This window comes from Homo sapiens, chromosome 4 (assembly GCF_000001405.40).
Source record: "Homo sapiens chromosome 4, GRCh38.p14 Primary Assembly".
Lineage (NCBI taxonomy): Eukaryota > Metazoa > Chordata > Mammalia > Primates > Hominidae > Homo > Homo sapiens.
In genome coordinates this window covers 62,988,256-63,060,344 of record NC_000004.12, presented here as the reverse complement: position 1 = coordinate 63,060,344, position 72,089 = coordinate 62,988,256, and positions in this window count along the sequence as shown.

Genomic DNA, 72,089 nt, shown 5'->3' with positions numbered 1-72,089 from the left:
TAACAGGTTGCATTGGATGCATAAAGGGGCTTGGAAAGTTAAGATGGTATTTGTAGTTACAGGGCCATGCTGGGCTTTTCATTGCTTGTGTAATAGGTGAGGTTGGAAATGTAGGAACGTAAAAGTTGGATTGCACATCCTGTTAGGGTATTCTTCCTCCTATCAGAGATGGAGAAGTCAGCTAATTATTGCATATTTAGAAGTCAGAAAAGGTCTTTTCCTTCATAATGAGGGTGGTAGGTTACGTTGGTAAAGACCCAGTTTTTTGTGGGAATGGGAGTGGCAACATAAGCAAAGGTTGATAGAGAGATAAAAAGACAACAGTCAGTTGCCAGGGAAGGATTGGACTGGTTTAACAGAGAGTGGGTTAAGTTGAGAGTCATGTAGAGGTAATTAGGAGCTAGTGGAAAGGGAGGGGTGATTGTATGGAGTATCCAAGGAAGCAGGAGAGATAGATAGGCAAAGAATAAATAGGAAGGTAAAGAGGGTGCTTTGGAAGATATGATCATCTTATCCAGGCTGAGTTAAAGGTAGGAGTAAATTGCTGTCAGAAGGAAGGAAGACAAAAAGAAGGTTGATGTGATTAGGATTTTTGTCCCAGCAGGAGCTACAGTGTATAGCCCTATTGCAAAGAGTATGGTTAGTATGCTGCTTAATAATATGATGAAATAGTAAAACGATTCCATTAAAGGGGCAAGGAGAGGTGTTAGAGATAAAGATTATGTAGGTTTTCACTTATATTTTTTAAGGAGGAAGGGGTTTTTCTTCAGGATCAGTGGTAGGAGCCTTTTTAGTCTGGGATGTTTCCTTCCGAAATAGGAGATGTAAGTCCTCCAACCGTTCTCAAGTGTATTGAGGTTGGTCTGGCTGATCTTGGGACTCCTGAGCTGACGGTCCTGCAGGTTCCTCGGGGGATGTCCAAAATTTAACTCTGGTATGGTGAATCCAAGGTTCCACTCCTGCCACCTTAACTGTAGTGAGGGTAGAGAAGATTACCAAGTATGGTCCTTCCCACAAATGGTCCATAGATAGGGACATAGAGGGGAGAGATTTGACCAACACTGGATCTCCTGGTTGAAACAACTCTGTTCCCTTTTCTCTGTGACATCCTTCAGGTAGGTTTTTAAGGTTTTGTTGATATTTTGCCAAAGAAGTTATATCTTTGACCAAGTTGGCTGTTTCCTGATCAAGTAGGAGGCCATTTGTGAGAAAAGGTCGTCTATAAAGCATTTCATATGGACTGAGCCCCATTTTGTGAGGAGATTTTTGGATTCTCAACAAGGCCATGGGCAAAGGAATAAGCCATAGGAGATGAGTTTCTTGTGTTAGTTTCCTTAAGTGCCTCCTGAGTGTTTCATTTGTCTTCTCAACCTTCCCTGAGGATTGTGGCCTCCAGGTGCAGTGAAGGTAATATTGTATCCCTAGCACCCTGGAAATTCCCTGATTTATCGTGGCTTTAAAAGTCGGACCACTGTCACTCTGTAAGCTTTGGGGAAGCCCAAATCTAGGAATTATTTCATGAATTAGGACTTTAATCACTTCCTGAGCTTTCCCTGTCTTGCAGGGAAAAGTTTCTATCCAATTTGTAAAGGTATCAACACAGACCAACAAGTACTGAAATCCCTTTGACTTAGGTATATGGGTGAAGTCTAACTGCCAGTCCTCTCCAGGATAATGACCTATTCTTTGTTCCCTCAAAGGGGCCTTATGATGAACCAAGGGATTATTCCTTTGGCACACCTCACAGGTGTTGACTACCTCTTGGATGGTCCAGAGGAGATTTGACCCTGTAAATAGGCATTTGGCCATTTGTTGAGTGTTTTCAATACCCATATGAAAAGTTTGGTAGAGGGTTTTAAGTATTTTCCACTGGCTGGCTTTGGGTATAAGTACCTTTCCATCTTATGTTGTTAACCACCCCGAGATGAGAAAACTATCCACCATTAAGGTCCTCATTCTGTTTCAGTCGGGGAATACTGGGGCTAAATCTCTTGCAGGGCATTGTTCCATACCAAGGGTCCTTCCCCAGGTATTTCTAATGGGAGGTTCTGCCTGGAAGCAATTTTCGCCTCAACCTCTACCTGAAGGTTTCCATCTGCTTTTTCTCCTTCACCTTGCTGATGGCTTTGGCAGTATAAGACTGCCACCTCCTTGGGTTTTTTCGCTGCATGCAATAACTCTATAATTTCCAGGTGGTATTTAATGGGGGTTCCCCTGGAGGTTAGGAACTCCATTTCTTTCCATATTGTAGCATGGGAATGTAAGGTTAGATAAGCATACATGCTATCTGTATATACATTTATTCTTTTTCCCTTCCCCAGTTCTAAGGCTTGGGTAAGTGCCACTAGTTCTGCTAGTGGCCTCTGGGGGAAGAGGCTTACTTTCAAGTACAGTTACATCTGTAACTATGGGATAACCTGTCCTTCGTATCCCATTCTCTACAAATGAACTTCCATCATTATTTAGGTTAAGGTCATGATTAGCTAAGGGGACTTTTAAGAGATCATCTCAGGTGGCATAAGTCTGGACTATAATTTATTGGCAGTCATGCTCAATTGGTTCCCCATCCTCTGGGAGAAGAGTGGCAGGATTGAGGGCTACTCACATAAGTATTTGAAGCACCAGTCCCTCAAGGAGTAGTGCCTGGTATCTAAGTAGGCAGCTGTCTGATAGCCATAAGCTTCCTTTAGCACCTAGTATTCCATTTACATCGCAAGTAGCCCAGACAGTGAGATCCTTTCCTTGTATTATTTTGATAGCCTCTGACACTAACAAGGCCACCGCTGCAACTACCTGTAAACAGTGAGGCCAGCCTTTTGCTACTACATCAATTTCCTTACTTAGGTAATCCACTGGTTGTGGGCTTGTCCCATGAGTCTGAGTAAGAACTCCAAGAGCTATTCCTGCTCTCTCTGTGATGTATAAGGAGAAGTTTTCTCCTGTGGGAAGGCTTAAAGCTGGAGCTTGTACTAGGGCCTGCTTTAAAGTTTTGAATGCTGTTCCTACCTCTGGTTCCCATTCTACTAGGTAAGTATTTGCCCTCTAGGTCTCCTTGATTAGAGTACAGAGGGGCCTGGCTATCTCACTGTATCCAGGGATCCACAGTTGGCAAAAGCCGGTGATTCCAAGGAATGCCCACAACTGTTTTAATGTCTTAGGAAAAGGATAGGCCAGTATAGGCTGTATGTGTTCCTTGCTGAGGGCCTTGGTCCCTCTGGCTGAGATTAGGCCTAGATATTTGACCTGCTGTAGGCAAAGCTGGGCCTTTGACCTAGATGCCTTGTACCCTTAATTAGCTAGAAATTTCAACAGATATAGAGTAGCTTGCTGACATGAGGCTTCTGAACTGGTAGCCCAAAGTAAATCATCCACATTCTGAAGGACCAGAGTGCCTGGACTTGAGAAGTGGCCTAGATCTTGGGCCAGTGCCTGACCAAACAGGTGAGGGTTATCCCTAAACCCTTGGGACAAGACCATCCACATAAGTTGGGATGTGTGGTCTGTGGGATCTTCAAAGGCAAAGAGAAACTGGGAGTCAGAGTGCAGGGGAATATAGAAGAAGGCATCCTTGAGGTCCAGAACAGTGAACCATTCTGCTTCGTCTGGTATTTGAGAGATCAGGGTATAGGTGTTGGGTACAACTGGATATAGAGGAATTACTGCCTCATTGATGAGTCTAAGATCTTGCACTAGTCTCCACTGACCATTTGGTTTTGGTACCCTAGAATTGGGGTATTGAAGGGACTGCTATATTTCCTTACTAAGCCTTGAGTTTTTAAATGCTTAACAATATCCTGTAATCCTTTATGAGCTTCAGGCCTTAAGGGATATTGCCATTGATAAGGAAAAGTGGTGGGGTCTTTTAGCCTGATTTGGACTGGGTGGGCATTTTTTACCCTTCCAAATTGTCCTACCAATGCCCAGACTTCAGGGTTGATTCCCTCCTCAAGTAGGGGACAATAAATGGGTAACTTTTTTCCCATATTCATGTAGATAATAGCTCCAGTTTTGGCTAATCTATTCCTCCCTAACAAGGGTGTGGGACTTTCAGGCATAACAAAGAAAGGCATGTGAAAAGAGCAAAGTATCCCAATTACAACTGAGGAGGTGGGAGAAATACATGGTTACAGGCTGTCCCAGGATTCCTCAGATAGTAATGGACTTTAAGTACAGTCATCAAGGACAGGAGGTTAACACTGAGAAGGCCACACCGTGTCCAGGAGGAAGTCAATTTCCTGGCCTTCAATGGTTACACATACCCAGGGCTCAGTGAGGGTGATGACATGAGCAGGCAATTGCCCTGTGCACCCTTGGTCCTGTTGTTGGATCATCTGGTTGGGGGCTTCTGTCCCAGACAACCATTGCACTCTGGGGCAGTGCACCTTCCAGTGATTACCTCGGCATAGTGGACATGGACAAGGGGGTGGCTTGTTTCTCATTGGACAATCTTTTTTAAAGTCTACTTGTAAACCACACTGATTGGAAGCCCTACCAGGGGATTGGCCTGCTCCATTTTCTGTCCTTTTTGAACCACCAAGGTTTGTTTGTCTGAGGGCAATGACTAAGGCTGCAGCGTTTCTCTGATCTCACTTTTCCTTTTGGGCCCATTCCTCTGGGTCCCTATTATTGAATGCTGAGGTTGCCAGGTTTAATAATGCCTCCAGATTTTGTTCAGGGCCAAGGGCTCACTTTTGGAGCTTTCTCCTGATATATGTGGCTGATTGGGTAATAAACTTATCTTTTAGAATCAACTGACCTTCCAGTGAGTCAGGTGACAGGCAAGTATATTTTCTTAAGGCCTCCTGTAGCCTCTTGAGGAAGGCAGAATGATTTTCCTCATTTCCCTGAGTTATGGTAGACATCATTGAATAATTCATGGGCTTTTTCCTAATTCTCCATTGTCCTTCTAAAACACAGGTCAACAGAGGTTTATGACTCCAGTCCACATGATCTGAGTCGAGGTCCCAGTGGGGATCCATATGGGGATGGCTTGCTGACTAGTAGGGAATTTGTCCCTTTCTTCAGCTGTCATTCTATCATTTACTTGACTTAGATACCAGGTATTTCCAAACTCTTAGGCTACAGCTAAAGCTGCATTCTTTTCATTAAAGGCCAGGGTTTGATCTAACAATAGCATGAGATTTCTCCAAGTGAGATCAAAGGTTTGCCCTAGACCCTGTAGGACATCTATGTACTTATCAGGATCATCTGAGAACTTCCCCAGGTCCGCCTTGATCTGCTTTAAATCAGAGAGGGAGAAAGGGACCTGTACCCAGGTTGGGCCAAATTCCCCTCCCCCTACAGCTTGAAGGGGACATAGCTGATAGCCCAGGGGTTTTTGTGGCCCTTTGGAGATTTCCTTGCTTATTTCCTTCTGGGCAGGGGAGATTAGAGGAGGCTTATCATTAATAGGAAGGGGAGCTATTGGGAGGCTAGGATATGGGGGTAAGCTGAAAGGTCCTCCTGTGGCATGTAAATTGCAACTTTGCATAGTTGTGTATTCTCCTTCAATGAAAAGAAAACTTGGGCATAAGGTATTACACTCCATTTGCCTTCCTTCCTACAGAAAATGTCAAGATGCAGAATAGTGTTGTAATTTATACTTCCCTCAGGTGGCCATTTTTCCTCATCAGAGAGAGAATATTGGGGCCAGGCCATAGTGCAGAAAAAAATGAGCTGCCTCTTTTTCAGGGTGTGTGGGTCAAATTGGTCCAAATGGCTTAGGATGCATTTCAAGGGTGAGCCTGTTGATGCCTGAGTGTTTCCCATCTGAAAGATAAAACTGCCCATGGTTTCAGTTTGTATGTTTCTCCCCCTGCCCAAGAACCCACAACGGTCCCTGGACCCTGCTGATCGGAATAGTTGTGCTCACTGATGGAGCAGCAGAAACACTAGTTTTCTTCCTAGACCACAAGGAGGACCAAGGAACATGAGATTTAGTGGCCCTTACCAACACATTCTCAAAAACCTGCACCCTTGCCTGTCCTCCTAGACCACAAAGAGGACCAAGAGAAATCAGATTTAGGGGCCTTACTGACAGATTCTTAAAAACCTGTTAGAGTCCTAAACATTCTCCTGTTAGTATTGGGACCTTGCCCATGTCCTATAAAGATGTTATGCCCCAAAATGAAGTGGAGGGCCGTACCTTGAGGGAGGGGAGGGATCTCCAGAGTTGGAAGAGTGATGCCTTTTGCCCTCAGTTGAATAGGAAGGATATTATTTCTGAGGCTCCCCATATCCTAGCTTCAGGAATAGATTTTTTTAGTCCTGCTTGTCTGAGGACAGATCTTAAAATTCCAGACAGTGCCCCCTACGATGGGGCTTTGGGCAAAAATTATGTTTTTCTGATTGGTGAGCCCAGGTGCCTAAAGAAGGTAATGGAGTCCTGAAGTTTATACTAGAAATCATTCTTACAGGAGAAACTGGAAAAGCAACAGAGACAGGGAGTGGTTTTTAGAAGTGGGACTAGCCTCGGAGAAGAGAGGTGAGAGGAAGTTTGTCTGACAGGCAGTAGGACCCAGGAGGCAAGGGTCAGGATAGATAGAATAGATTGGTGAGTCTCGCTTGGGCAACATGACTTTGAGAGTTCTGCTTATGGCCGCAGGGTCAACCAACTTGTTATCGGGACCCTGGAGCTGAATGGTTTTCCTCTCTGTCGACCCTCGGCTCAACCCAGAAGTACAGGTAAAGTGGAAGCTGGTTCCAGGCAAACCAACGCTCCCAACTCCAAAGACTCGGCAGTTGTTAGAGAGCCCTTTCCCAGAAAGCCTAACACCCGTGTCTTTAGACCGGCAGCCGTGCTAGTTGCTTTTAACTGGCTGACAGCTGCCTGGTATTTAGCCCCCAAATTCTAAGGAAAAATAGGACAGAATAGCAAGTGAAAGGGGTCTGATAGTCCTCACCACTCAGCAATAGTCGATGTCCCTTCATCGTCACCAAAATATGCCTGGAATTCATTATTTCCGGTGGGTTCTTGGTCTCGCTGACTTCAAGAATGAAGCCTCAGACACTCACGGTGAGTGTTAAAGTTCTTAAAGACGGTGTGTCTGGAGATTTTTCCTTCAGATGTTCAGATGTGTCTGGAGTTTCTTCCTTCTGGTGGGTTCGTGGTCTTGTTGACTTCAGGAGTGAAGCCACAGACCTTCACAGTGAGTTTTACAGCTCTTAAAGGTGGCGTTTCCAGAGTTGTTCATTCTTCCCAGTGGGTTTGTGGTCTCGCTGACTTCAGGAATGAACCCACAGACCTTCACAGTGAGTGTTACAATTCTTAAAGGTGGGATGTCCAGAATTGTTTGTTCCTCCCAGTGGGTTTGTGGTCTTGCTGGCTTCAGAAGTGAACCTGCAGACCTTTGCGGTGAGTGTTACAGCTCATAAAGGTAGTGCGGACCCAAAGAGTGAGCAGCAGCAAGATTTATTGCAAAGAGTGAAAGAACAAAGCTTCCACAGCATGGAAGGGGACCCGAGGGGGTGGCCCCTGTTGGCTTGGGTGGCCAACTTTTATTCTCTTATTTGGCCCCACCCACATCCTGCTGATTGGTGCATTTTACAGAGTGCTAATTGGTCCATTTTTACAGAGTGCTGATTCGTGCATTTACAAACCTTTAGCTAGACACAGAGCACTGATTGGTGCATTTACCATCCTTTAGCTAGACAGAAAAGTTCTCCAAGTCTGTACCCGATTAGCTAGACACAGAGTGCTGATTGTTGTGTTTACAAACCCTTAGCTAGACACAGAGTGCTGATTGGTACATTTACAATCCTTTAGCTAGACAGAAAATTTCTCCAAGTCCCCACCCAACCCAGAAGCCCAGCCAGCTTCACCTCTCACCAGGATGGTCTCCATCTCCTGACCTCATGATCTGCCCTCCTTGGCCTCCGAAAGTGCTGGGATTACAGGCATGAGCCACCGCACCTGGCCAAATTAAATTTATTTTTAAGCCATGCATTCTTATTAGGTTACTCTTTCATGTAATTTTTTTTTTCTGGAAGGCCAAAAAAGTCCTTCTAATAACAAAAAAAATAATAATTTTCTGAAGTTTTTATTTAAATCATAGGAGAAGTGGTAAATCCATTGAAATCAGAATTATAATATGCTTCTAAATATTTATCACAGAAACAAGAATAATAAGTGTTGTATTTAAAATAAAACTTTAATTTTCATTATTGAAAAAAATTACAGGACTTCCAGTCTTTAACATTTGAAAAGCTTTGAAGACATCATTCCCCAGTCCTATAACAAGAAAAAAGCTTAAAATGAAAGACTATTCACAGGCACATCAGAGAATTTAACTCATAGGAAAACAACCATCTCAAATCTGTAGAAGTAGGCAGACACAGGGAATCACAACCTAGATCAGATTAATTAGAGCAGAAAGGCACTGGTGTCATAAACCAGTAGAAACAGGTGAATTGTAATTGTGATGAACTGCTGGAGGCTGATTGTAGACTAGCAAGAGAGTGAGAAACTCCTGGGTGCTGCAGCCTTCTGGGACCCCATACTTTACCTCCAGAAACATCAGATTCTTACCATAAAGTGTCAAGAAAAATCTCCTAACATCTCTGCTGAAGGAAAGAGAAAAAAGTAACCATTTTAAAATATCCTCAGGGAATTATTCCTAAGAAAATCCTACTCCCCAGAGGAAAATATTTTAATAAAGACTTACCTCACCTAGAGCAAAAAGAAATTTCACAGATCCAGTCCTATATAGTCTATGTCTCACTAAGATGGGAAAAAAGCTAAGAAATGCACATTAAGGTCCCATACAGGGACAAGTACACATTTAGCTAAAGCAAAAATTAAACATATCTCAACTCTTATCCAGATTAAAAAAACTTAACATTTAATGCTCATTTATGTCTGTTCTATTACCAAATACTTTTTTTTTTTTTGAGGGAGATTTTTGCTCTTGTTGGCCAGGCTGGAGCGCAACAGCATGATCTTGGCTCACTGCAATCTCGGCTCACTGCAACCTCTGCCTCCTGGGTTCAAGCAATTCTCCTGCCTCAGCCTCCTGAGTAGCTGGGGTTATGGTATCTGCCACATCGCACGGCTAATTTTGTAATTTTAGTAGAGACAGGGTTTCACCATGTTGGTCAGGCTGGCTTCAAACTCCTGACCACAGGTGATCTGCCCACCTTGGCTTCTCAAAGTGTTGGGATTACAGGTGTGAGCCACCACACTCAGCCTATTAGCCAATATTTACCTCCAGCTTTCAAAAAAAAAATTACAAAGTCATGCTGAAAGGCAAGAAAAAAGACAAAGCAAGCATCAGAACCAGTCTCAGAGAAGACACAGATTTGGAATCATCAGACAAGGCATTTCAAATAACTAATATGCTAAGGTCTGTAAGGCAAAAAAGTAGAAAATATGCAAAAACAGGTGGTATTGGAAGCACAGATACTGAAACTCCAAGAAACACTAGCAAATGCTAAAGTTGAAAACATTGTAACAAAAAGGAAAAATGTCTTTGATGAACTCACGAATAGATGATAGGATTTGACTGAGAAAAGAATCAGTGAGCTTGAAGGTGAAACTGCCTTTGTGAAAATCATAACAGTGAGAAAATTATGGCAGTAAAACAGGAACCTGAAGATATGGAATACCACGATTGTAGATTGGCCTTTCAAAATATCTCTTTAGGTTTTTTGCTTGCCGGACACCCATGGCTGCACCTGGACCCAATAGCTCCACCTGGACCAGCCTATGCCCATAGACTGGTCCTGTGGTCCCACCCAGAAGTGATTCAGTGGGCAGAAGAATCATTTTCAACCCCCACAATTGCACCTGCAACCAATCAGCAGCAAGCCTAGCAACCACCACTCTTTTTCCCAAACTGCCTTTGAAAACCCTTACCTAAAGGCCTTGGGTGAGATTGATTTGAGTACTAACTGTCTCCTATGTGGCATGGCCAGCCTCATGTCTATTAAATTATTTTTGGACTTTACTTGTGTAGCAGGCAGAAAGAACTCCTCAGACAGTTACAAAAGTATGTTAAAGTAAATTTCCGAAATTAAAATGTAAAAACAAAAAACAGACATAATAAAGAACGGAATATTCAAAAAGCATGAGACAATTTCAAAAATTATGTCAACTTCTTTCCTATTCCTCATGAAAGGAGACTGGAGTTTCCATTCTAACAAGTAAAGGGCTGAACAGACTGAAATATCAACAACTGTTGGATTCATCAGCTATAACTGACGAATTGCTGGAGGCTTGGTGTGGATGAATCTGAGACTTAAAAATTCTAAAGGGCCTAGTTATATGGGATTCCCACTGTCTTGTGAGTTTTACTTCCAGGAATCTGACCAGTTTCTCATGGGAAATATCAGAGAACAATCCTCTTGTGCTTCTGGGAGGGGCTGGGGGCAGGGATGACCAATTTTGAAATAGCCAGAGGACTCTGTTCTTCTTAACAAGACTTGCCCTCAGGAGAAATGATTTAACCACAGCCTACCCTGCTGTGGTTTTAGCAGAGCCTAACTGGCCTGAGGGGAGAGAAAGAGCTAACTGTAGCCACCTCTAGACATCCAAATGGGAGAGAAGAAATACTCAACAGCAGCCCACTCTAGCCTTCCTGTCTCACCTAAAGGAGGTGGCGAGGATGGAATTGAAAAGATCCAGGGGAGTTCACAGTCCAGACACATAAGCTAACTACAAACTGAGACCTAATTATAGGACTGTAGCATGCTTTCTTTCCCCCACATTTTACCACCACATTACTAAAAGACTATTAACAACAGCTCCTTTTGCCTAGTACATCATGTCTGGCTATTTCTTGTAGAAAAAAAAAATGCAAGAAATACTAAAGGCTAAGAACACAATTTGACGAGAGAGACAGTGGGTATCAGAACCAGACATGGCAGGAATGTTGAAAGGATCAGAGTGGGAATTTAAAACAACAATGATTCATATGCTAAGGGCTGTAATGGATAAAGCAGACAGCATGCAAGGACAGATGGGCAGTGGAGGCAAAAAGTTGAAATCTTAAGAACCAAAAATAAAAATGCTAAGGATTCTTAATTAATTAGTGTAAGTGTTCTTACACTTACAGAATGAAGAATGCCTCTGGTGGGATTATTAGTAGACTGGGCATAGCTGAAGAATCTCTGAGCTTGAGATATAGCAATAGAAACACCCAAAAGTAAAAAGTAAAAAGAACACAGACTACAAAATTAGAACTATGGGACAACTATGAAAACTGTAACATACAGAGTGAAAATATCATAAGGAGAAGAAAAACAGAAAGAAACAAAGTAGCATTTGGAACAATAATGACAGAATTTTTCCAGATTAATAGCAGACACCAAACCACAGATCAAGGAAGCTCAGAAAAACATCAAGCAGGACAAATGCCAAAAATACATACTTGGGCATATTAATTTGAAAGTATAGAAAATCAAAGACAAAGAAAAAATTCTGAAAGAAGCCAGAGGGGGAAAAAAAAAACCACTTTACCTAAGGATAACGAGGAAGAATTATAGCCAACTTCTCCACAGAAACCATGCAAGCAAGAAAAGAGTGAATAAAATATTTAAAGTGTTGAAAGAAAAAACACACCAGCATAAAATTCTGTATTGTGTGAAATTATTCTTCAAATTTAAAGGAGAAATAGACTTTCTCAGGCAAACAAAAGTTTAGAATATTCATTGCCAGTGGACCTGCCTTGAAAAAATGATAAAAAATCTTTAGAGAAAAGAGAAGTAATATAGGACAGAAATTTCAGTTTACATAAAGAAAGGACAAGCATCAAAGTAGGAATAAAAAGCAAATTAAAACTTTTATTTTTCTTATTCTGAGTTCATCTATATATGTATATATACACATATATATACATACATATATACTCACATAGATAACCATAAGTATAAATATATACTTAAGTATATATACACATAAATAAGTATTTTTATGTTTAAACTTGTGTTTACATATATGCACACACACTTATGTATTCTTACATATAATAGAAATGAATGACAGCGATGATACAAGGGATGGGAGCTATAAATTAGGATTACTTTGTTATTATGAGGTACTTAGAGTACCCATAAAGTGGCATAGTGTTATTTGAAAGTAGATTTGGATTTGTTATAAGTGTATATTACAAACCTTAGGGCAACCTTAAAAATATAAAATGAAGTATAATTGATATTCTAAGGGTAGAAAATGAAATCATATAAAATGTATCAATTGAATTTTAGAGATTGTGAGCCCAGCTATGGCTCAGGTGTGCCCAGCTGTAGCTTGAACCACTGCTCTGGAGGGTGCAAGTGGTGGGCCTTGGTGGTGTCCACTTGGTGCTATGTAGGCGTTCAGAGAATGAGAGCTGAGGGGGCATGTCGGCCTCCACTTAGATTTCAAAGGATGCCTCATAGATCCTTTGGACCCAGGAAGCAATCCACCACAGAGACAGAGCCATCACAGGAAGCCCCAACTAGGGCAATGCTTAGTGGACTGTGGAGGCAGTGCCAAACCCCTGAGACCTCAGAAATGTAGAGCCACCAGTGTCTAGCACCAGCCTGGAAAAACCACAGTCATGCAACTTCAATGTGTAAGTGCTGAAATGTGGGCTTATACCCAGCAAAGCCACTGAGGCAGGGCTGCCTGAGGTCTTGGGGACCCAACACCCTCCCCAGTGTGTTTGGAAGGTGGGACATGTAGTCAAAGAAAATTATCTTCAATACATAAGATTTAATGTTTTTCAGCCTGTTGTGTTATGGGCTTACTTGGAATCTGTTACTCCTTTCTTCTATTTTATTGCTCTTTTTCCTAATGGAAATGTCTATCCTATTCCTGTCCCACCATTGTATTCTGGAAAAAATGTAACTTGTTTGATTTCACAGGTTTACAGCTGAAAAGAAATTTGCCTAGGGATGAATGGTGCCTTGAGTCTCTCTGATATCTGATTTAGATGAAACTTTGGATTTAGACTTTTAAGTTAATGCTGCAATGAGTTAAGACTTTTGGGTGTCACTAGAAGAAAAGTAGTATATTTTGTATGTGAGAAGGATGTGAATTTTTTTTGGAGAGATTATTGGTAAATTGATACAAATGCATGTGTTGAAACTTATGGCCTATATGATAGTGTTAATGGTTGGGACCTTTAAGAGGTGATTAGGGTCAAGAGGACTTCTCCCTCAAGAATGGAATTAGGCTGCCTTATAAAAAGACTTAACAGAGGAAGTTCATTCCCTTTTGCTTTTCTGCCTTCTCCCATTTGAAGACACGGTATTCGTCTTGTCTGGAGAATGTAGCATTCAAGACACGATCTTGGAAGTTGAGATCAGGACCTCACCAGATACTGAACCTGCCAGCACCTTGACCTTGGACTTCCCAGCCTCCAAAACTGTGAGAAATACATTTTTATTGTTTATACATTCTCAATCTCAGCTATTCTGTTATGGAAGCACAATCTAAGACAGCAGTAGTATGATACCTGTATATGTTCCTTACAAGCAACATTTCATGATGAAAAATGGGATATTGGGGCCAGGCGTGGTGGTTCATGACTGTAATCCCAGCACTTTGGGAGGCCGAGGTGGGCAGATCATCTGAGGTCAGAAGTTCGAGATCAGCCTGGCCAATATGGTGAAACCCTGTCTCTACTAAAAATACAAAAATTAGCCGGGCGTTGTGGCGGGTGCCTGTAATCCCAGCTACTCGGGAGGCTGAGGCAGGAGAATCACTTGAATGCAGGAGGCGGAGGTTGCAGTGAGCCGATATCCTGCCACTGCACTCTAGCCCGGGAGACAGAGCGAGACTCTGTGTCAAAAAAAAAAAAAAAAAAAAAAAAAAAGTGATATCAGGGAGCAGATACTTTCTCAAGTTTAGTCTCTTGGTAATACTATCTCAGTAAGTGATTAGGGCTCCACTTGTACTTTCAGTTTTGTCTTGTTTTTCTTGGCTAGTTCAATTCTTTCCAGCTCAGCTGAACTCCTAACACTAATAGTAACAATGTATCAGGCAATATAAAATATGGATAAATAAAAAGGATGGCAGAAATGGTATAAGGGACAGGTAGGAGGGATTGCAAAGACTCTAAGGTAGCACACTACTTGTGAAGCAGGAAAGTAAGTGTGATTTGAAAGTAGACTAAGATGAGTTATAATGTATGTTGCAAATTCTAAGGCAATTACAAAACATTTTAAGAAGTAAAATTCATATGCTAAAAGGGGAGTTAAGACTGCATTATATAAAATGCTCAATTAATACCAGAAAAAGTAGAAAGAGATGGGAAAAAAAAAAGAAATAAACTAAGGGCAAGTCCATTAAATAGTAAATAGTTACAAATAAATAGATCTCAATTACTGCAACAATTATTTTTAATGTTAATTATCTACATAGCCTAATTAAAAGACTGTGGATAAAAAATAAAATAAGTCAACTAGATGATTTTTTTTTTTTGAGATGGAATCTCACTGCGATGCTCAGGCTGGAGCGCAATGCAAAATCTCAGCTCACTGCAACCTCTCCGGCATTCAAATGATTCTTCTGCCTCAGCCTCCTGAGTAATTGAGATTACAGGCATGCACCATCATGCCCGACTAATTTTTGTATTTTTAGTAGAGACGGTGTTTCAGGCTGGTCAGGCTGGTCTCAAGCTCCTGACTTCAAGTGATCTGCCTGCCTCAGCCTCCCAAAGTGCTGGGATTACAGGCATGAGCCACCATGCCTGGCTGTCAACTATATGTTTTCTATAAGAAAACCACTTTAATATAAACATATCTATAAAGTAAAAGTAAAGAGATGAATGAAAATATGCCATGCTAACACTCATGAAATCAAAGCTGAAATATCTGTATTAATTTGAGAGAAACAAAGTTCAGACCAAGGAAGATTACTAGGGATAAAGAGAGACATTATATAAAGATAAAGGCATTAATTCTCAAAAAGGACATAATGATTAACAAATATACATCTAACAATAAAGCATCAAAAATCATTACAAAGTCTAGGAGTAGACGCTTATGCCTTTAATTCTAACATTTTGGGAGGCCAAGGAGGGTAGATGACTTGAGGTAAGGAGATTGAGATCAGCCTGACCAACATAGTAAAACACCATCTCTACTAAAAATACAAAAATTAGCTGAGTGTTGTGGTGGGTGCCTGTAGTAGCAGCTACTCAGGAGGGTGAGGCAGAAGAATTGCTTGATCCCAGGAGGCAGAGGTTGAAGTGAGCTGATATCATGCCACAGTACTCCAGTCTGGGTGATAGAGTGAAACTCTGTCTCAAAAATAAATACATGAACAAATAAATAATTTAAAAATAATAAAATTGCATGAATAGGTAAATTCACCAGTATAATTGAAGACTTCAGCACTCCTTTATCAGTAATTGTCAGATATAGTAGGCAGAAAATCAGTAAGAATACAGTTGAACTGAATAGCACCATTAATCATCTGAATCTAATTTATATTTATAGAATACTTTATCCAACAAGAGAAGAATACAAATTCCTCTCAACCTCACATATAACACTAACCAATATTGGCTATATTCTGGAAGAAAAAACACATCTTATCAAATGTAATATAATAAAAGTTATGCAAAACATACACTTAGAACACAATGGAATTATGGTATAAATCAATAACAGGAAAAGAGCTGAAAATTCATGTATTTGGAACATAAATAATACATTGCAAAAAAAATTCACAATGAAAAAGGAGTCTCAACAAAATCTAAAAATTCTTTGAACTAAATGAAAATTAAACTACAACTGATCAAAGTTTCAAGGAAAATTAATAGCTTTAAATCCATATATTAGAAAAAAGGAATGTTATATTTACTATTAATTAAATATGCTTCTGCCACAGGAAACTAACAAAGAAGAGGAACAGGAGCAGAAATCAATAAAATTGAAAGCTAATATAGTTTGAGTGTGTTCCTACCCAAATCTTATCTTGAATTGTAGTTCTCATAATTCCCACATGTCATGGGAGGGCGCTGGTGGGAGGTAATTGAATCATGGAGGTGGTTTCTCCCATGCTGTTCTTATGATAGTAAGTGAGTTATGATGAAATCTGATGATTTTATAAATGTCTGGCATTTTCCCTGCTGGCACTCATTCTCTCTCTTGCTGGCCTGTGAAGAGGTGCTTTCTGCCATGATTGTAAGTTATCTGAGGCTTCCCCAGCCATGCAGAACTGTAAGCCAATTCAACCTCTATTTTTAAAAATTACCCAGTCTCAGATATTTCTTTATAGCAGTATGAGAATGGACTAATACAGTAAATTAGTACCAAGGAGTGAGGCACTGCTATAAGGATACATGAAAATGTGGAAGCGACTATGGAACTGGGTAGCAGAGCCTGGAACAGTTTGGAGGGCTCAGAAGAAGACAAGGAAAGATGTGGGAAAAGGCTCAGGAAGAAGACAAAGAAGAAATATGGGAAAGTTTGGAGCCTCCTAGATACTTAGAGGGGACAGAAGACGGGAAGATTTGGGGTGTTTGGAACTCCCTAGGGACTTGTTGAATGGCTTGACCAAAATGCTTATAGTGATATGAACAATGAGGTAGAGGCTGAGGTGGCCTCAGATGGAGATGGGGAACTTGTTGGAAACTGGAGTAAAGGTCACTCTTGTTATGCAAAGAGACTGGTGGCATTTTGTCCCTACCCTAGAGATCTGTGGAACACTGAACTTGAGATAGATGATTTAGGGTATCTGGCAGAAGTAATTTCTAAGTGGCAAAGCATTCAAGAAGAGGCAGAGCATAAAACTTTTGAAAATTCACAGCCTGATAATGCAACAGAAAAGAAAACCAATTTTCTGAGGAGAAATTCAAGCCACTCCAGAAATTTGCATAAGTAACAAGGAGCCAAATGCTAATCACCAAGACAATAGGGAAATGTCTCTAGGGCATGTCAGAGACCTTCATGGTAGCCCCTCTCATCACAGGCCTGGAGGCCTAGAAGGAAAAAATGGTTTCCTGGGCCAAGTCCTGGCCTCCCTGCTGTGGGTAGCTTGGACTTGGTGCCCTGCATCCCAGCTGCTCCAGCCATGGCTAAAAGGAGCCAAGGTACAGTTCAGGTCTGCTTCAGAGGGTACAAGCCACAAGCCTTGGCAGCTTCCACATGATGTTGGGCCCGCAGGTGCACAGAAGACAAGAATTGAGGTTAGGAACTTCCGCCTAGATTTCAGAGGATGTACGGGAAAACCTGGATGTCCATACAGAAGTTTGCTGCAGGGTTGGAGCCCTCATGGAGAACCTCTGCTAGACCAGTGCAGAAGGGAAATGTGGAGTTATAGCCCCAACACAGAGTGTCCACTGGGGCACTGCCTAGTGGAGCTGTGAGAAGAGGGCCACCATCCTCCAGCCCCCAGAATGGTAGATCCACTGACAGCTTGCACAATGCACCTGGAAAAGCCACATGCACTCAATTACAGCTGTGAAAGCAGCAGGTCAGGGGGCTGTGCTGTGCAAAGCCATGAGGGCGGAGCTGTCCAAGATCCTGGGAGTCCACCTCTTGCAACTGTGTGCACTGGATGTGAGACATGGATTCAAAGAGATCATTTTGGAACTTTAACCTTTAATGACTACCCTATTAGATTTCAGACCTGCATGGGGCCTGTGGCCACTTTGTTTCACCCAAGTTCTTCCATTTGGAGTGGTTGTAATTGTCCAATGACTGTACCCCTGTTGTATCTAGAAAATAACTAAGTTGCTTTTCATTTCACAGGCTCATACATGCAAGGGACTTGTCTTATCTCAGATGCAACCTTGGACTTGGACTTTTGGGTTAAAACTGGAATGAATTAACACTTTGGGGGACTGTTGGGATGGCATGATCGTGTTTTCAAATGTGAGGATATGAGAATTAGAAGGAGCCAGGGTTGGAATAATATGATTTGTCTGAGTCCCCACCCAAATCTCATCTTTCATTGTAATTTCCATAATCCCCATGTATCATGGGATCTGGAGGGAGGTAGTTGAATCATGAAGGTGGTTTCCCCCATGCTGTTCTCATGATAGTGAGTGAATTCTCAGGAGATCTGATGGTTTTTTAAGCCTCTAGCATTTCCCCGGCTGGCACTCATTCTCTCTCTTGCTGCCCTATGAGGAGATTACTTCCACCATGATTGTAAGTTACCTGAGGCCTCCCTGGCTATGCAGAACTATAAGTCAATTAAACCTCTACCCTTTATAAATTATCCAGTCACAGGTATTTCTTCATAGCAGCATGAGAATGGACTAATACAAAAGCAGTAAAGCAATAGAAAAAGATAACGAAACTAAGAGTTGGTTCTTTGAAAAGATCAAAATTGACAAATCTGTGGCCAAGCTAATCAAGAAAAAATGAGAAAACACAAATTATAAACATTACAAATGAATAGCCATTATCACTACAGATCTCATAAACATCAAAAGATAATAAAAAATGCTATGAACATTTATATGCCTATATTATGTAACTTAGATAACAACTAACCAATTCTTTTAAAGAAACTAACTACCAAAACTCACACAAGTAAAATAATCTGAAAAGTCCAATAGCTGTTTAAGATTGACTCAATAATTAAATTAATAAGCTTTTCTCAAAAAAAAAAAAAAATGCTAGGCCCAAAGGATTTCATTGATGAATTTCATCAAGCATTTAAGGAAGAAATAATATGCATGTTGTTTAATCTCTTTTCTAAAATAGAAGCAGAGGAAATATTTCCTAATTCAATCTATATTGACATAAATGCCCAAAAACCAAAACCAAATAAAGATACTACAAGAATGGAAAAGTACAAACTAATATCTTTTATAAACATAGATGCAAAAATTTCCAACAAAATATTAGCAAATAAAATCTAATAATAAATTTAAAAATTGTACATCATGACTAAACAGTATTGATTCCAGATATTCAGACAAATGTGGCATTCAAACATTTAGTGATATAATTCACCACATCAACAGGCTAAAGGAAAAAAATCACATAACCATGTCAGTTGATGAAGACAAAGCCTTTAACAAAACCCCACACCCATTCATGACATTATGTACTTTACAAAACTCACTGAAATTTTCAACAAAAATGGTTAAACTTGATGTATACAAATTTATTCCATATATATAAATGAATATGAATTTGGTGGATCCCAGAAAGAAATAGACACTGTGATGTGAGAATCTAACTGTATTGCAACTACGAAGCTACCTCACTGAAGGGAATGGAGGGAAAAATTGTTGACCTAAATACTTTTGGAAATTAGAACAGTCTGTAAGACTAAAGGCAAAAGGAGCTGAGCAGTATAGTCTACTTGGAAAAGTTGTTTTCCAAGAGGTACATGGATATGAATTAATAATTCTGTGACAGCTGTACATGCACACTGGAATTAAGCAATCAATAAATGAACAGTGGATTGTGGAAGCCATATTTCTCACTGTTGGAGAAGAGAAACAGATAACCAAGGGGAAGAGGATAGAATTAACCATGTGGTAATTGACTAAATTTGGCAAGGTCAGTAAAAAGTAATGTTTCAGCTTAGTTCAATATAAATGCTTACATATAGAAATGTACATATGTGTATATACACGTTAGTATATACATACATTGTCTTCCTTTGTCAGATGAGAGTGTCTGAAAGAAACAACATCCCAGTAGCAATGATTAAAATCTGGCACCCAGGTCTTTGTTTCTAATACCATTCTCCAACAAAAAATTTAGAGCTGTTTGGAGAAAAGGTTAATTCTAGGGCTGGGCTGGGAACTATACAAAATAAACCTCAAGTATGTTGTAGTGCCAGAAAGTAAGGAAATGATAAAAAAAAATTTGTAGGGGGATGTCAAAGGAACACTGGAGTCAACTGAAAATGTTTCCAGTGGCCAAAGAGAGAACAATTTAAGCAAAATGAAAAAGAAAAAAAGAAAGAAGAAAGATGGAAAAGAAGGAAGGAGTGAGGGAAGGAAGAGAGGAAGGGAGGGAGGAAGGAAGCAAGAGAAATTTATATTATAACCCAAAGTACAAAACAAACATCCATCAGTTCATACCAATATAAATAAATGATTTAGTAAATTAATAAATGGGGGGAAGAAACAAATGTCCCATGTTAATAATTTAAATAAATTATATCCACTCCTCCATAAATGAGGAGGAATATAACTGCTCTCTTTAAGTGTGAGCTATAGTGATTTTCTTCCAAAGACTGCAACATGGAAAGAAAAAATAACTTTACTCAAGCTTTGTAACTAAAATTAACTTTACCTTGAAAAACCTGAAAAGCACAACTTTACCCAGGTATTAAAGCCAATGTCAATAGTCATAAATCATATTAACAATATGTGCTTTTGATATGATGTGTTGAAAATGGCTTTTTACCTCAGTGGTCTTGCTCTCCTAAACCTATAACCTCAGTCTAATCATAAGAAACTTCAGAAAAATTCCAATATAAAGGTAACCTATAAAACACCAAAATAGTAAAGCTTAAAATTGCCAAGGGCAACAAAACCAACAAAACCTTTGAGAAATGTCACAGCCCAGATAAACCTAAGTAGACATGACAACTAAATGTAATTGCTTCTTTGGATGGAATTCTTGTATAGAAAAGGACATTAGGTAAAAGCTAAAGAAATCTGAAGAAAAATATGGACTTTAATTAATAATAATGCTTCAATATGAGTTTATTACATGTAAGAATGCACCATAGTAATATATTGTGTGACAATAGGAAAACTGAATGTGGGTTATATAGGATTTCTATGTACTATCTTCTAAAATTTTCTTTGTATTTGAAACTAAAAAATAAAGGCCATTAAAAATTAAATTGTGTGTAGTAAGAATTTGCCCATTTATTCAGTTAAAATTCAAGAAAGGTTAACTTATTTCATAAGGTAACACAAAGAGTTAAGTATTAAGAAGTATATTAATGTAATCAACACATAGGGCTATTGCCGTAACTATTATTATGTCTGCTGTTTTATCTTTTTCACAGTTAATTTCAAATTAGACCATCCTCTATTTCATAATCACTTCAGTAACATAATCCATATAGGTGCAAAACACAATATAGAATGTCATGGAAATAACATTCAATCTGCAGTGACACAGACATGACTTAAATTCTACCTCTTTATTAGTTGTCACATCATTTAGTAACATCATTTGGTGTATCTAGCCCTTTGTTTTGTAAAATGCTTCCATGTCCTATTGTCCCTATTATGTATTAAATGCAATCAAAACACTTGCCTTAAATAATATTTGAATTTTGTAGTGTGAAAGAAAAATAGAATCTCAAGACCTGAAACTCACTATACCAAAGGGAAAGTTAAATTTGGGAACTGAATCATGGCCAAACTGCCTTCCTTTTGTTTCCAGATAGCTGTAATTTCACATCCTTACTTTGTCTTGTATAAAATGTATATTTACTGAGCACAAGATGAATGCATAATTTGCTTTCCCTTCTACTCCTTTTCACAGGTAAAATATAGATTCACTGAATGCTAATCAAAGCCTCACAAGAATGAAACTATTTGCCTTATTGCCTACCCACATACCTTTTCCCTTCCCCTCCTGTCTGCTCTTTTCCCTTTCAGTACTGAATTTCCCAAAACCCTATTTGGAAAAATCACAGTCCATAGATTTTACTGTAACTTGTATTTCTCTTTCCCAGGCATGTCCGCAACCTTGGCAAAATAATTGAGATCTGCTTCAGTCATTTTTTGATTATGTACAAATGTAAAGCAAAATTTTACATTCGTATTAAATAGATACATAATAAAATTTTTTACTTTCATCTCATTTTCCATTTGCCCTAAGAATGCTCACTGGCAGCACTTGCAGCTGCAGCATTTACCCCAAGATAACTTTGCCATGAACTATCTCGCTTTTATTCTTATTTTTGCATTGGTCTAGTATATCACCTTTGGAAACAGAAGACATCATTCTATTTATAGCGTTATGTTTTTAATAGTGGTATTTTCATTAAAATATAGTAATTCTCAAATGCTGAAAATGTTAAATCCTAAAAAACATAGCATTCCTATGAGTGGTGTTAACATTGTTCTCCAGTAGTAGTTGGCTGAAGATAAATTTGATTAATTTGATTTTTCCAAAATAGAAGATTCTGATGATTCAGACAATTCTGATGTTAGTTCTGTTTAGACATAACTCCAAGAACAGTTTGTATATTTTATTTTCACATTGAAAGTCAGACAGATTTGCTTCAGACAGATTTCCTTCAGCCTCAAAGAGCATACTTATGTAAAATTAAATGAGCACTGGCAGTGAGCTGCATTTTTTTTTTCTAAATGGGAAAGAGGTTAAAATAATGTTTTAATTATTTTTATGATATATTGAATTCACAATGACATGAAAATATGGCAAATATTTTCATTTAAATGTATAATAATGTATTAGTGAAAGAAAAACACAATATGTAACTTATCAAAGTTACAAAGGGAATAATAGAGCATTAGAATTGTTTCACAGATAATATGATGTTAAAATTATATTTTATAAAGCAAAATCAGTAAAATGATTATATTTGGATCTTTTCTACACAGGTCCGTTGACTTTTCTTCTTAAAATGACTGGCTAATAGATGAATGACTCCATCAAATTACTAGTTATATTAATTTGCCAAAGAATTGTCTGATTGCTTAATTCAAATTGCCAATTGCTTTTATGTTATAGTAATGTCATATAACTTATAGTAATATAATATTATATTAAGATATACATATATGTAATCTTAATATATTAAGACATCTAAGTTTATTTTATGTGGCATAGACAGAACATGTATACTTTTCTGGACTTTAAATATAGATTTCTAACATTAAAAAATTAAAATAATTAAATTTCTTAATAAGGAGAAACATACACAAGAAAGATGCTAAGAAATCAACTCTGAACAATATTAATATCAGATAATGTTAAATTCAATGTTTTGAAAATATTTATAAGCGATTAAAATTATATTTATATCAATAAAATGTATAATTCAAAAAACAAGTCAACAAGCATTTATCAACCTAGAAACTTAGCTCTAAAAATACAGAACATGATTTTAGAGTAACATAGCCAACATTTATTCTCATATACTTTTATTAATCCTTAATGAATTATATTATACATTTATTATATATACACATCTGTATTTGTATGTATAAGCACTAGATACAGATGTGAATACAGTTATCTTCATAAAGATAACCTCTTCATTAATAGAAACTCCGTTCTCCAGTGCTCAGAACAACTGTATCACATCAGCACTATTAATATTACCATTTTATATATGGAAAGTGAGAAACACAGAGGTAAGTTTCGTAGAATTTTTAAGATAGAATATAGAGTAGCCAGACTACAGAGGCTTTGAAATTAACCACTACATTAATGTGTCTGAAAAAGTAATAAAATAAAGTATAAGAAATCTTTCAGAAACTAATAGATCAAGGTTAAAACAAATAAGTCTTTCCGGAATTTGTACACCAAAATTAACTAATTTCATTCAGTGAGAGAGAATGACAATTTGCACCCAAGAAACAAATTACATATATTTTTCAAAATACCGGGAAAACAATTTAAATGTTTATGGGTTAGGCTATTAATGAAAGTTTCAAGGAATTCCGTAATGTAGAAATCATTCAGATCATGGCCTCAGTGAGGAGGTGCTGTTCATGTTATGGGAAGAAAGGAGTTATTCACTCAAGAGCTGCAAGTCCCCGCTAGTATGCACCAGCTGGAATCAGCACGAAGCGCCTGGGGCTTTAGAACGGAAAGAGCTGGTAAGGTGTCAGAATATAAGACAGAAGACCATACACTAGAGCTTTCTTTAAAAAAAAATCTAGAGGACACTCTCAAAAATCAGGATTTAATAACCTGGCAAGGTCATCTTCTGTCAGTTCTAATATGCTACTAGAATAGTTCTTCAGAACTTAGGAAAAAAATACAAATTACATGGAGATTCTGGAAGTTCCTTGCTACAGAACAAACCATTTTAAACGTTCAGGGAGATTGGCATGTTAAGTGGTAAAACCAAAAATAACACCAGCTGACTATGTTTCTAAGGAGAGCAGAGATCACACCCACTTCACTACAATGATGGGAATATAGTAATGAGGAGAGCAAAAGCATTCTTGAAAATCTTGTCCTCTGTGAACCAGTATTGATTATAGGCGAAACTGCTATGAAATTTGGCTCCAGTACTGGAGAAAATAGGATTTGTAGAGTCCTAGTGGTCTCATGTGACATGGGGTTTTGTGTCAGTGGTTAATAGACTATTGTCTCTCGAAATGAGATATTAATAGATAGGATGGGTTTAAGTATGTTTCTTAACGTTTATAACCAAAATATTAAGAGTGATTAGACAGAGGCAATGTCAATTGTAGCAGTGGAAAAATAAACTGCAGCTTAGCTTCCAGACAAAGGCAAATTCTCCAAGACAATAGCTATTGAGATTTAAAAAATTAAAAAAAAATTTCCCTCACTTCCAGGAAAAGACTGACAGCCTTATAGCCAGTGAATATTAAAATGGTTTTAACAAGTAAGCGCCAGGATGGGTTATAAACTGGTGTGATCAATGACAACTTGCTTCCGCAAGCATACTAGCCAATTAGTACACTGAACTAATAGTAGCCTCACACTGAACACCAGCCAGAGTGCAGACACTCCAAGGAACACACTTTCTAGACTGAATGTCAACCTACTCTTACTTTAAACCAACATTAAACATACTTTTCTAGACAACATAAATCATGAGTTTTTGACTGATTTCAACCACTGTAATATTCATAACCAACACAATCCGAAATAATTTTCCCCAAAACCTTATGCAAGATCAGTTTATTTTTCTTAATGAATTCACATCTGACCAGCTCTCTTGTATTGAAGTAAGCAGTAAATCCATCTTCATAATTTTATGTATTGAGAGACGTTCTCATTCCTTGAAATTTTGGCTATTCAGTCAATATTATATTAAATAAACTTTCTGACCGGGCGTGGTGGCTCATGCCTGTAATCCCAGCACTTTGGGAGGCCGAGGCGGGCGGATCACGAGGTCAGGAGATCGAGACCATCCTGGCTAACACGGTGAAACCCCGTCTCTACTAAAAATACAAAAAAATTAGCCGGGCGTGGTGGCAGGCGCCTGTAGTCCCACCTACTCGGGAGGCTGAGGCAGGAGAATGGCGTGAACCCGGGAGGCGGAGCTTGCAGCGAGCCAAGATCGCGCCACCGCACTCCAGCCTGGGTGACAGAGCGAGACTGTCTCAAAAAAAAATAATAATAAATAAAAATAAAAAATAAAAATAAAAAAATAAACTTGCTTCGTATCATTTGATGGTAACCTCAGGTGAACAGGAAGTACACATATTAACAGCACTCTGTACTCAAATTCCTTTTGTCTTTACAGTTTACTGTCAAGTAACTTGATCTCAGACATAATCTAAACTCTAGTTTGATACGTAGAGTTCATGGTATTTAGTTTATTTTGTTATGCTGGAAACTATTACTAATTAGCATATTTTAAAAATTGCTTTTTGTTAAAGTGGTCTTACTTTCCTTTGGAGGTACATCACGGTTAAATAATTAGATCTGGGTATTTATATGAGGTTATTAGAACTTTATATTTGTTGGTGTAATGTTTGGTAAATATTTCTGTATTAACCTGATTAGTCAAACATTGTTGATCTATATCTTGATTTTGCATGACTATTTGTACAGTCTTCCTGTGCTTTAGTCTTGCCTTAAATTTTTGTTGTCTTGAATTTTTTTTCTTGAGTGCTTTTGTTCTATAGAGAACAGATAGAGGCCTACAATCATAACATCTGTAATTCAAGCTGGCCCTGAGACTAATACTTGAAGGTCCACTAGACTAGCAAACAATTCATGCGAAGGTGCTGAGTCAATTTTGGCTTTGAGTCCCTTACATACTATCATAAAGACATTGCTATTTAACAAATTTTGAAAGAATATGGCTTTATTTAATCCATCTTTCAGAATCAACAATATCTAGTTCAACTATCACATTGCTCTTTTTGAGATTCTCTTTGGTGAGGGAATCTGAAAGAATCTTCACAATCATCAATTTTGACAGACACTAGTGTCCTCTTTCCTTTTCGTTAAACGTTTTTTCTATGTCAAATCTGCAGTTCATTCCTAGCAGAAATCCTTATATCTAGACAAATTTTTAATAAAATAAAATTATTGCACTTATCTTGGAAAATGTCAAAGTTACATTTTATTTGAGTAGCAATGATCCTCTGGAAAAAGGTTGATAAGTCAAAATTAACATATTTTTAAAATATTATAAGAATCTGGAAAAATCATTTTAAAAAATTAGTAGTGTCTAAAACTTTCAGTAATCTGAATTGTTGGAATGAAGAGCATACACATTTTTGTCTAATTAGTGATTTTAGGTTGAAACATTCAGTTTTTCTTTATTAAATGTGTTTTTATCTGTAGGAATTTTCATAGATGCTGTTTATCAAGTTGAGGAAGGTTCTGTTTCTAGTTTTCTGAGAGTGTTTATCATGAATGGATGTTGGATTTTATCATTTTTTCTGCTTCATTTGATGTGATCATATCATTTTTTATTTTTTACACTCGATATGTTGGGTTAAATTGGCTAACGTTTAAATGTTGAATCAACCTCATATACTTGCCACTTCATAACAGATCATAGCTCTTTTTATAAATGGTTGGATCTGTTTGCTCATATTTTGTTGAGAAATTTTGCCTGTAAATTTGAGAAATACTGATCAGTTTTCTTTCTTTTCTTGTACTAAGCTTGATTTTGATATTAGTATATTACTTACTATTCTCATAAAATAAATTGAAAATCTATTTTCTGGAAGATAAAGTGCAATGTTTTTAAATATTTAGTAGAATTTTCCAGTGAAATCATTTGGGCATGGAGATTTATTTTTTGAGAGCTTTTAAGTTACTTACTCAGTTTCTTTAGTGATATAATTCTTTCTAGATTGTCTATTTTATCTAAATTGTGTTTTGATACTGTATTAGCTCTCTATTGCTAATGTAACAAATTATCTCAAAATTAGTGGCTTCAAAATACCACAAATTTGTTATATTTAAAGTTCTGGATGTCAGAAATCCTAAATGCAAGACATCAGCAAAGCATCATTCCTTTGGGAAACTCTAAGGAAGAATCCTTTTCTTTGCCTTTTCCAGCTTTTAGAGGTCACCTAAATTCCTAAGTTCATGGCCTCTTCCACTTTCTTCAATGTCAGCAGTATAGTATCTTTAAATCTCTCTTTCTATGACTTCTGCTTCTGTTGTCACATATTTTCTGAATTTCACACTCCTACCTTCTTCTTGTAATCCTTTGTGATTGCATTGTTCCTACTGAAATAATCCAGTGTAATACTCCCTATCTCAAGAGTCTTAATTTAATCAGATCTGCTAATTTCCTTTTACTATATAACGTAACATATTGACAGGCTTCAGGTATTAGAAGACACATAAACTGGGGAAGGGGTATTTTTCTGCCCACCACAGGTAGTTTGTGGTTTTCAATGAATTTATTTATTTTTACAAAATTGTCAATTTTATGGACATAAATTTGTTCGTAGATCTCTTTATTATCCTCTTAGTGACTGCAGGATCTGCAGTGATATCATCTTTTAATTCCTGATATTGGTGATTTGTGTCTTATATTTTGATTTTTGCCAGTCTCACTAGAAATTTGTCTATTTTAAGTTTTTAAGGAACTTTTTGTATCACTGATTTGTCTACTCTTTTTCTGATTTATTTCTTCAATTTCTGCTCTTGTCTTTATTTTTCTTTGTTTTTAATTGCTCTTTGCTAGTTTCTTGAGGTAGGAATTTTAGATTATTGACCTGAGATATTTCTTCTTTTCTAATGAAAGCATGCCTTTCTCTCTTAGTACTGCTTTATCTCTGCCTCATGTAATTTGATGTGTTGCATTTTTATTTTCATTTATTTCTATATATTTCTTTGATATTTCCTCTTTGACCTATGAATTATTTATAAGTGTGTTGTTTAATTTTTTCATGTCTGGAGATTTTCCTGTTATGTTTTTCTTATTTATTTCTAGTTTGATTTTATTATGGTCCATTATAGTATTATTATATTCTCTTAATTTTTGATGTCTCCTTCATGGCTCAATATACAGTTTATCTTTGTAGAAGATGAACATAAAAAAAACTAAGGCCTGAAAGATTGGTGAAATGCTTAGAGGTTTAGTGGTCTGATTCATACTAAGATATCCTTTCTAAGAGAGAGAACAATTTATTGTGCCTTGCACCTACCATTTTTTAGAAAAGTGATGCAACTTTTGGTTGGCATATTAAGATTTTGACCACAGTGCATACCACACCTGAGTCTGTTCTTCTAACCCTATTTACCAGGAGACTCACAAGGCTACCAATTTTAGTGTGGGTCATTATATCCAATGACTGTTCAGAGGGTTTAAGCTGTAATATAAATAGCCCTGCTCTTGGGCCATGAGACCTGGTAGATTCAATAGTGCTACAGATTTCTTTAGTGGATGAAAACACACTGTGAAGAATACTCAGAGGAGCAATTAAGCTTATACCTATCGGGTGTTAGAATAAGTTCTTACCTTCTGCAGAAAAGAAATATTCATCACTCAAAAAGCGGCTCCTGAATGCCATTGCACCATATTGGAAACTAAGCATTAGATCATGGACTGTGATATAACTATGTAACCAGTGCTGCACTCAAAATCTGCGTCATGTGAACCCCACAAATCATTATTTGGGGCAGACACAATAGTAATCTATCGTACAACAGAATCTGGTCTTAGTACATACAGAAGGGAGATATAGTACATACATGCATTTCTGAACAATAGCAAATACCTTAGGTAGTTCGTAGAAGGTCTGTAGGAGGTAAGTAAGAAGTGGGGAGACAAAGAACTTTAGAAATAGGAATGGACTGGGTACTAAACTATGCATATCTTTGTATCTTATATCAGAATCCATAAAAGGACATGCACTGCTAAGGACACATAGATTAACCAAATTAAAAAAAATTTAAAAAAAAAACCTCTCTTTTTACTGACTCTGGTGTCTACACAATTAGTTCGTACAGCTATTTTGGTAGGAATGGACACATATAATGAGGCCATTAGTAGCTATTTGGATAAGAATGGACATATAACATGAGGCCAACAGTAAGAAGACAGCCAAGATTATGCTACCATGGTAATGCTGTTGTATTTTGGCTCATGGTTATATCATGGGAGTTGTCAGAAGTACCAAAATAATATAACTTAAAGATTATCATCAGTCGAGTATCCCACCCTCTCTCCCAAATATGCCTGCCCCTTCTAGGCTGTTATGTGGTGCTCAGAATGTGATGCTTCACAGAGGAGTTGCATATATTTCTTTAGCAAATCATAATGACATGAATCTATCTCATAAATAGTACTTCAGTAGTCCTGGTGTGTTGCTAATTTTTTGGCATGACACTTGTGGATGCCACTATAGTAATTTTTTTTATTTGCAACTATATAAAGTCCTAATTGATACAGATGACCTAATATAAGGTCAAGGCATAATATGAACTCCTATCTTATAAAACAGCAATATCTAATTAACAAATATAATTTATACTACTGGTTTACAATAACAATTTAAAATCAAAACATTTACAAAGAATAAAATTAATCAAATGTTCAACAACTGGTTAAAGTATGGCCTATGAAATTTTATTAGACTTACATATTTGTATATGTATATACATGTTTGTGTTTATATTCTTATCATTTAAAGAATTAAATCTACTGAAATAAACCTATAAATGGAATGAAATTCTTTCAAATGACATTATATTTTATGTAACTTGGTAGAAGATCCTCAGGTTCATTTGAAAGAGACTATTTGAAGAGCAGACACTATGTTTTAGAGAATTATATTTTCACTTACCAAAGCTTAGTATTTAGCCAGAATGGTACTAGCATAAAAATGGAAACAATTTAGATCTATATAAAAGTTTACAGGATCTAGAAACTGATCCTATGTCAATTTAAAAATATACTATCCTATCCTATAAAATATTTTTCTATAAGGATGGCATTTAGCTCAGTAGAAAATGAAGATTTTTTTATTAATTGCTTGGAGACAATTGTCATTCTATGTGGAGAATAATAAAGTCTCAATTTACACCTCACACTCTTTAGAAATAATGAATTATAAGTAGATTGAGAACTCAATATTATAAAAAACAAACTACAAAATTGTGGCAGTACATATTTTATAAATTGGGTTTGACCTTCCTACAAAAGACAGAAAGTGAAAAAGTTATTAAAGATAGATGGCAGATAGATGAACAGATAGGCAATCATACACATATATGTGTACAGACATAAATAGATACAGTGGTCATTCTGATACCATATGTTACATGTATTCCTAAACAGCCTTGAATTCCAAATACTCATACATTAAATTTCAGGGTTTAAGAGAAATCACTCACTCACACACACACACTCACACACACACACACACACACAAACACACACACGTGTATTTATATATACATATACACATACACACACACACAACCCAAATACTATGCAATGTTATAACAAAAGTGATGCAAAAATGCTTATACTTACCTTAAAAAAAATAAAAAAAATAGCAATAGTATTTGAGAAGATAATTGGACTACTCAAGAAAGCGCGGAAACTGCCGCTGTAGGTATTGAAAATAAAACAGTAGAGTGAATATTCTTACCATCCTTTAACTCAAGCAGGGTAGATTCTAAGGCAAGATTGGTAGGGCTGACCCATAAAACAATGGGGTCATCTTTAACATAGGCAAGGCTGATGTCATAATTTCCCATGAATCCAAAGCTTTCTGTGTCTTCATATAAATGTCCATGAGGGAGGATTTCTGGAGACAGTAATGTGTTTGTAATTTAATTTAAATAAAGCACAACAGTCTGTACCACCAGTGCAGCAGGCAAGGTGTTTTTTATTTGTTTGCTTGCTTGTTTTTATTTTCTACAGAATAGTATAATGCAATTTCTGCTATTCTGGCAGCAATTGCCCATGAAAAAGCACATATGGAAAATAGTGACTCTGCTTATATGACATGTTTTTCGTATTTTCTAATCACATGTGAGCTAATTCACATTGCAGAGGTATCTATTGTATATGAAAAAGACTGAGAAAAGTAGTAAAGATATAGACAGAGATAAAGAAAGAGACAGAGGCCTGGCACAGTGGCTCACGCCTGTAATCCCAGCATTTTGGGAGGCTAAGGTGGGTGGATCACTTTGAGGTCAGGAGTTCAAGACCAGCCTGGCCAACATGGTGAAACCTCATCTCTATTTAAAATACAAAAATTAGTCAGATGTGCTGGCAGGCACCTGTAGCCTCAGCTACTCGAGAGGCTGATGCCGGGGAATTGCTTGAACCTAGGAGGTGGAGGTTTTAGTGAGCCAAGATCAGGCCACTGCACTCCAGCCTGGGTGACAGAGCGAGACTGTGTCTGAGAAAAAAAAAATGAATATAAATAGGTGTAGGTGTGTAATCTACTTATGTAAGAGTCCCTGTAGGGAACAGATGACACAACAAAATGGTGTAATTGAGCATAACATAATTGAAAGACTACTTTTAAAAATATAGGAAGATGCTTTTAGGTCTAACGTTTAAGTCTTTAATCTATCTTGAATTGATTTTTGTATAAGGTGTAAGGAAGGGATCCAGTTTCAGCTTTCTACATATGGCTAGCCAGTTTTCCCACCACCACTTATTAAATAGAGAATCCTTTCCCCATTGCTTGTTTTTCTCAGGTTTGTCAAAGATCAGAGAGTTGTAGATATGCGGCATTATTTCTGAGGGCTCTGTTCTGTTCCATTGATCTATATCTCTGTTTTGGTACCAGTGCCATGCTGTTTTGGTTACTGTAGCCTTGTAGTATAGTTTGAAGTCAGGTAGTGTGATGCCTCCAGCTTTGTTCTTTTGGCTCAGGATTGACTTGGAGATGCGGGCTCTTTTTTGGTTCCATATGAACTTTAAAGTAGTTTTTTCCAATTCTGTGAAGAAAGTCATTGGTAGCTTGATGGGGATGGCATTGAATCTATAAATTACCTTGGGCAGTATGGCCATTTTCACGATATTGATTCTTCCTACCCATGAGCATGGAATGTTCTTCCATTTGTTTGTATCCTCTTTTATTTCCTTGAGCAGTGGTTTGTAGTTCTCCTTGAAGAGGTCCTTCACATCCCTTGTAAGTTGGATTCCTAGGTATTTTATTCTCTTTGAAGCAATTGTGAATGGGAGTTCACTCATGATTTGGCTCTCTGTTTGTCTGTTGTTGGTGTATAAGAATGCTTGTGATTTTTGTACATTGATTTTATATCCTGAGACTTTGCTGAAGTTGCTTATCAGCTTAAGGAGATTTTGGGTTGAGACAATGGGGTTTTCTACATATACAATCATGTCATCTGCAAACAGGGACAATTTGACTTCCTCTTTTCCTAATTGAATACACTTTATTTCCTTCTCCTGCCTAATTGCCCTGGCCAGAATTTCCAACACTATGTTGAATAGGAGTGGTGAGAGAGGGCATCCCTGTCTTGTGCCAGTTTTCAAAGGGAATGCTTCCAGTTTTTGCCCATTCAGTATGATATTGGCTGTGGGTTTGTCATAGATAGCTCTTATTATTTTGAGATACGTCCCATCAATACCTAATTTATTGAGAGTTTTTAGCATGAAGCGTTGTTGAATTTTGTCAAAGGCCTTTTCTGCATCTATTGAGATAATCATGTGGTTTTTGTCTTTGGTTCTGTTTATATGCTGGTTACATTTACTGATTTGCATATATTGAACCAGGCTTGCATCCCAGGGATGAAGCCCACTTGATCATGGTGGATAAGCTTTTTGATGTGCTGCTGGATTCGGTTTGCCAGTATTTTATTGAGGATTTTTGCATCAATGTTCATCAAGGGTATTGGTCTAAAATTCTCTTTTTTTGTTGTGTCTCTGCCAGGCTTTGGTATCAGGATGATGCTGGCCTCATAAAATGAGTTAGGGAGGATTCCCTCTTTTTCTATTGATTGGAATAGTTTCAGAAGGAATGGTACCAGTTCCTCCTTGTACCTCTGGTAGAATTCGGCTGTGAATCCATGTGGTCCTGGACTCTTTTTGGTTGGTAAGCTATTGATTATTGCCACAATTTCAGCTCCTGTTATTGGTCTATTCAGAGATTCAACTTCTTCCTGTTTTAGTCTTGGGAGAGTGCATGTGTCGAGGAATTTATCCATTTCTTCTAGATTTTCTAGTTTATTTGCGTAGAGGTGTTTATAGTATTCTCTGATGGTAGTTTGTATTTCTGTGGGATCGGTGGTGATATCCCCTTTATCACTTTTTATTGCATCTATTTGATTCTTCTCTCTTTTTTTCTTTATTAGTCTTGCTAGCAGTCTATCAATTTTGTTGATCCTTTCAAAAAACCAGCTCCTGGATTCGTTAATTTCTTGAAGGGTTTTTATGTCTCTATTTCCTTCAGTTCTGCTCTGATTTTAGTTATTTCTTACCTTCTGCTAGCTTTTGAATGTGTTTGCTCTTGCTTTTCTAGTTCTTTTAATTGTGATGTTAAGGTGTCAATTTTGGATCTTTCCTGCTTTCTCTTGTGAGCATTTAGTGCTATAAATTTCCCTCTACACACTGCTTTGAATGTGTCCCAGAGATTCTGGTATGTTGTGTCTTTGTTCTCGTTGGTTTCAAAGAATATCTTTAGATGGATTAAAGACTTAAACGTTAGACCTAAAACCATAAAAACCCTAGAAGAAAACTTAGGCATTACCATTCAGGACGTAGGCATGGGCAAGGACTTCATGTCTAAAACAGCAAAAGCAATGGCAACAAAAGCCAAAATTGACAAACGGGATCTAATTAAACTAAAGAGCTTCTGCACAGCAAAAGAAACTACCATCAGAGTGAACAGGCAACCTGCAAAATGGGAGAAAATTTTTGCAACCTACTCATCTGACAAAGGGCTAATATCCAGAATCTACAATGAACCCAAACAAATTTACAAGAAAAAAACAAACAACCCCATCAAAAAGTGGACAAAGGACATGAACAGATGCTTCTCAAAAGAAGACATTTATGCAGCCAAAAAACACATGAAAAAATGTTCATCATCACTGGCCATCAGAGAAATGCAAATCAAAACCACAATGAGATACCATCTCACACCAGTTAGAATGCCAATCATTAAAAAGTCAGGAAACTGCAGGTGCTGCAGAGGATGTGGAGAAATAGGAACACTTTTACACTGTTGGTGGGACTGTAAACTAGTTCAACCATTGTGGAAGTCAGTGTGGCGATTCCTCAGGGATCTAGAACTAGAAATACCATTCGACCCAGCAATCCCATTACGGGGTATACACCCAAAGGATTATAAATCATGCTGCTATAAAGGCACATGCACACATATGTTTATTGCGGCACTATTCACAATAGCAAAGACTTGGAACCAACCCAAATATCCAACAATGATAGACTGGATTAAGAAAATGTGGCACATATACACCATGGAATACTATGCAGTCATAAAAAATGATGAGTTCATGTCCTTTGTAGGGACATGGATGAAATTGGAAGTCATCATTCTCAGTAAACTATCGCAAGAACAAAAAACAAAACACTGCATATTCTCACTCATAGGTGGGAATTGAACAACGAGAACACATGGACACAGGAAGGGGAACATCACACTCTGGGGACTGTTATGGGGTAGGGGGAGTGGGGAGGGATAGTATTGGGAGATATACCTAATGCTAGATGACGAGTTAGTGGGTGCAGCCCACGAGCATGGCACATGTATACATATGTAACTAACCTGCACATTGTGCACATGTACCCTAAAACTTAAAGTATAATAATAATAATTAAGAAATATATATATAAGAAGATTTGGGGAAAGGACAAAAAAGGACAGTAGCATGGTCACTAAGAGCTTTTCCCATCAGACCCCTTAAAAAGAACAATATACAAAGAGGAAATCATGACAAAAATCATGGAGATTTTCACAGAGGGAATGAGCCAACTCTTGTCCACCCAACAGAGAAGGAGCAGGGAATATAAAACTCTCCTCACCCTCTTTCTACTCTCTGATAGCTGGTAGCAGAAAGCTAGTAACTGATATAATCTATGTCACTCTCATGGGTTAGAGAACAGAGTGTAGAAAGATGGACAGGCCGTCATATTTGTAAGGAAAATATGAACATGTATGGGGAGTGTGCGCATGTGTGTGTGATAAAATTCTTTAAGGGTGACAGTTATATATTTGAATCTGTGAGAGTACACTTGCAAAAGAGAACTTTGCCTCTATACTCTCTATTGCATTGCATAATTGAAATTTTTATTAAAAAGTAAATTTGTTCAACATTTAAATATACGTATGGCTCTTTAAAAAAACTACCTGCATAGTGCTACTGAAATATTTTTATATTCTTGTCGTTATTTCTTAGTATTGCAGTTTTTAGGGTTTGTTAACTTTTAAAATTAAGGAATAAACCATCTTTACACTAAGGCCTTTAGGAAAAAGCCTTTAAATAGAACAGGGAAAAGTTTTATATACATTATCTGAATTTGCTTTCCAAAGCTAGGAGAGAAATAATTGCATTTTTTAAGAGAGGAAGTTATGTCTTTGTATGGTTTTACAGCTACTTGTGTGAAAAAGAAAATCTGTAATTTTACTGCTTATATTTTCAGGAGTAAATGCACATTGAGGAAACTCTTTCAGTAGAAAGGGAAGCTATAAAAATCTGTCTTACATCAGAGAAATACAGTATGTATATCTGCCAGACTCTGACTTTCCCCAGCTCTGAGACAATAATTTTTCTAAGCACAATTATTTCTAGTAGTGACATCAACAATAGATAAATGTGCATCCTTTAAAATAACATCTTGGTGTTTTATTATTTCTCCAAAAGCAAAAACAGAAATACTAACTCACTATTATTCTTACAAGTCCATTTGTTATCATGATATGACAAGTCCATTTGTTCCAAAGGTGTTTACCCAGAATCACAAAGAAATTGTTTCCCACCAAATTATCAAAATTGTACCAAATTTTAGCTATTTTATGTAAGAATACTGTGAGAGACAAAAGACATGTATATCCTGAAAAATAATTGCATTTATATGTAGTTTATTCAATCTAGTTTACAAGATGAAAAAAGTCAATTTTATGAACACAAGTTTTTATGGAATTATATTATTTAATTTACATCGTAATTTTCAGCTTTATACAACTTCTCAAGAGGATAATAGTGATTACACTATTGCAATTCCTTATGGAGTACCCCTAAGCTACACACTAGCACTCAGGTAGAAAATAAGAAAATATAGATTTATTTTATTTTGTGTGTGTGTGTGTGTGTGTTTTCTGAAATCTTTTTTAAAGTTCATGGGTACATGTGCAGGTTTGTTACATAAGTAAACTTGTGTTATGGGGTTTGTTGTACAGATTTTTCATCACCCAAGTATTAAGCCTAGTACCCATTAGATATTTTTCCTGATCCTCTCCCTCATCCCACCATCCACCCTCTGATAGGCCCCAGTGTGTGTTGTTTCCCTCTATGTGTCCATGTCTTCTCATCATTTAGCTCCCACTTATAAGTGAGAACATTTGGTACTTGGTTTTCTGTTTCTGCATTAGTTTGCTAAGAATAATTGCCTTCAGCTCCATCCATGTACCTACAAAGGACGTGATCTCATTCTTTTTTATGGCCGCATAGTGTTCCATGGTGTATATATACCACATTTTCTTTATCCAGTCTATCATTGATGGGCATTTAGATTGCTTTCGTGTCTTTGCTAGAAAATAAGCAAATATAGTTTATGTAATAAACATGTACTAAATTTAGATAATGAAAACATCTATGAATCTACAACTACATTTTTCATTAAAACTGTCATGGACATGTTACTGTGTTCAAAAAATTCAGACTGAAACAAAAGTAAAATGTAACTTCTAAACAAATATATTGGTTTGGTGAATATTTAAAACATTTATAAAATATAGATGACGATTTTTGGAAAGAAGCACTTTAATTCATATTCACTGAATATAATAATAGTCAAATATGAAAACCATCTTATTATATTTTAAATTTAATTTTCCTAGCACATGAGAAACTCAAATAATGAAAAAGCAACATTGTTTTATATCTAACTATAACAGGATATATTGAGGCTATTTTTAGAGTTTTATTATTATGCATGGTGTTTAATATGTATTATGTGTATATGTATATATACATGCAAACACACCCGAATATATTGTTTATCAGAGATATTACTAGCTGTGTTATATACTAAGATTTCTTACCAAAAACTGATTGTATATTTAACAATAATTTTGGCATTTATGAAGATAAGTTACCTTTTGTCATTTTGACTATTAAAACTGTACATTGTGATTTGTAGCCTAAATGATTTATATTAAGAGACATCAATGTATATAATTTGCTTATTAATACTAAAATAATATCTATAATATTGATACAGGCATTCATAATTTGCTTGATGTTTGGTCAAAAGTATACTATTTTAATATACTACTGGAGCTAATTTGCCAATCTTTTTATTACTTAAGCAGCTATAGTCAAAAGTGAGAAGAATCTTTTTCCATATTAATGACATTTTCATATCAAATAAAAAAATAGAAATGTGTAATCTCTGATATGGAAAATATAAAAATATGGACTTTCTGTGAATGAATATTCTGAAAATAATGCACAAAACACTCTGAGCAAGATTATTTTTTCACAAGGTCCTCATTGCATATTAATAGGATTCTCTATTTTTTCCATGGCTATCAGTCTGGATTCCTATTGTATCTTGACTCAAATTTAATGCTTCATATTACCCAAGAAAGAAATTACTTTTACTCAGGTATTTAAATACATTAATATAAAATTGTGCAACATTAAATTCAAATTAAGTATACAACATACATAGGGCTATTTGATCTTTCTTATTTCCCTTTGAGCATATATATGTGGAATTGTATTTTGTTTGTGTGCTTGTTTTTTATTTAGGGCTTTTTAGCAATTTCTTGTTATCTTTATTTCTTTATCAAGTGTCTTACTGAATATCATTTTATTGATTTTTTAAGAAATTGCTCTAATTTCTCAATATTTAAGGGAATTTTGTTTCCATATTTATTCCTTTTCTCTGCCTTCCTTTTGTTTGAATATTGATTGGATATTGGTTTTATTTGGATGAGATATTTTAATCCCTAGGGATATAATTACAGAATAGGACTTATTCTTATACCTGATCATGACTGGAGCGGATCATCACCATCTGCCCCCAAAACAGCCACAAAGGTGAGGAAAGGAACTCCCAAGAGAATATGTTTGAAGGTCAGCTAAGGAAAAATAAGATTGTTTTGTGTGTAGTCACAGAGAAAATACTTGATAAACTTCACATAATGAGGAAAAATAATATAAGACCCTTACTCTCATTGCACTTACAGTCTGATTTTTAAAAGAGAGAAAAAGATTGTTAAATTTCTATAAAATCTGATGCATGCTAAGGCAGAGAAAATTCATGGTTCTAGGGAAACTCCTAAAAGTTGCATCTAATCAAAACATAAGGAGCTTGAGAAAACTTTCTGAAAGTGATATCTAAATTTAGAGCTGAAAAATAAGTCATCATTACATAGGTAAAAAGTGACAGAAAAATAAACATTTATAGGAAAAGAAATAACACACTTCATGACAGAGAGACAATGTAACATAGTATATGTGATCAATACAAATAAGTTCCACATATTTGGAACATAGATTTTGGGTGCTGGAATTTATCTAAAGAGTTTGGAAGTGGGAGAGTCATCAAAATTACAGTAAACACTTTGAAATCTATCATGAAGACAATTTGAAGTAATTTTTTTAAAAAATAGGATAATGTAATAGTACTACTTTAATTTTATAATGGCCTAGAGTTAAAAGAGGAAGAGAGATGAGTTAGGGTGCTGTTATAATTTAGACAAAAGTGCTCTGGATTAAGGTGGGGCCATTGGAGATGAAGAGAAGTAAGTGAATTCAAAGTATTTGGTGGATTTGGTGAATTATTGGATATAAATTGGGTAAAATAATGAAGTAGACTGTTATGGATTTAATTGCAGTCCCCTAAAGTTCATATGTTGAGATCCCAACCAACAACACCTCAGGATGTAACCTGGTTTGGCTATAGGGACATTGCAGATGTAGTTAGTTAAGACAAAGTTATTATGATGGGCCTTAATCCAGTATGATTGGTGTCCTTATAAAAAGAAGATATTTGGACAAAGATACCTGCACATAGGGGGAGCACCATGTGACACCATAGATCAGGGGTGATGCTTCTACAAGCCAAGTAATGCCAAAGATTGCCAGTAAACCACCAGAATCAGAAAGAGACACTGAAAAGATTCTTCCTCACAGTTCCTAGAAGGAACCAAATCTGGTGTTACTTTCATCATGGACTTCCAGCCTCTAGAGCTGTGAGACAATAAATGCTTTTGTTTATGCTACCCAGTTCATGCTACTTTGTTATGACATGCTCAGCAAACTATGTCAGATACAGAAAGCTTGAATATAATAGCCATCTTTCTGACTTGGGAAACTGTATGAATAATGGTGCCTTTCACTTAAAGGGAATATTGAGGGTGTGAAATAAGTTCGAGGGAGGTTAAGTGTTGAGTTTGATATGTCTGTTGGTAAATCAGTTGGAAATAACACTGTGCTTTTATATATATTGGAGAATTATCAGCATGTAGACATATACTGATTTCTTGGAAGTGACTAAGGAGAATGTATGGAATTAAAAGAGAAGAATATTCAGGATTGATTTCTCATCAACACCAAGGAACGTATTAGGCATGTAAAATAAAGAGGATTATTCTGTGAATTCCAGACAAACAGAAGATTATAAAGGCATACATATAGGAAAATTAGACATTAAGGAAAACACTTTCAAATAAAGTTTTTAAAAATAGTTGAGGATATATATAAATACATAGTTTCAATAACATTAATAGCTATACATTAAACCTTTGACCCAATAATCTTCTATGAAGAAGATTTAGATCAGCCCTATTTTTTTAACATCACAAACACATACACACACACACACACACACACACACATAAACAGGTGATAATATTGCAGACCTTTTTAAAGTTACAAAATAAATTTATAAAGAGAAACTATTTATAATCATAAATCTAAGACCTCAAATCATATTTTGGTATAATTTCATAGGATATATTCTATTAATAAAGCCAATATTTTTATAAATTGGTAAAGCTCTCCATATACCGATTAATTCATAATTTTACTTTATAATTTGATTACTTTTCCTATTATTATATAAATTGGACATTATTATGATTTTTAGTTGTGTAATACTCCATTATTTGGATATTCAGAAGTTATATAATCATTCTGTGCTTAGACGGTTGACTGCAGGTTTTACATTTTATAAAAAAAGTGATAAATATTTTTATTACCATTAATATGCAATGCTTTTTATTAAAAAAAAAGTTAAAAAAGGTTTTCAAGATCAAATAATTATGTAAGTCCTATTATATAAACACAGCAATCCACAGTCTCACCTCCCTGCACGTTTGTCCCATTCTACTGAATTAACCGGTCCCAAATATTTTTACTGTGTTTTTTTTCCTTGTTTTCTTTTTAAGTGTAAGTTTAAACAACATAGTGACACTGCTCCATTTTGATCTTTCATCTTGATAAATCATCTAAATATTTCTAATTTTTTTCAGGGAAATATAACTTGTAATAAGCAATCTCAAAATCTCAATGGCTTAACAATATTTTAAAGATTATTTGCTGTGTTGTGCTAAGCAGGATTTTCCAAAAATGATCCTTGGGGCTCACTGTTGATTGGTTAGACAAAGAACCAACTGGGATTTGGGGCTTTACTCTTCTTGTTGTAGAGTATTCAACTTCTTAGGGGAAGGAACACTGGCTAATTTTCCATGGTAGAACAGGCTGCAAAATCCACAGGCCTCCAAGTCTTCCCAAAATGAAGCAGCTGGATAACAGCTTCAACTCCCAATAGGAGCTGGTACCTTAACCCAGACAGCTTGGATTAACATGGTCTATTTGTAATGCCAAATGAATGCTGTGCTCCTATACTTTTTCATAAAGAAGCTAGAGCAAAAACCAAAAAAAAATGGAAAAAGTGAGGGAACAGACAAAGACCCTTCACTTACCAAACATCATTCAGGTTGCCAAACCATTCTATTTCTGAGAGGCATCTTCAGCTCTAGCACACCTCTTTGTAAAATGATATGGGTTGGGGAACTCACATCTCTTCTTGTTGACCCTTGCTTGATATATACTTGTCACCACCAAAAACAAACAAACAATAATGTATTCTTTAACCCATAACATCCAAAATCTTGCAGCATACCACCTGGAGACACACATAATCATACTCACGCATAATCCAATCATATAATCCTGGTTGAACAGGTCTCAAGATTGATTCTCTACTGAGATAGGATCTTAAGCAAAAGCTTATAATCTGTTGCTAGATTGTCTATAAATGCTGGTTATTGAGGGAAGGGAAGTGAGAGAAAGGGCCTTAAAGCATGGAGTATTTGTAGGGACAAGGTTGATATATGTTATTTATCACTCCAGGCCATGCTCTGATACACAGTAATAATCAAAGGGCCCACTTGTACGTATAAAAATAGTATACAACTGTTGTTTAGCTATTTCCCAGAAAGTAAATGCTTGAAGATCTAGCCAGCTTCTGCCAACCACATTTGAAAAGACTGAGCACATTTTTCAGTCTCTGCATATATGCGCACAGATGTCAGTCACCCGCATTTTCCAGTATTTCTTGTAACAAAATAATGTCAGTGATTACATCATAGTTATAAGTGATATTCACAAATGGAATAAATAAGGATATGTATTTGTCTCCCAGGGCTGCCATAATAAACTATCATACATTTGTTGGCTTAAAACAACAGAAAATGTATTCTCTCTCTATTTAGGGAGTCAGTATTCTGAGTTCAAGATGTCAGCAGGGGGCCGGGTGCGTTGGCTCACGTCTGTAATCCCAGAGCTTTGGGAGGCTGAGGCTGGCCGATCACAATGTCAGGAGATGGAGACCATCCTGGCTAACACAGTGAAACCCCGTCTCTACTAACAACACAAAAATTAGCCGGGCGTGTTGGTGGGCGCCTGTAGTCCCAGCTACTCGGGAGGCTGAGGCAGGAGAATGGCGTGAACCCGGGAGGCGGAGCTTGCAGTGAGCCGAGATTGCCCCACTGCACTCCAGCCTGGGTGACAGAGCGAGACTCCGTCTCAAAAAAAAAAAAAAAAAAAAAAGATGTGAGCAGGGTTGCTTTCTTCTGGAGGCTTTGAGGAAGAACCACTCCATGACTCAACCAACTTCTACAAATTTTTGGCAATCCTTGACATTCCTTGGCTTGTAAATGTATCTTTCCAATTTCTGCCTTCATCTTCACATCACATTCTTCTCTGTGCCTCTCTGTGTGCTGTGTGTCCCTTTGTCTCCTATAAAGACATTTCCGTTGGAATTAGGGCCCAGTCTAGTCCAGTGTGATCTCATCTTAATCCTTAATTACATTTGCAAAGAGCTTATTTCCAAATACATTTTCTGAGGTTCTGAGTGGACATAAATTTTTAAGGGACAATATTTAACCCATTATAGAGATATTATTAAATTTATTTTATTATACAACTTTAATTTCTCTGAAGATAATATTGCTTTATGTATTTCCTCTTAACTTTCTATGCACTCAGTAATTTAGTATACAATTTTCCAGTGGTTTCTAAAACACTTCTCGATACAGTAAAACACAGGAGGGCAAAAGATCTGTTTTATATTTAGCTCCCTTTTAGAGCATCCATATCTCCGATCCAATCTGGAATGCACTTTAATCATATTGTAAAGCCACATTTCTAGAACTCTTTTCACTATATTCTAGGGAAATATTCTTTTGATTATCTATCACTCTCTTCTCTACTTTCATTTTGCAAATGTGTGTCTGGGAGCAAGTATTTTTAGAATTTGAGTATCTTTAAATTCCTTTATTTACCTTCATACTTGATTGATGCTCTGGCTTAATAGGGGCTTCTAGGATGAAAATCACTTTCATTTAGATTATTTAAAACTTTGATATTAAGGTACTAACTTTCAGTGTTGGTGTTGAATTTCTATGATTCTAGCTCCTCATTTCTTCTCTCTCTCTCTCTCTCTATATGTATATTAATTTCTGGAAGCTTGAAATGCAAAACTCTGGCAGTGTAATTGGATTCAAATTAAATCATTGAATGTAAATTATCATCCATTTCTGGAATTACTTATATAAACTACATTTTCATTTGTGTAATTACTGGGCAGATTCTCACTCACAATTCTTGATACCTTATTGCCACAGTACTTTTGTGAAAGAATGTAATAATACTGAAGCTCTGAAGACCACTAATCACCATGAACATTGTAACATTGAGTTATACTGTTTATTTAAATATTTACTCATTCAACATGCCTAAAATTGTGTATAAGTTTCTTTCACTTTCTCGTTGATAGCTGATTATCATTAAAGCTGAAAATTCTTTTGTGTATTCACCTTGTCGTATTTCCATGTCTGTAGACATGGAGATTTCTTCTATTGGGTGCCAATTTGTATAGATTTTTGGTTATTTACATTGGGTATTTGTAAATTTCATAACAAATGTCTTTCATTTATTGTCGCTTCTTAATTTTTAAAATTGTTAATTGCTATTATGTGCAAAGGTGTTTTGTTTTTGTTTTGTGTGAAGTTTTCTATTTCTGCATTACCTCATATAATGGGCTTGTTGCATCTCTTCCTTCTGTTTTGAGTCCTGCTCCTCCTCTGTGCTGAAGGGTGGCTTTTATCTCTGAGTGCTTTCTCCTAGAAAACCAGCTGGAGTCAAATGCTAGAGTCAATACTTCTAATTTGACCAGTTCCTCTACTGTGCTCTGTCAATTACTGACTATCCAAATGTTTTGATTATGGGTTCTTTAGATGGGCTTTTTTTAAGGTAATCAGAAGAGAAAGTTATTTTGCTTTGAGAGGGTATCTTTCTCATAAACACTACCATCTGTTATTCAAATTTACCGTATTTTATAAGTGCCTATGTTGACTACCCTGGTTAGATGAACAAGTGTTCCATATGATCCTTTCTACATTTAACTCAGTGTAACAGTTAGATTGAACTTGACATCATTTTCAAATTAGTTGTCCATGCAAGGCGATTTGAATAACTGACACATGGTGAGACTGAAAAAATTGCTGCTGTTATTACCTTTAACTAAATTATATGGTCACCTTTGACAATATCTTGCCATATCTATGAGATGAGGGATGATGAAGCATCATATTTAGAATAAAAGATATTGGAGTTTAGGTTTTATAATACTAGTTTTAGATGTGGGTTCTCTGTCACTTAAGAGATATAAACATGAACAAAAACTTACCTCATTACTGAAGTAAACATGGTGATATAAATCTCATAGTATTGTTTAATTAACTAATTTACCCATCCATTAATTCACAGATGTTTATTAAATATTTACTCTATGGCAGGCACCACATTAGATAAAGATTTTACGGCAGATACCTCTCTATCTTGATGAGTTCAATTGCTTTAATTTTTAGTTCCCACAAATGAGTGAGAACATGTGAAGCTTATCTTTCTGTACCTGACTTATTTTACTTAACATAATGATATCCAGTTTTTTTCCATGTTGTTACAAATGACTGGATCTCATTCCTTTTTATGGCTGAAGAGTACTCCATCATGCATATGTACCACATTCTCTTTATCCATTAATCTGTGATGGACACTTCGGTTGCTTTCAAATCTTAGCTATGTGCATTGTGCTGCAATAAACATGGGAGTGCAGATATCTCTTTGAAATACTGATTACCTTTCTTTTGGGTATATACGTATCATTTTTATTATTTTATTTATTTAGAGACAGGGTCTTGCTCTGTCACCCAGGCTATAATGCAAGAGGCATGATCATAGCTCACTGCAGCCTTGAATGTATCAATAGGATTGCTGGATCATATGGTAGCTCTATTTTGAGTTTTTTGAGAAACTGCTATCCTGAGCAGAACAAAAATTAATTGAATACTGAGAAGATACTTTGCCAGATTTGGAAACAGTTCTCCATAGTGATTGTATTAATTTATATGCCCACCAACAATGTACATAGGTTCCCTTTTCTTCACATAGTCACCAGAATTTGTTATTGCCTGTCTTGTGGATATAAGCCATTTTAATTGGAGTGAGATGATATGTCATTGTATCTTTGACTTGAGTTTTGTTGATGATAAATGATGCTGAACATCTTTTCATATACCTGATTGCCATTTGTATGTCTTCCTTTCAGAAATTTCTATTCAGAACTTTTGCCCATTTTTAATTGGATCATTAGATGTTCTTTTCTATTGAGTTGAGAGCTTTATATATCCTTGTTATCAATCCATTGTCAGATGGATAGTTTGCAAATATTTCTCTCATTCTGTGCATTGTCTCTTCACTTCGTTGGTTGTTTCCTTTGCTGTGCAGAAACAATTTAGATTGATGTGATCCCATCTGTCCATTTTTTTGCTTTAGTTGCCTTGTGCTTGTGGTGTATTACTCAAGAAATATTTACCCAGATCAATGTTCTACAGAGTTTCCCAAATAATTTCCTATAGTAGTTATATAGTTTGAGGTTTTATATTTAATTCTTTATTCAATTTTGATATGATCTTTGTTAATGATGAGGGATAGAAGTCTAGTTTCATTATTCTGCATAGGAATATTCAGTTTTCCTAGTACAATGTACTGAACAGTACAATTTACAAACTGTCCTTTCCCCAATGTAAGTTCTAGGCACCTTAGTCAAAATGAGTCTATTATAGACATATGGATTTACTTTTGAGTTTTCTATGCTGTTACTGTTCTATGTGTCTGTTTTTATGCCAGCACCATGCTGTTTTGGCTACTATAACTCTGTAGTATAATTTGAAGTTAAGTAATAAGATTCCTCCAGTTTTGTTCCTTTTGTTTAGGATAGCTTTGGCTATTCAGGGTCTTTGCTGGTTCCATACAAATTTTAAAATTGTTTTTTTCTATTTCTGTGAAAAATATCATTGGCATTTTGATCGAAATGGTATTGAGTCTGTAGATGGCTATGGACATCTTAACAATATTGACTCTTCCAATATATGAATATAAAATATATTTTATTTTCTTGTGTCTTCTCCAATTTCTTGATTCCATATTTTATAGTTTTCATTGTTTATATATTTCATAGAAATCTTTCACTTTGTTGGTTAAGTTTATTCCCAGATATTTTATTTCACTTGTCGCTGTTTAAAATGGGATTATGTCCTTGAATTCTTTTTCAGATTGTTCACTGCTGACATATAAAATTGCTACTAATTTTTGTATGTTGCTTTTGTATCCTGCAACTTTACCAAATTTATCAATTCTATTAGTTTTTTGGTGGAGTTTTTAGGTTTTTCCAAATATAATATCATCTTCAAACAAGGATAATTTTATTTATTCATTTCCAATTTGGATTCCTTTTATTTGCTTATCTTTTCTAATTGCTGTAACTAGAACTTCCGGTACTATGTTAAATAGTAGTGGTAAAAGTGTTCATCCCTGTCTTGTTTTGGATTTCAGAGGAAAGGTTTTGAGTTATTTTCCACTGTGGGTCTATCATATATGGCTTTTGTTGTATTGAGGTATGTTCCTTCTATACCCTTTTTTTTTGAAGTGTTTACCAAGAAGGGATATTGAATTTTATCAAATGCAATGGGATCTAAACTAAAGAGCTCTGCACAGTAAAATAAACTATCAACAGAGTAAACAGAAAACCTACAGAATGGGAGGAAATTTTTGCAAACTACACAGCTTACAAAGATCAAATATCCAGCATCTATAAGGAACTTACAAATGTACATGAAAAAAAAAACTCCATTGAAAAGTAGGCAAAGGACATGAACAGACACTCAAAGAAGATTTATGGACAAAAAAGGAAAACACTGTACAAAAAATGGAAGTGAGGTACATAAACAGCCAGATTGGTTATAGCTTGGTGTGCTTGGTGTTTGCCTTATTTGAACATGGTTTGAAAAGTTGGACATTTTTGATTGGCCAAAACTTGGTGATTGGCACAAAAGTAGACTACAGTCTGTATAGAACTCTGTTCGGATTATATCTCACTATGTAAAGAAAAACCTTTAGGCTAAAGTTATAATATGTGAGGAGATAGCTTTAGGCTAAACTTGATTTAACAATTCCTGCAGTTTGGTCATCCTCTCAATTTTGAGAGAGTGACCAAAACTTTAGTCATTGATGTCACTATCACCATTGTAAATGCACTCATTTGGTCTTGAAATCCATTGGGAAGTAGCAGAATAGTGTTTTTTTGTAATGTGGGAACAATGACTTCAGGTTATTATTATTATTTCTTTTTGTAAGAGTTAGAGCAGAGAGTACTTCCTTATGCAGGAACGTCCTGCTTACAGGAGAAAAAACAAATCTGATCTGGTCTAGGATCTATGTGTTTCCTTAATGTCTTAGTTTGATTATGTCACATTCAGCACAACTGACTCCATTTTAATTTGCTCTGGTTTGCTGGGGCCTAGTGCATGAGTTCAGTCCTAAAACAATGACCTCTCATAACTTTATTTAAAAATTTCCCTGTTTTGGCCAGGCTCTCACTTAGGTGAAAGCATAACCAAATCTTAGGGCTTTAGTGCCACTCTTAGTTACCATGATTTTGGGTTTCCAATCTCAGCACGTCATTCATAGGTGGTGTCCTCATGATCACACATTTCTTTCAGCTCTTCTCATTCCAGTTGAAAAGAGACCATTGGACAATTCTAGAGATGGCTGCATGCCAAAATTTAAAACTTTTAAAAGAATACAGTGCAATAGGGAGGTTACTATTATAACTATCAGGAAGATAATACCAAGAGTTTGGAGTATGCTGCTTAGCCAGGGTCCCCACAAACAAAACCAACTAAAATAAAATAGATCAAAGAATGAGCTAGATGAAGAGTCTACTCACCTTAAGAAGTCTCTTTGTTAATTCCCTAAAACTGAATATCTCTAATACCTGATGTGATGTATTTCTCCATGGGCAGCAAGTACCAGTTGCTGCACAGATACTTCTCTGTTTAGCCAGTAAGTAATGTAGAGCAATTATATTATTTCACCTAACTTCCAAAAGAAATTTAAGTCTTTTGTCTAACAATAGTCTTTATAGTAGAATCTGCAATAGAGCCTATTATGAGGGATAAATTTCTAATTATTGCTTTATTTACTCCAAACAATGAACAAAAGGACCTAACACATTATGTTCTTCTAGAAGAGCTTAGATCTTCTGACTATATTCTCTTTAACCCATGATGTATGTTAAGAGGAGTGAACCAATGTTCTGTTTCTGACTGATTATGAGGCAACATATACACCATTAAAATTTCTCACCTATGTTGGGCCTTTATCTTCCATCTATCAAGGCATCCTTATCCATGTATAAGGCTGGCTTCAAAACCCTTTAAAAATAAAAGTATATTCCATGAGTGCACACAGCAGACAACCTTTTCACCTCTATTGTTCATAGAGGCATAAACAAGGTAAAAAATCAAAGATAAGAGTCTCCTGATAGTAGAGAAGTTTTGATCTGTGATTTTGGATAAAAAAGCTGTCCACATCAAGGATGCTATCTCTTTTTGGGGATAAAGTTCCCTGGTTAGCTTTATCTTAAGGTTCCTTATGGGTGCACAGTTCCAAGAGTGTAGAGGAACCCTTCTGATTTGTGAGATTATGAACCCAAAGTTCAAACTTGAAGTTTTGCTGCAGTGTGGATGGCAAGGCAGTCTTTCTCTGATGTTCTCGGAAGATCCAATCTTCCAGTTCTAGACTATCAAGCGGCTGCTTGTCCTCAGTCAGTAAATCATGAAAAGCTTTCTTTACCTGGCGAAAATACACTATGGCATAATGAGCTACTTTAATAATATCAACCCTCTCGCATGGGGAAGATTTATAAACCAGAAAACATTCATTGAAAATGACAATTGAATGAAATCCCCCATAAATGTTTAAATGGCCCATCAGCTAGCAGAATTTACCTGAAATTCTTATTGTCTTCCCAAGAATATGAGTTTGACAAAGCAAACATTAGCCATAAACTATTTTAGCAATTTAGAAGCACCACAAGAATATATATACTTAATTTGGATAACTTTTAATAACAAAAGCTTTAAGGACTCAGGAAGGACAAGGCGGCCTTCCTGGTTCTCCATGAATCCCCGCTTAATGTTAGACTAATGTCCTCTTGAATACCAATTGTTTCTCCAATTTAGAGGCAGAGCGTTGATAGCTGATGGGTTATGATAGGTAGTTTGACATAGACCATAGAGTTCATTTAAATTGTAAATCTAAAAAATTTCAATATTGGCTGATTTAGCATGAAAATCTGGCAAAGTATCCTCTCAGTATTCAATTAATTTTTGTTCTGCTCAGGTTAGCAGTTTTATACACCCTGTATACAGAATTGTTTCTCTCAACTTCAGTAGTTTTCAACTCTTTGTAACCCTAATTTCTAGTGAAAAGCCTAGAAAGTGATTTTGAAGTATATATGTCAGTATTTGTAGACAAAACCGTTTTATAATTTTTAGAAAAGTAGTCTTTTAAATTATTTGTTAACAGGTCTAAATATATTTGGCTTTTCTGTACCATATGAAAATAACTTGTTAAGATATAGAGACAAACTCATGTTTAATAATTAATATCTTAGTATCTTAACTGTAGATGACTTGGACATTTCATGATTACTTATTACTTTATTTAACATAACATGATTCTAAGATTTTGAATTGCTAAAAATAATTTTGAAACCATGACCCACGTAGCTTCCTTAATATCTTTTCCTAGTAATCCTAGGTCACAAATAGCCACGCAGCACCCAGGAGGACTGTGAAAGGTCAGGGTCTTTCTCACTGCATCAGGGCAGAAGACAGAACTTTGAAGACTCCACCCGGAGGACCTAACTGCTCCCAAAATAGCCAGGAGGCAAAACAGGGAAGGCAGAGGAAGAAGAGGCCATATTGAGCTTGATTCTGGCTTGTAGTCTTTGGTCTAGGCACTAAAAACATGTCTCCAGACCTCATCATGATCACTGATCTAGAACCTTGAATCCAGATAGTCTAAATAAAAGATATAATCTCAGGCAATTCAAACGTGTGTCTAATTATATTTAACTGATAATTTTGAAACCATTTCTATTTTACCAGCAATTTCTAAACTAGCTTTGTTTACCAAATATCACGTACACACACATATAGACAAACAAACACACAGAAGCAGATCTGATAGCTCTCATAAAGGATTTTCATTTGCTGCCTTCTAAATAGTTTTTCTTTTCCCCTTGCAGTTTATCAATCTTCCAATTACTGGTTTCATTGCCCCAAGCAATTGTTAACTAGGCAATTTGCATTTCCTAAAGGAACAACTCTTAGGTAGAACAAAAAATATATATATTTCATGAGCACAGAACTAAAATATTAGGTCTAAATATTATATCCTTATTCTTTCATCATTTGCTCAAACCAAGGGGGAAAAAACTGCTGAAATAAAAGTTCACTTAAGACAAGATGGCCAGAAAAGCACCTTAAACAAGAGGTATGACTTATTATGTAAGTTTAAAAGAACAATAAGCATTTCTAATGTGCATAGGTGGATATCCTTAAAAATGGAGATTCCCTTTATATGTGATTTTTTTTTTTACAAAAGATGGTCAATATAGCCAATTGAATTTCAGAAAGGTGCATTTTAGTTCAATAGAGTGTTCTTTTTAACTTAGCTACTGTTTCTAAGGTAAAATTGCTAAATTCAGGGTAATGGGAGGAGCCCATTAAGGAACGGGCAAGAAAGCATTGTATGCCGAGACTCAGCATGGATAGATCTGAAAAACAAGCAAGCCTCTTTTACCTGAGAGCCTATCTTTTATAAACATCTTATCTAAGATAACTTTCCACTTTTTGGATGGGATAGTAACTAAGCCAAAAGGTTAGCAGATTTAATTTTCTTTTAATCAGTTAGTCACTTAAGCTTTTTACTTGCCTTTCATAAAGAATGCAAATAAAAATATTGAAATATTTTTAGAAGCTTCTTCAGTGTTTTTAATTTAGAATGTTCTACTCTAACTCTAATCTTTAGTAAGATTTTGCAATTTCTGTAAGACTTTGCTGCTTCCAGAGCCTAATATTTATGCATGTATAAACCAGAAGGAGCTCAGTTCTTCACAAATTAAGGATCCCATTTTACTTCACATGTTGGCTTTGGCTCTTAGGTTCCCTTGATCAATTTAGCCAATGATTTGTTTTCTATACCTAAGTCTTCAAGAAAAATGAAACAAAGGGGGTAGAATACAAAAATCCTTGCAAATTTCCAAAAGCCAAATTTTACACCCTTTGCAATATTGCCATTTATTACTGGTTCTTTCTCACCCAGTCAGATGTTAAGAGGCCTCTAATTGAATCCAAGCCAGTAAATTATCAGATCCAATCCAATCCTGTACCTAGTCCAGTTTTGGTCATGGCTTCCAAACCCAGTTTGGATCAGAAATGTTCAGAAAGCTCAAAACCCAAATCTGTGGAGCTTCAGAATCTTAGAGAGAACTTACCACAGTCCCTAGCTGCTCCTAGAGAGCAATGGGCACAATGGGTCCAGCAGGTACCTGACTTGGTCCCTCAGCGCTCCTGGGGGTCGCTGGAAGCTCTACTTCAGATCTCATTTCTAATGCCATCTTTAAAAAAAAATAGCCAAATTAAATTTAAATGAGTTTAGTTGAGCAAAGAATAATTCAAAAATTCATTAATAATGAGCTAGAGTCATCTCAGAGACTCCAGTACAGCCACATGGTGGAAGATTTATGGACAGAAAAAGGAAAGTGCCAAACAGAAAGTGGCAATGAGGCACAGAATCAGCTGGATTGGTTATAGCTTGGTGTTTGCCTTATTTGAAGAAGGTTTGAATAGTTGGCCACCTTTGATTGCCCAAACCTTGGTGATTGGCCCAAGAATAGACTATAGTCCTTAGGCTATAGTTCATGATGTACAGAGAAACCTTTAGGCCAAACATAAAATATATGAGTACGCAGCTTTAGGCTAAACTTGATTTAACAATACTTATTGGTTTCTACTGAAGAATCTAGAACTATATCTGTAAGACACAATTATCACGTTTCAAGAAAGACAAGATATGACTTAGGTAAAAAAATAATGTGCAGTATGTTGCTTTTAATATGCATTTTTATTATATATGTATATGTGTTTGTGTGGATTTTTATAAATAATTTCTCAAGTATTTTTAGACAAAGAATTATAAAAAATTCCCATTTTATTGAGCTAAAATCTTTGAAATTAACATTGAATAACCTTTTCTTTCACTCTGGATACCTAATTCACCAGAAAACTCTGTTGTGCCTGTCATAGGAAAGTTAAAACTTTTTCTCTGAAGGTTGAGTGTAAGTCTGTTGAAATGAATTGCAAAAAGACAAATTAAGTGGAAAAAAAGTATATAAATTCATTAATGTGTACATGAACATGAGAGTCCCATAAATATGAGATTCAAAGGAAAGTCAGATGACTGAAGTGTTTATATTGTACAGAAGAGAAGAGAGGTGTGGAAGATGAAGACAGGTTAGGGACAGGGGAAACGAAGAAAGTTTGGGTGAGAAAATGCTGCCTAGTTATGCAGATAAAATCTCCCAGGTAATCTTCAAGATGCCCTGAGAAAAAAAAAAATAGATGGTAGCTGGTAATAAAAATTTCTTTGTCATACCTTTAAAAGTGTCAGACTTTCAGTCTCTTTTTGCTGTGAGTTAATCTTTCCTAGATCCACATAAGGCGGATACGGGAAACTCAGAGAAAGCCTATTGTATCTGCTATTTACCTTACTAATGTAAATTTTCTCTACAGATGCAGATCTTCCTTACAAATGAAAGCTTTTCAGAGCTATTCTTGTGGTCTACAGCCCCTCTAAATTCCCATATCAAAATATGCCAAGGAAGTATATTTCTGGGGTGAAATATCCTGATTTCCATTACTATCTTCAAAATCTATCCTAAATCTGATACTTTCTCAGCAACTCCACTTCTCCCACCATCATCTCTCACCTTGATCATTCCAACCATGTCCTGCTAAAACAGTTATCACTCACAGACTATTATCCATAAAGTAGCCAAAATGAACATTTTAATTATAAATCTGATTTATGACAACCTTCTCATTCTTAACAGGCTTAGTGTGTTGTATATAATCTGGTTTCTGCCTACATATCCAAACTCACCTCCTAGGATTTTCCTCCAGCTTTCAAACTGGCTTCTTTGCCTTGAACACACAAGCATATTGTTTGGGAGTAGAGAACATTAAAGGTTTTTCTTTTTTCCAAAGTCATTTTCACTGGGATAGCTACATGACTATTTCATTTATTCAATGGTGGTCTTTGTTCAAATATTATTTCCTCTGAGAAAACAGCGTTAAGCAGACTCCTTGTCATTTTCCAGCCCCTCACTATAGTTTTTCTTTGTCTTTGTTTTATTTCATTGACAGTACATGTTCCTGCCTCATTTACATAGCTAAGTTTGTCAATCTACCTACATTATTGCAGTTTTTCTTAGTTGCCTTTCTCGTCCAGTGGAACACCAATTCACGAAAATGGGAAGTTTATCTCTTCTGTTTATTGTTATATCTCTAGTGCCTGGAATGAAGCTTGACACACAGCCACTAATCAGTTTATATTTCTTGGATGAATAAGAAAATAAGTACAAATTGTAAATGTCTACTCAAACATCAAACAGGTATCAGAGACACACATTACAACTCCATCATAATGATTAAAAGTTACCCTAAAACTTGTGCCATTTACATTCAGGACAGTAACAGAAGGGTCGTATTCATAAAGTGTGACAATATATGGAACTTATTTTAGATAGAATAAAAATAGAAATATGAATAACATGCTTTCTAGCATTTATATATAGTGCTACTGTTAGATTATTCATTATTTCCTAACTCCTAGTTTTATATACAGTTTTCTTTTGATACTGCACTTTCTGTTTGCACACAGCATGCACTCTTGGGATTCACGTTACATGCAGTGTTTTGCCTGAAGAGCTGAGGTTGTGGAAAGACATTCAACTTTTCTCTCCTCTGATAAGCTGTATATTCCCTGTAACCTCTGTGATCCTCATTCATCAATGAACAGATAGATCTGAAGCACTGCAGGATTCAGTGCTACAGCATTGGAGCTGAGAAAACATTACCTGCATTTCCAAAAAAGGACCACTTTGTTAAGGAGTGCTTTAGGGAAACAAAAAGCATGCCCCAAACTATCAACAGATTTGTGGTATTAATGACCTAATAAAATACTTTTAAAATATAACATTCCCTGTTTTGAAACATAACTATATCTTTAAAAACAACAGTGCAAGGAAGTATAATTTAGTGCCATTTTAAATTTATTTATTGAGTGCTTGCTGGAGGCATTGTTCTATATGCTATATATTCTGGCCTTATACTGGATTAGTTAAAAATGTGAATTGTCATTTTTACATATTTCTGGTATCTTATATTATTAAGTATCTCCAAACAAAGTTGGTACGGATAAATTTTATATTATGATTCATTAGATATATTTTTAAGTTTAATAATAGGTACTTTTTCTTATGTTTGACATCTTGATGTAACTAATTATTAAAAAATAGGGAAAATAAATATTTAGACGACATGGTAATTTAATTTATTTAAAATGTACTAACTAAACACTTAAAATATTGAAGAGACTATGCTAGTTGTATAAGATAAAATGAAAAGCATGAAACAAGATTCCTCTCATGAAGTTTGCAGTTTAAAAGAATGATAGATACTAATTAAATAATCCATAACGAGAGAAATCTAAATAAAAATAAGTGCAATGAGGAAGCTTGCAAGGTACTACAAATAGATTAATAGGCATCTTGCCTTAAATTTCAGCATGTGGAATGAATTGTGAATGACACAAATGTTGTTTTTAAATATGAAGGCTAATCAGAAATTAATTACATGAAAAAATTGAGGGAGATGGACACAGTTTCAGGTACTAAGAGAGCACTTGGAAAGCCTAAGATTTTGGAATAAGTGCTGACATTTAAAAAGTTCAAATATTGTTCTTATTGCATTATTAATGGAACATAGAGTGTTCCATAGAGAGAGGCACAGAATGAACTGAAATGGGTCTGGAGTGATAGGCACATGCTGAGATGTGGAAGATTATACTACCTAGGCTAATCTTATTGAGAGCCCTTGTTAAGTACTCTGGTGTTTTTATCTTAAAGAAGCAGAAAGACATTAAAATACTTCTAGGAGAAAAATGACATAATCATTTCTAAAAGATCATTTTGGACCTAATGTGAAAAAATGTCTTTGAGTAGAAAATTGTTAATATAGTGAGGGCATTTAAAAGGCTATTTCAGTAGTTTAGACAATCAATAACCTCACACATTTTATGTAATATAATTATTAAAACTCAGAAATGAAGAAGGCATAGAGAATTTGTATGTATATAGTCCTATTTTGACTTAACATTAGACATAAGAAGGAAAATATGGCAGGACTGATCAATAAAGTAAAACCATTGAACAAACCATGAGACTTTCAGATCATTTAGTGAGAATAAAAGACTTGCAATTTGTTTTAAGAGTCAAGATGATGGATACAATTTCATAGATCTCTTTCATATATTTCACTAATAAAATGGAGACACTAAGTTCTAATAATTTCATAAGGATATTGGATTTCTAAATCAACTTTATATTACTAAATTATGACAGGCATTTATAGCCATAATATAATGAATACTTTGGAATCTAGAATCAAGGAACTGACAAAAAAAATTGATTGATTAATTCTTTTTTTTTGAGACGGAGTCCACTCTGTCGTCCAGGCTGGAGTACAGTGGCACGATCTTGGCTCCCTGTAGCCTCCAACTCCGGTGTTCAGGCAATTCTCCTGCCTCAGCCCCCCGGGTAGCTGGGATTACAGGTGGGTGTCACCATGCCTGGCTAATTTTTGTATTTTTAGTAGAGATTGGGTTTCGCCATGTTGTCCAGGCTGGCCTTGAACTTCTGACCTCAGGTGATCTGCCCACCTCGGCCTTCCAAACTTCTGGGATTACAAGTGTAAGCAACCATGCCCGCTTGATTGATTGATTATTTTACTGTAAAATAAAAAGTCTCAGTAGTTTTTAAATAATCATTTTTGTTGAATGATACCTATAGTAGAAAACTAAACCAAATGCTGAAATAATTAAAGATATTTTCAATGAGAAAAATAACTGATTAATGATGTTTTGACAGTAGGCTACAAAAAAATGGAATATATATTAAAGAGTGGTAAACTGTATTTTGGAAGAATTATGAAAATATTTTTATATATATAATAATATTCTGCTGAGAAAAGTATATCTAGTATATGGTCATTCTAAAGCAAAATATTAAGAGATGAGAAACATAAAATGAAAAAAAATTTAAATTCATAAGGGTTTACACACATTATGAAAAAGTGTTTGAAAAATATTTGTTCTGAACAAGATAGACATTCTAATTGTAAAATATTTAAATAGCAATGAGCAAAAATCATCATTCTCCACAGCCCATTTCTAAAATTTATCTATTGTATGTCAAGATCAATGAGGCCGACTGTCTGCACCTAACGAACAACTGCATGAATTAAGATTTTGCACTACATGTACAAAGAACGTAAAGATAAGTTGGTGATTTCTAATGAGGTTTTCTTTTAAAAAAAATTGGCCAGCTGTGCAGACTGTTTGATAATTTATCACAACAGATATAAGCATACTAAGCACATAACTAGGCAAACAAGAAATTTAATTACATTGTGAATGAATGTAAGTTAAGTAGAAGAATATATCAGAATCCATATGTTGTAAAACTTAGAATTAGAAATTGTTTTGTCCCTTTTTCCTTTTGTTCTATTTCATGGTAAGTGCTCATTCTGGAAAATAACTACTTACAGAGAATTTAAGGACTTGCTGTCTACTGTTTACAGTTCTGTGTAAGACTGTCTATTGACTCCACTCTTCCTTATCCTTCCCAATTAAAGGAGCATTTTATTTCACCTGCTGTCAGAAGCTATTCCCAAGAACAGGTCCTGATAGTTCTCAAAAGTACCCTCTGCATCTCCATTTGTTGCTTCATTTCTATTGATTCTTCAGTAAAAGCTACTATCAACTGTTAGCTAGATTGCTACTAGAGTTTCTGAGTTTTGTTTCTCTATAATCCAATTTCCATTTAGCATCAATAATGAAATTTTATTAGGGTGTGTTGAGATATAACACTCTATGTTGCATAAATATTAAGAATAAAGCTGTCATTTAGTCAATATATAGAACAGGGATAGCCACCCAGAGGGCTTTCTTTAGTCATATCCTTGTCCAGCACTCCCAGAAGTAACCACAACACTGATTTCTATCACCATAGGTAAATATTCCTTGTTCTTAAAATCTATATAGATAGAATTACGTGTCACGTGTCCCTTTTGCATTTTGTTTCATTTGCCCAATATTAGGTATATAAAGTCTACCAATGTTTTGTGTAGTTTTTAGTTTTCATTGCAATATAGTCTTCCAGTAAATATGCCACAATTAATTTATCCATTCTATTGTAAATGAACATATGAGTTTTTTCCAGTTCAGGACTATTATGAGTACAGATGCTATGATCATTCTTTAACATATTTGTTGGTGGCTTGAAAGTCACTCATTTTGTGGAGTTCATATCTAGGAGAAGAATTGCTAAATGACAGAATAGGGATAGGTTTGACTTTAGTGTATAACACCAAACACTTCCAAAATTGTCCATTAATATTCCCACTAGCAAAGTAAGACAGTTCTGATTGCTTTGCACTTTTACCAGTGCTTTGATATATCTAAGGATATTAATTCTGCATATTTTATTAATTTCAGTGATTAAATTCAATGACTGGTACCTTATTGTAGTTTCATTTACACACTATAATAACTCGATGTTGAACACCTTTTCATATGCTTATTGGCTATTGGTAAAAATGTTACTCTGAAGTGATCGCCTGAGATTTTTCCCCAGTTTTTCTGTCTTCTTATCGATCAATAGATACTCTTTATGTATTCTGAATAGAACTCATTTGTTGATGTAGGCAGTTAGAAAATATATACACACAAATATATCTACATACATATATGTATAGCAAATACATACATCTGTATATTGATATATTTGGCAAATATGTGTTCTCAGTGTATACCTTGAATTATCATTCTTATTATGTTTCTTTTGTGAAAAAATTTCATTAAAAAATTCGATTTTTATAGTTAATTGAAAACATAATTTATATCCTAATATTTTCTTTTTTCTTCTAGGAGTTTATTGTCATTTACATGTTGGGCTATGAAGCTTTTTGATTGAATTTGAGGTTTTAGTGTGGAGTTTATGATTCATTCTTTTTCCATTAGACAATTATTTGAACTAGCTTCATTAGTTAAACAAAAATCACAATTTTCCCATTGAGATAAAAATACTTTTTAAAATTAATCATGTGGCCCATAGAAGTGCAAGTCTGTTTCCAGACTATGTATGATGTTTCAATGGTCTCTCTGTTTATCCTTGTGTATGCATTTTACTTGTCTAGGACATCAAGTAAAATACTTAAAAGTGCTGATATTACAATCTTGTCTACTTCTGATATATTAAATATGATATTAACTGAAAGATTTTCTAAGATACCCTTTAAGAGATTCCAGATTCTCTCTTCTATTTCTAATTAACTGAACATTTTATTTTTTATGAGAAAAGGGTATTGGATGTTATCAAATGTTTTCTTGTGTTATCAGTTAAGATAATCATATAGTTTACCTTATTTAAATGTTAATGAACAAAATTACATTAAGTGATTTTCAAACATTAATCCAAACTTGCATTGCCAAAATAAAACCCAGAATGTTATTAATTCATTTAAATTTCTAGATTTACTTTGTACATGTTTGTTTAGAATTTTTGCATCTATTATGGTAAAAGAGACATTTAATATTCCCTTCTTATGACTTGGTCCAGTGGTGCTGTGCTTACACTGACCTCGTAAAATGAGTCAAAAACTATTTTCTAGTTTTTGACAGATTTGATTTTTTTGTTTAATATTGGATAGAATGTATTAGTAAAACTACCAGGATAAAGATATTTCTTTCTTATTTTTAATTTTTTTAATTTTTAATTGACAAAAATAATTTTATAGATTTATGGGATACAATGGTATGTTTTATGTATGTTTATATCATTGAATAAATTACATCAAGAAGATTAACATATCCAGCACCTCCCATACTTAATCTATTTTTGTGACGAGAACATTTAAAACTTAATCTTTCAGCAATTTTGAGGTATACACTGATTATTAATTATAGTCAATATTCTGTGCAATAAATCACTAAAACTTAATCTTCCTGTCTAGCTGAAATTTTTTACCCCTTGATAAAAATCTATTTTCCCATTCACCCTTCTCCCTCAGTCTTGGGTAACTATCATTTTAGTCTCCACTTTTATGAGTTCAACTTTTTTAGATTCCCCATATAAGTAAGATCATGCAGTATTTGTTTCTTTGCCTGGTTTATATCATGTTATATAATGTCCTCCAAGTTCATCCATGCTGCAAATGACAGAACTTCCTTTTCTTTCAAAGCTAAATTGTATAGCTCAGTGTGTGCGTGTGTGTGTGTGTGTGTGTGTAAGTGTGTATGTGTGTGTTGATAGGTTGATTCCATATCTTGGCTATTGTGAATAGTTCTGCAATGTACATGGAAGTGCAGCCATCCTTTTAACATACTGATATCAAATCCTTTGTATCTATACCCCAAAGTGGGATTCCTAGATCATATGGTAGCTCTACTTTTAATTGTTTGAGAAACTTTTATACTATTTTTCATAATTGATGTACTAATTTGCATTCCCATCAATGGTGTACAAAGGATCCCCTTTCTCCACATCTTTGCCAACATTTATCATTTATCTTTTTTAATAAAAACAATTCTAATATGTGTGAGGTGATATTGTTTTAATATAAATTAATTTAAATGTTTTAATTTACATTTTCCTAATGATTAGTGGTATTGAACATCTTTTCAGGTATCTGTTGCACATTTGTATGTCTTCTTTTGAGAAAAGTCTGTTCAATATCTTTGCCTATGTTTTATTAGGTTGCTTTATTTCTATAGAATTGAGTTGATTATGCATTTTGGAAATTAGCCCCTGATCAGATATATGGTTTGCAAATATTGTCTCCCAATTCCTGAGTTTTCTCTTCACTCTATTATTGTTTCCTTTGCTGTGCTAAAGTTTTTTTTAGTTTGATGTAATCTTCTTATTTGTTTATTTTTGTTTTTGTTTTCTATAATTTCAGGATCATATTAAAGAAATACTTTCCCAGAACAATATTGTGGAGCTTTCCCCTGTGTTTTCTGGCAGTAATTTTATATTTTGAGGTCCTATGCTAAGTCTTCATATATTTTGAGTAGATTTTTGTATATGCTTTGAGATAAGGGTTCCATTGGTTAATGTGTCCTATTTTTATGCCAGTATCATGTTGTTTCTTTACTATAGCTTTGTAATAGATTTTGAAATCAGGTAGTGTGATGTCTTCAGCTTTATTCTTTTTGTTCATTATTTCTTTGGCTATTCAGGGTGTTTTGTGGATCTATATGAATTTCAGGAGCGTATTTTCTATTTTTTGAAAAATTACATTGGGATTTTTGTAGGGGTTACATTGACTTTGTAGGTCACTTTGGGTTTTAAGGAAGTTTTAACAGTATTAATTCTTCCAGTATGTGAACGCAGGATATCATTACACTTGTTTACATGATCTTCATTTTTATCAATATTGTATAGTTTTCAGTATAAAAGCCTTTCATTTCCTTGATTAAATTTATTTTTAAGTATTTTAATGCCATTATAAATGGGATTAATTTCTCAATTTTTTTCTGAGACTTTATTTTCATTGTAAAGAAACATTACTGATTTTTGTGTGTTGACTTTGTATTGGAAATGGTTAAGAGTGAGCAACTTTGTTTTGTTCCTAATCCTACAGGAAAAGCTTTCAAGTTTTCACCTTTGGGTATGAGGTTAGTTCTAGGTTTTTTAATACATGTTCTTCATTGTGTTGAGGTACCTTTCTCCTAGGCCTAATGCATTTAGTAGTTTTTTTCATGAAAAGAGATTAAAGTTTGTTAAAGTATTTTTCTGCATCTTTTGAGATGATCATCTGCTTTTTGTTCTTCATTCTGTTAATGTGGTTTATCACATTTTTTGGTTTGCATATGTGGAAGCTTTCTTGCATTCCAGGGCTAAATCCCCATTGATTATGGTAAATGATATTTTCAGTGAGCTGTTAAATTTAATTTGCTAGTATTTTGTTAAGCATTTTTGTATCTATGTTTATTAGGAATATTGGCTAGATTTTCTTTTTTAGAGGAATTGTCTGACTTTTGTATCATAGTAATGCTTGCATCGTAAAATTAGTTTGGAAGTATTTTCTCTTCTTTAATTTTTTAGAAGAGTTTGAGGATGATTGGTATTAGTTCTTTAAATCTTTGCTACAGTTCTGCTGTGAAGCCATCAGTTCCTGGGCTTTTCTAAGATAGGAGATTTTTAATTATTAATTCAACCTCCTTACTCAGTATTGCTCTGCTTAGATTCTCTATTTCTTTATGATTTCATCTTGGCATGTAAGTTTTCAGAAATTTATCCATTTCTTCCAGGTTATCCAATTTGTTTGTGTACATAGTCGTCTTTCATGATTCTATATATTTCTGTAGCATCAATTGCAATATCTCCTCTTTCATTTCCTATTTTATTCGAATCTTCTTTCTCTCTCTCTCTCTCTTTTAGTCTGGTTAAAGATTTGTTGATTTCAATTACATTTTCAAAGAACAAACTATTTTTCTTTTGATCTTTTTTATTGTCTTTCTAGTATTTATTCCATTTAGCTCTGTTTCTTTATTAATTATTATTTCTTTCCTCCTACTGATACTCAACTTGGTTTGTTCTTCTTTTTCTAGTTTCTTGGAGGGTAGTGTTAGGTTGTTTATTTGAATTTTCTTGTATATAGGCATTTATTGCCATAAACCTAGCTCTTAGAACTACTTTTGCTACATCCTCTAAGTTTTGACATGTTGTGGTTTTTTTTCATTTATCTCCAGATATTTTTCAATTTCCCTTTTAATTTTCTCTTCGACCGATAAGCTGGTCAACAGCACATTAATTTTCAAACATCTGTGATTTTTCCAAAATTCTTCTTGCTATTGATGTTCAGATTTATTCCATTGTGGTTAAAAAAGATACTTTATATGATTTCAACCTTCTTAAATTTGTTGAGACTTGTTTTGTGGCCTAATACATAATTTATCCTAAAGAATTTTTCCTGTGCACTTAAGAATATGCATTATGCTGCAGTTTGATTAAATGCTTTGTAAATGTCTGCTAGGTCCATTTGCACTGAAGTGTAATTCAAGTCCAATGTCTTATTAATTATCTGTCTAGATAATTTGCCTATTGTTGAAAGTGGAGTATTTAAATATCCTGTTATTGTATTGCAGTCTATCTTGCTCTTCAGATCTATTAAGATTTGCTGTATATAGTTAGTTGCTCCAGTGTTGGATGTATATAAATTTAAAATGTTATATCCTCTTGATATATGTAACCCTTTATCATTATATAATGAGGTTATTTGTTACCTTTTAGTTTGTTACTAAAGTCCATTTTTTATATAAGTATTTATGGGGGTTTTCCCTTATTTTCTTGATCAGTGTTTGAGTTTTTTAGTTTTATTTATTCTTCTAAAAATAACTAAAATTTTACTTTATTGACCTAAACTTGCTTTCTGGTTTACTAATTTCAGTTCTTATTTTCATTTTTCCCTGTTTTCTACTTTCTTTGGCTTCCCCTGGGTATATGTTGAAGATTTTTGAAAAAATTTAGATATTTGACGTTTAGATGTTAAACATTTTTCTCTAATATATTCATTAAAAATATGCATTTTCTGTAAGCAGTACTTTAGTTCTGCTAGATTTTTAGGTCATACTTTAATTTTTATTCATTTCAATGTTTGCTTTTCTAATTGCTATTACTATTTTTATTTTTCTTCCTGGATGATTTACAACAATATTGCTTAATTTTTAAATATTTCTGGATTTAAAAATTATATTTATGTCATTAATATTTGGTTTATTTCATATATAATCTGGATATTTATTGTTCATTTAAACTTGTTTGATGGCTAGCATATGACTGACTATAATAAATAGTGCTCTTTGGATAATTATTTTGCATTTTTAAGGTTTAGGATTATGAAATATCAGGTTGATTTGGTTGATATGGTTATTCCAATCTTCATATACATACCATTTTTTTTGGTGGTGGGGTATCTGCTTGTTTTCTGTCAAAATCTTTATATCTATGGATTTGCTTTTAATTTTAGTTCTGCTTTTTTTCTGTGTATAACTTAAAACTAAGTCATACAAGTTTAAAATTTCCATTGAGGTAGACTTTTTGCATTGCAAATTTTTCTTTTGACATTTAGTAATACATATTGCCTAAGAATCTATTTTGATATTAATATGTTCACTCCAACTATTTTGTTTTTTAGTAGTGACTGCGTGGTATGTTCTTTTTGAGGAAGGAGAATGACCTTGGGTCACTCAGCTTTTGAATCTGAAGCAATCTCTGAAATGCTGAAAGCTGAAGGCTGTGGCCCAGTGGCACTCAGCAGTTGAAGCAATAAATATTTCAGTTAGGGATAGAAATTATCCGTTCCAAATATATCAAACTCACCCTAAAACTCTAAGGGCCTAGAGCATCTTATTGAGATATTTGGAGCAGGGGGATTTTGATAACCTTCCATTTTTAGTTGGTGTAAGTCTCATTAGGTATATATCTTCTTGGAAAATTGGCATTTTATTCTTTTAAGTAAATCTATCTGTAGAGTTTTTAATGTATAGGTAACTAAATTTACTTTAAGTGGAAAATCTCTATACTCCAAAGAAATTTTTGAAAAGCAAAAAATAATAGAATTCTTCTCACAATATCTTTATTTCCTATCAGGGAGTATAAGAAAAAAAAAATGCTGGGCTCCTGCCCCTCTGTAAACTGTGAAGAACTGGGAAGGGTCTTTTCCTTCCTTTCTTTCTTCCTTCCTTCCTTCCTTCTTCTCTCCCTTCCTTCCTTCCTTCCTTTCCTTTCTTTCTTCCTCTATTCCTTCCTTCCTTTCTTTCTCTCTCTCCCTTCCTTCCTTCTTCCTTCCTCCCTCCCTTAATTTCTTCTTCCTTTTATTCCTTCCTCTCTTGCCTATTTTCTTCCTTTCCACTTTCCATCCTTTCATCCTTTCCTCTTTTTGTTGTTTCTGCATTCCCTTTGTTTTCTTGCTCTAAAATTATGAATGGAGACATTTAATATAAAGAAGTTTCTTTCAGATATTTTTGCTTTCCTCAAGAAACTAGAGATCATGGAACACAAGAAAATAGACATTTCTTCTTCAGAAAAAAGTATACTATATTTTATTTGTGATTTTATACTTTAAATTTATTTGCTTATAGAGCATTACCCCATAATATAGATAAAACCCTTCATCCAGGGTATATAAAAACAATTATAGCTTCCCATCAAGCTACCAATGACTTTCTTCACAGAATTGGAAAAAACTACTTTAAAGTTCATATGGAACCAAAAAAGAGCGCACATTGCCAAGTCAATCCTAAGCCAAAAGAACAAAGCTGGAGGCATTACGCTACCTGACTTCAAACTGTACTAGAAGGCTACAGTAACCAAAACAGCATGGTACTGGTACCAAAACAGAGATATAGACCAATGGAACAGAACAGAGCCTTCAGAAACAATGCCGCTTATCTACAACCATCTGATCTTTGACAAACCTGACAAAAACAAGAAATGGGGAAACGATTCCTTATTTAATAAATGGTGCTGGGAAAACTGGCTAGCCATATGTAGAAAGCAGAAACTGGATCCCTTCCTTACACCTTATACAAAAATTAATTCAATATGGATTAAAAACTTAAATGTTAGACCTAAAACCATAAAAACCCTAGAAGAAAACCTAGGCAATACCATTCAGGACATAGGCATGGGCAAGGGCTTCATGTCTAAAACACCAAAAGCAATGGCAACAAAAGCCAAAATTGACAAACGGGATCTAATGAAACTAAAGAGCTTCTGCACAGCAAAAGAAACTACCATCAGACTCAACAGGCAACCTACATAATGGGAGAAAATTTTTGCAATCTACTCATCTGACAAAGGGCTAATATCCAGAATCTACAATGAACCCAAACAAATTTACAAGAAAAAAACAAACAACCCCATCAACAAGTGGGCAAAGGATATGAACGGACACTTCTTAAAAGAAGACATTTATGCAGCCAAAAGACACATGAAAAAATGTTCATCATCACTGGCCATCAGAGAAATGCAAATCAAAACCACAATGAGATACCATCTCACACCAGTTAGAATGGCGATCATTAAAAACTCAGGAAACTACAGGTGCTGGAGAGGATGTGGAGAAATAGGAACACTTTTACACTGTTGGTGGGACTGTAAACTAGTTCAACCATTGTGGAAGTCAGTGTGGCGATTCCTCAGGGATCTAGAACTAGAAATACCATTCGACCCAGCAATCCCATTACTGGGTATATACCCAAAGGATTAGAAATCATGCTGCTCTAAGGACACGTGCACACGTATGTTTATTGCGGCACTATTCACAATAGCAAAGACTTGGAACCAACCCAAATGTCCAACAATGATAGACTGGATTAAGAAAATGTGGCACACATATACCACAGAACACTATGCAGCCATAAAAAAGGATGAATTCATGTCCTTTGTAGGGACATGGATGAAGCTGAAAACCATCATTCTCAGCAAATTATCACAAGCACAAAAAACCAAACACCACATGTTCTCCCTCATAGGTGGGAATTGAACAATGAGAACACATGGACACAGGAAGGGGAACATCACACACCAGGGCCTGTTGTGGAGTGGGGGGAGGGGGGAGGGATAGCATTAGGAGATATACCTAATGTTAAATGATGAGTTAATGGGTGCAGCACACCAACATGGCACATGTATACATGTGTAACTAACCTGCACATTGTGCACATGTACCCTAAAACTTAAAGTAAAAAAAAAAATTATAAAAAATTTAATTTTGATATAAAATATTTTTTCAAAATTGTATGAGTACATATTAATGAAGATTGAGATGTGTTTTTCTGTTATTTTCACTGCAATAATTGAAGAAACTTGCATATTTATAGGTAATTGATTGCTATCTTAAGCCAGCGATAAAATAATCATGAACCTTATGTAAGTTCACAGTTGTACCAAAATTACTGTACTTTTTGCATATTCCAATGTCACTGACTAAAAATTATTTTCTAGTGTAATTATTACAGAAACAATGGGTAACTTCAGTGCCTTTGAATACATACTGAGCTTGTAACATTTCACTTTTGTCATTTAAAGTGAAGAGGTTTACTGTTAGTAGATAACAATAGTCAGATATTTGACAAATATACAGGTATTTCTGAAGAAGAATGTTATTTTGAAAATCAATACTATGATATTTTAAAACACAGTTTTAAAATATTTTAAAGGCCACAGTTTTTCTGAAGAACTTTTTGCAATTTATCAAAATGTACTTATTGTTATTTCTGCAATGCTTTATCAAGCAATTTATGTTTTGCATACTTTTGTAGTGTTTAAATTCTGGAAATAGAAGATACTTTTAAGAACTCTGCTGAATACTTTGATAACATTTAATCATTACTGAATTTTAAGGCATTGTCTTTAATCTGGATAAATATTTATACATTATACTAGCTTTTAAAAATATGCACACTTACAGTAAGTATACCTATGATTAACTAACTCTTACTTCATTAAGCTTTTCCTCAAACTTCTTTGTTAAATACAACACTTTTTATTCATTGAATTACTCTTAACAGTAATCAAAAGCACATGAGGATACTAAGCAGTTGGCTTTATTTAACATTGTATATTAAGGGAATATCTTTTTAATTGGGACTTTGTAGACATTTTAAGCTGATAGTATTTTCTTTAGGAAGTAAAGACACATGTTTACATATAGAGAAACATGAATTTTAATATTCATGTGATTCCTGATATTGTTTTGCAACTTATCCTTGAAGGAAATAATATTGTATCCACATCTTAGAAATGTGCCTGATATTTAAGAAAAGCTCTTTTCCAGCATATTAGAGCCACACATTGGTGAAAAACTAGTATTTCAATTATGAAACATAGAATATTTACTCATCCGTGAATTTAATTTTATATATAAATGTCACTTTTATAGTATTTGCTAAATGTAACTGTCAAAAAATATATAGTTCAGTTCCAAGCTCTTGCCCTTCAAGAATCTACAGGAGTTGTCGGCAAATAAAGAAAGACAGACGGCCGGGTGCGGTGACTCACACCTGTAATCCCAGCACTTTGCAGGCCTAGGCAGGCAAATCATGAGGTCAGGAGTTCAAGACCAGCCTGGACAACATGGTGAAACCTCATCTCTACTAAAAATACAAAAATTAGTCCGGGGTGATGACAGCATGCGCCTGTAACCCCATCTACTCGGGAGGCTGAGGAAAGAGAATTGCTTGAACCCGGGAGGCAGAAGTTGCAGTGAGCCAAGATGGTGCCACTGCACTCTAGCCTGGGTGACAGAGTGAGACTCCATCTCAAAAAGAAAAAAAAAAAAGAAAGGCCTCAGATAGCTCTCCTGTAAGAGAAAAGTAGCAGACGTGAGGTGGAAGTATGAGACAGTCATCTTCATTTCTGGAAGCTGACGCATATTAAAAACTCACTAGCATTTAATAATTGAGTTTATAAAGTTTAAATATAATAAAGTATTATAGGTATGATAGTCAAAGAATACATTTAGTACAGTTGATACCTAAGATTAAGTTAAATACTATTAAAATGACTATTATTATTAATTAGCTATTATATCTCCATTTGACAATAATTAGCTATTATAGTTGCAGTTGATAAAGTAGACTCACATATCCAGGTTATTTCAAACACATTTAAATGTTTTCTAATTACTGGATAAAATAGGTATAAAAGCTTAAGTTTAAATTAACTAAAATAAATACACTTGCAAATTCAATTTTGCCACTGTTCCAGCCACACTAAGAGCTAGTCATATGGTTACATGGTTAGTAACTACCATGTAAGACAGTGTAGGTTTAGAGAATATCCAGGAAAAAAAAATGTTTAAAAGAATACAGCTCCATGGCTTACTTTTGTAGAAATTATTTCCACCTCACACTAAATGACAACATAACTCTAACTTACTATTGTTAAGATAGCAATACTCTCCAGATTGATCTACAGATTCAAGACATTTCTATCAATATTCCAGATGGCTTTTTGCAGAAATTGACAATTGCATACTAAATTTATGTGGAAATGCAGGGGACTCAGAATAGCCAAAGAATCTTAAAAAAGACTTACAAAATTGGAGAAATCGCATCTCCTCATTTCAAACCCTAGTATAAAACTAAATATTCAAGACAATGTAGTACTGACATAAGAATAGATATACAGATCAATAAGACATAATTTGGAGTTCAGAATTAAGCCCTTACATTTATGGTTAATTGATTTTCAGTAAGCATGTCAAGACAATTCAATGGGGAAAAAATCTTTTTAACATATGGTACTGAGGCAAATAGATACATGCAAAGGAATAGTTTGACTTTTACCTTACACAATACATACTAATTACTCAAAATAGATCACAGACCAAAATATAAGAGATTAAAATTATAATACTCTTAGGAGAAAAGTTACAATAATTTTTTGTGACCTTGAGTTAGACACTGAATTCTGAAATAAGACACCAGAAGCACAAAAGAGAAAATGAAATAGGTAAAATGAATTAGTTGATATAATAAAAACAAATTTTGTGCTGTAAACAATACCATCACAAAAGTGAAAAAGCAACCAACAGAATGAGAGAGAATATTTGCAAATCCTATATCTGACGGGGACTTGTATTCAGAATATATAAAATACTCATAATTCAGTAATAAAAATAATACAAACATGGACAAATTTTATGAACAGCCATTCATCCAAAGGAGGTAAACAAATGATCAACAACTACTTGAAAGAATGCTGAGCAATATTAGTCAATAAGAAAACCTAAATATAAGTTATGGTGGGTGATCTTCACACCCACTAGAATAGCTAAATAATAATACATAAACTTTGAAAAAATTACACTAAGTGAAAGAAGCTAGTCACAAAACACCACATATTGTATGATTCCATTTCATTTATATGAAATGTCCAGAACAGGTAGATTTTTAGAGATACAAAGTTAATAAGTGGTGGCTTGAAGATGGGAATAGGGAATATTGAGGGGAGGGAAAGTAATAGATGTAAGTTTCCGTTTAGAGAGCATGAAATTATGTCAAATCAGATTGTGCCATCATTTTCAGAACTTGCAGACATACTACAATACATTGAATTAATACTTTAAATCAGTGAATTGTATGGCATATGAATTATATCTCAGTAAAGCTGCTCAAAACAACAAAAGCACAGAACTTGCACATAACATGGTTTTCTTTAAGTCATCTTACATAACCACAGCATTGCATTAAAGCTAAGAAATTAACCTTAGTCTGATATTTTTAACAAGTTTTCAAAAGGTATTTGAATTTCCAAGTTTTTGCGCTAATGCTTTTCTCTCTCACTCTCTTCCCGGAGTTCCCACTGAGTTTAATTTTCTTCCAATCTGTGACAATTCCCCAATATGTTCTTGTCCTTTATAACTTTGACAATTTTATAGAGTACCACTGAGTTATTTTATAGAATGCTTTCTATTTGGGTTTGTCTAATGTTTTCCTATGACTGGATGAAGTTATTGATTATGAGGAAGGATATCACTTGGATGATGTGCCCTTCTCAGTTCACTATACTGAGTGGCACATTATATCAACTTGCCTGGTTATGTTCACTTTTATCACCTGGCTAATGTGGGTCTGCCTGTATTACACAAGACAAAATTATCACTTTGCCACTTGTAAATATCAAATATTTGGGGGAAGAGAAGTCTTTGATATTTGTAAATATCCTATTTCTGTTTCAACTTTTTCCCAGTAATCTCAGGATCCTAGAAGAATTTTGCTTGTGAAAATTATTATTTTAACTTAGTTGTGAAATTTTATTTCCCTTAATTCTTCCATATGTATTAATTGGTTTTTTTGTAAGAAAAAGTTGACACTTTCTCCTTTAACCTATGTATTCACTTATGTATATACATGTGGACTAAGGGTTACTTATTTTTGTGGGGATTATAATCCAATATTGTATTTATTTAGTTAGTTCAAGTTATTCTAACTTTGGCTGCTGGGGGAATGTTCAGGTGGATTATATGCCCTTTTGATATACTCTCTTTATTTATTTTCTATTTTTATTTTGTGCTCTCTTACTTTCTGGCACTAAAGATACCCCAAGATCATCTTTTAATTCCCCTATTTCAGTCCATCACTCAACAAGTTATCCAAGGAGTCTGGCTTTTTTATACTGGAGAATTTTGATATTGATTTCTGCAACTATCTTCCAACATCATACTTTTTATTCTAGTTATCTCTTTTCCTTATAACTCACCTTCATTTTTCAACAGTGAGAAATCTGGCTTTCACTGTCTACAATATGGGATTTATTATTTATTCAACTCTGTAATATGATTAGTATTTAATTTCTAACTCATGCTCTGTAAAAACAAATTGACAATAAACTAGGTTGCAAGGTATATGAATAGTTCTTTTTGCCTTTCATTTTACAATATTCAACTAAAATGCAATTTTACAAAGTCATATAGATCAGCTCTTACATTTCTCTTCCTTTTTATTTGAAACACAGATTCATTTTTAACAATCTGCATTCCTTCTCTCCCCTTATACACAGCTGATGATATTTTTAGACATGTACATCGAGTAAAATCCAGGTATTTTGTGATGTACTCTTCTATGGGTCATAAAGAATGCACTGAATTGTGCAGCTACCACCACAATTTCTTGCAGTTCCATCACATCCAGTGATCTTTTCATTATATCCTTTTATAGACAACCTCTCTCTTACTCCCAGTAAATCACATATTTTTAAATTTTTTATTAATTAATGATCAATTAGGCTGTTATGAATAAAGTTGCTTGATATTTCTATACACTTCTTTGTAAAGCTATTAATTTTTCATCTAATAGCTGTGGTATTAAATATGTGTAATTATTTAATTACATAGGTGTAGAATCTATGAGTCTATGGTAGATGGATGTTTATCTCTGTAAGAAAAGTGTAAAACTATTTTCCAAAGTTGTTGTTCCATCTTATGAGAATTCCTATTGTTCTTCCTTCTCATGGGCACTTGATAGTAACCTTTTTAACATTTTAATATGTGTGAAGTCAAATGTTTTTGTGTTTTTAATTCAAATTTTCATAAAGATTAATAATGTTCAATATATACCCATGTGTTTATTTGCCATGTATTTATCTTCTTTGGTGAAATAGCTATTCAGCTCCTTTGTTCATTTTTAATTGGGTACGAATGAATCTTAATTTTCTTCTTCTAAAGGACAGAAGTAAACCACTGTGTGAGAAGTAAACTCACATGTTACTATCAGGAGTGCAGAAAATATATTCTGTAAAATGAGATCTAGCATATTTTTAAAAAGTATATATGCATTTAACCTTTGAAACACTGATCTCTTTTCTAGAAATTAACTGGTAATACATTCTGCCAATACACACACACACACACACACACACACACAAAAGTACAAACACACAAACTTAGTGCAAAGTCACCAATGAAAGTGTTATCTGTAATAATATAATACTGTATTAGTAATACAGTAATTACACTAGTAGTAATATAAATAATACTCTTTTTTAGATGGAATCTCACTCTGTCACC